Here is a 72089-nt window from a genome sequence, read left to right as displayed (position 1 = left end):
CTCCTTAGTGAAAAGTCGCAAATACGTTCAAGAAATATTTCTATTTTTTGCATGGAAGGCGATTGGCATTTGCCGATAAATATTTCAAATTCGCTGCTATGGATACCAACAGATTATTTTTTCCGCAAAAGATTCCGCAGATGCTGGAAGCCAAAGTAACACATACAAAACGCTGGGGGCACTCAGCAGATCAATGAAAAGGAATAAGTAGTTGATGTTTCAGGCTGAGACCCTTCATGAGGACTAATTTTTTTTTGTACAGATGTGTTGTATTGTTTTCTCTGTCAATGTTATGCAATGTAGTTAAAGGATAGATAGGACGTAGGAAGGATATGATCATTGGTAATAGTTTAATGCTGTTCTATTCCTATGACCCATTTAAATTAATTAAATTAAATTAAATTAACTCGCAACTCGGCCTCATAAAAAAAACACTGCGCTGTGAGAAGGATGTGGGGGACCGCTGACAGAATCTTTCCTCCGAGGCAGCCACTTGAAAAAACAAGTGGTCGCTGAGGCTCTGGCAGAGTATGGCACACAAAAAAAAGCACCTTTGTGTGTACATCTTAGTTAACCTGTTCTTACGTTGCAGAGTTTCAAAAGTAAAGAAATTTTAACGGCACTTCTGATATCCCTTTTTTTTGCAACTGAATCTGGCAAAGTTCCAAACTCCAAGCTAATGAGAAGAACGGCCCCACTCTAACTGGGACACCGGCAGAGGTTCTGGCGCAAGCAAACACCAAGCAGGCACGAGAACTTTTAGAAGCATGGTTCTCTTCTGATTGCTCTGCAAACAAACATTTCAAAACACAGCCATCTACAAATCCCTAAGAGCCAAAGAAACGCAAGCCAATAGAATTACACTGTAAGTGCAGCCAATCAGGACCGAGACAAGCGAGCGAGGGCCTATATAAATGCAGGTGCTCCCAGAGGAAAACGCCAACAACTCAGCACTGAGGGTGACACTTCACCTGGAGATGAAAGGCTAATTGCTAAACTCGGCAAACACCACAACATCAGACTGAGAAGAATGCCCAATTTCAGCTCTTGGGCTGAGAGCCACATCAGTTTGAAGATGTGAAGCGAAACAGAGAAACAGATTTGATCGCTGGATGACCAATATGACCAAACCAAAGCCTTCTGATGGCCTCCAGCATTACTGCACCTCGTGAACGGTCTCTCCTTCTACATTGCAGTCTTCAGCTTGCCCGTTGTTTGAAGACTGGCATTTGAGAGCCCGAAGTTCGAAATAGAGAATCAGGCACACAGAAGATATGGGATCTTTTCAGTCATGCAGGGACAGAGAGAGAGAAAGAGAAGAAATATTCCCATATGAGTGAAAGACAGAAATAAAGAGACACATGTTTGAGCATCAGCCCAGAGCCCGTGTGGGGAGATAGAAAACGAGAACGGCACTAAGAGACTAGAATGTGAATAAAGACATGAATGGATACACACAGGGTTCATTATATAAATGATTTAACAAATTTGAGTTTTTTTTTTCCAAATTCAACTCCCCCTCATGTCTTCATTAGCTTTTCACTTAACATAAAAGTGGCTGATAAGTAGTTGGGACTGCCAGAGAAAAACTACATTAAAAGTCAGATACCAGCTTTTTATTTTAGTATATCAGAAATCAAATGCAGCATTAGAGTGCAATGAAACTATTTTCTGTTACCCAGGAATGAATGGCTTGGTTGAGAAGTGTACTCTATATTCATTATACCCTTGGGTAACTATCACTTACCAATATATTTGCAAAGGTTACTGCGAGCCAGACCAGTCAGCACCACAGAGGATATTAGTCCTTGTGAATGATGGCTGTAGACAACAGTTTTTGTTCTATTACCTTTTAACATCACTTACTGATGAGTCTTTCTGCTGGATATGACAGAATGAACAATATTGAAAATTATTATATCCTTGAACTAAAAGCTCCAATGGGATTTGTTAAAATGCAATCTTACAAATAGATGATACAACAAGTCTTACAACTTGGACTATTAAAAAAGTGAACGCTGGAGAAGAACTTAGACCAAGTTTAGTCTTTGATTGAGTGAACCAATGTCACTTCACCCTCGAGGTCAATTGTTTTTTGTTTTTGTTGAGGGAAGCATATGTGGTATCAGTTTTGGAGGAAACAATTTTATTGACGTGTCTGAAACCAACACAGTAAGGAATCAAAGCTGGTGTGCTTTGTGAGATGACAAGATAATTACCAATTCTGAAATATGACTGAGTGTTTATGATTTTCCCCCACACTCAATAACTCCTCCTAGTTAGTTTTCTGAGCGATGTTATCAACATTCATCATTATTCAATTATGTAGAAGAATTGACAGTAAATATGCAGGCTCCTTTATAACTAATGATTTCAAAACTTTCTTTTTAAGCATTCGATCAGAGAGCCTCAAGGCTATAATGAATTTAGCATTAAATTGTGTGTGTGTGTCCATGCATATACTTAGATGCACATGTATTTGCAAATATACATGTGTACATATGTGTGATTATGCATGTTTTATGTTTGTGTATGTATATTTACTTGTATGTAAAGTGTGTATTTCTGTGCATGTGTATGGGCATATTCATATGTATAAGTTTCTACCAAATAATCAGTTCAAGGTCAAAGTCAAAGTTGAGTTATATGCACAAGTACATGTATGTACAGGTGCATTTGAAAACTTACTTGTAGCAGCATCACAGATGATACATTATTAACCCTGTGTAGGCCTCTGTTAGTCTCGATTGACCATGGATTTGCACCTTGGAAAGTTTCCAGGGCGTAAGCCTGGGCAAGATTTTTTTTTGTGGAAGACCAGCAATTGCCCAAGCTGCAAGACTCCCCTCTCCACGCCACCGACGTTGTCCAAGGGAGGGGTATTAGGACCCATACAGCTTGGTACCGGTGTCGTCGCAGAGCAATGTGTGGTTAAGTGCCTTGCTCAAGGACACACACACAGCCTCAGCCAAGGCTCGAACTAGCGACCTACAGACAGCTAGACAAATGCCTTAACCACTTGGCCATGCGCCAACACAATTAACCCTGTACTGCTCATCAGTCCCCCATTTATTCCCTGGGACATACAAAATAGTGTTAATGTGTTGAAAACATAATTTTGGAACACTTAGAATATGTGATAACTGCAATAAATTTGGGCATCAAGCTTCTACCCTAGGTTCACTCCCTCTATTAATCAGCTATCAGATTCTTTACCAAATGAAACGTGTTTGGAGATGTTTCCAATCAGTAGAGGAAATAAGCCAACATTAGCCGATGGTAAAAAATATCCCTAAGTTGAGCACATTAAAAATAATTTCAATGCAAAAAAGAAAATTGTCACAAAGATGCATAAAATCCTGAGGATGAAGAAATATGTATTATTTTGTTGTTTAAAGGGAGCCTTATGCTTTATCTTACCATTATTATAGATCCCATTAGATTGGGTAAATTCAGTAAATTGCAATGTGCTCACTTAATCCACACAAATTTGTGCTGTAAGTACATAACTGGAAAGCTTTACACTGCCATAATTCACATTGACGAGGCCAACAAAGACCAGGAGGAAGAGGGTGGTGCACACGTTCCTGTGTGTGGCACATCAATGATGTAGATGGCTGAGAGAGTTTCGTGCTTCAAGTTCCTGTTTGAGATCTTCACTAACCAATTGCCTGTCCTGGTCCAACCACGTAGAAAGCTTTACTTCCTCATGAGGCCAAAGAAATTTGGCATCTCCCCTTTGACCCTCACCAATTTTTATCGATGCGCTGCAGGAAGTATCTGATCTGGATGCATCGCATCTTGCTATGTCAACTGATCTGCACACGAGTGCGTGAGACTGCAGAGAAATGCGGACAAGGCTCAGTGCCTCACGGAAATCAGTTTATGGACACTGTCCTGCTGCCCCGGTAAAGCAGCCAGCATAATCAAAGACCCCACACACCCCAGCTGTCCCCTCTTCTCTCCTCTTCCAAGGCCTGAATCTCCAGGCTCAAAGGAAGCTTCCACCCTGCTGTTATAAGACTATTAAATAGTCCCCTAGTATAAATTGGACTATTGAGCTCAAATCCTACCTCGTCCTATCAACTTACCTCCACTTCCTCTGTAACTGTTACACTTGATTCTGCATTGTTATTGATCTACCTTATTCCACCCAGTGTGCTGTATAATGACTTGATCTGTATGAGCAGTATCCAAGACAAGCTTTTCACTGTGTCTTGATACATATGACAGTATTAAACCAATGTGCCAATTCTACCTTGTTAGGTAAAAATAATATAACGCGTATGCATAATTTTTCTCACAGACACTGCTAACTGGGCTGCTGTCCAGGGATTTGTGTCATTGTGTCCGGTGGGTTCACGTTCTGATGGTTTCGTGTCCATTTACCTGATCATTACTAAGTTGATGGGAGGGGGAATAAAATGTATGGTTGTGTGCAAACAGCTGAACTTATAAAGGGGCCTCGTGTACTTGGGTGTTCAGATAGAAGATAATTACAAAATCAACTTCGAATCCCCTTTCTTTGTGACATTGTGACATCACCGGAAACCTCTTCCCTTCTTCTCCTCTCCTTAAAAGGGATCCTATTTGACTAATCTATAATGTCATAAATAATAAGAGTGAGACCAAGTGGCTGCCTTGCTTGGAAATCATAACACACATAGGAGCAGAATTAGGCAACTTGGCCTGTCAAGTCAGCTCATCACGTGGCTGTTTATTTTCCACCACAACCCCATTCTCCTGTATGCTTCCCATAACTTTTGATACCTTTACTAATCAATCAAGAACCCATCAACTACTTTAAATTACCTCCTTCTAATGGTTTATCTTTTCTTTCACTTTCCTTCTACTTTAAAGGTCTTTGGCTCTTTCAAAGGTTTTTACAACAACTTGAAAGCCAATCCTCAGCACCCTCCATATTTTAACGCCAAGTCTTGAGAGCTCCCCCAATGTGGCGAACGTTCTCCTTGACACCTTTGAACAAGTTTGATCCAGGTTGGGTAACACCTGGAGGGAAGTGATTCTCCACTGCCTCAGTTCTGTAAGCTCAGGGAAGACTTCTTTTCATTTATTGCTGGTATATAGTGCGTCACTGGTAAGGTTATAATTTGTTGCTCCATCAAAAAATGGTCTGAGAAGGTTGTGATGGATCGTCAGATGGTAGCAGTTTGATGGAACAGATCAATTATCCAGGTCAATCTGTGGACAGTTGAGAACAAACCTTCCCTGGAAGTTGTGTGTACTTCAGAACTTGAAAGCAAAGCATGTTTCAATACATAATGCCGTGATCTGGCTGGATTTTTTCCCCAATATTGATATTAACAATTGGAACTTTAAACAAAATTAATACTTCTTATATCACTATTTAAAAAAAAAGAACGAAAATTCTTGGATGTACATGATTGGATTTGAACTCATCTTTTCTGGATGTCTGATTATATACTATTAATAGCCATGTCACATAATTTCAGTAAGAGGTAAAGTTAGACAGAGATCTATTGTCTACAGATCTCCATAATCCCTATGCAACATATGCTCTACTGCCGTTCTACACCCAGTGAGGTCAGAGGCTTTTACTTTCAATAGTTAAACTTGGCATTTTTGGTGGAGAGTGGAGCACCAAGGCAATTGAGAAGAACCATGAAGAAAAAGGTTCTCAGGAGATTTCAGGAATTTTGCACAGCGTCACTAATGGTTGCATCTAGGGTAGGGAAGCATAAGCATGATTAGACACAGAAGGTAATGTATAGGCATTATTGACCATTTAATTTTATCAACATAGTATGATAGATAATCAAATAAGCCAAAGAGAATAATGGAATGGAGTGGTCATAGGGCAGAAACACAATCTTTTAATCCATTGACATTCCAAGACAGGTTCAAAGAGACTGAGCAGAAATACGAATGATGAGTGAGTGTAATGAGTAATGTTTGAGTTATGTGTTGATTTCATTCAGTCACTCTGTTACTAATAAATGCATACCGTTTTGCAACATGAAACAGGCAATATAGGTCCAAGAGGTCAATACCAGTGTTTATGGCCCAAATGAGCTTCCAGTAAACCTTCCTAGATCCCATCTTGTCATCCAAGCCTTCTGTTGTCTGTAGCACTGTATACTTGCCTGGCTTCCCTTTTAATGCCAGCACAACAAATATTACCATAGTCGACTATTCGGAACTTTTATGATCCCTTTTTCTTTATACTCCATTAATGCCAAGCCCATTCAGCCATTTTCTCTTCATGGGGCATGAATGGCTAATATTCACAAACTGAGCTGTTCAATGTGATATTGGTAATTTTCTAGGTTCTTATACATTATGACTTGCAATGAAAAACTTGGGAGCAGATGAGTGATCTACAGGGGGTCCTCTTGAGCCCTTGTGTTCGTCAGTGATGTGGGTGACAGAATGGAAGGCTTCCTGGCCAAGTTTGTGTATGATACAGGTGGAGGGGCAAGTAGTGTTGGGGAAGCAGGGAGTCTGCAGAAGATCTCAGACAGATTTGAAGAATGGGCAAAGGAGTGGTATGTGGAATATCGTGTAGGGAAGTGTATGGTTACGCACTTTGGTCAAAGGCTTAAAGACATAGACTGCTTTATAAACCAAGGAGCAAATTCAGCAAACAGAGTTGCAAAGGGACTTGGGAGTCCCTGTGCAGGATCCACAAAAGGTTAAATTGAAGGTTGAGTCAGTGATAAGAAGGCAAATGCAATGTTAGCATTCATTTCAGGACTAGAATATAGAAGGAAGAATGTAATGCTGAGGCTTTATAAGGCACTGGTCAGAAACACTACATTGCCCTGTTGACGACTTGTCAATTTCATCATCAAGTACACCTGAATACACGACAGAATGGTTGCCACCGTTTAGCATGATTCCAGCTGACTACTATATTTATATGTGGAGTGAAATGATGGGCTGTAGACTACATGCTAATTGGCTACTGAATACTCAATCCAAATCAATGGAAGGTGAGTTGGGACAGTTGTCATTAAAAAAAATCTACTGTTGAGCCATCAACAAGCCTTCACGGGGTAGATTTTACTTTGAAGAGCGACAAGATGATTTCTGAGTTTAGGATTCTGCAAATGGCTTGCTCCTGACCCCATAGAGAGCAAAGCTAACTTATTTTCTTGTGGAGTGCAGAAAATATTAAGCTTAAAGATGACCTGCTTCATTCTTTGGTGCTAGAGCCATGGTGTTGCTTGACAGTGCTTGCAAACAGTTTGCCAAACATTCTCCCAGTGCATAATGAAAGCATTTAAGAAGTGAAACATGTATGATAGAATGGTGTTAACTGATTTCTCTGTGCATTCTACAAGATAACAAAGAATAGACAACTTGATTAACGGACTCAACCTAATGGGCTCATCCTTCAATCAACCTGACCATCCTCAGTTCCCTTGTGCAGTATCTTTGGAAGTCATTTATTGCAAAATTACATGCAGAATCACTCAACAGCTGGTCTCTGAGCAAGTCGTGGAGCGAATCCCAGAAATGGCCATTCAAGGTATTAGTGGATCAAAGTTTAGTGTCTTAGCATGACTCTCCTCTATTTCTGACTTAATGTGGGATATTAACCCAATCGTTCCACTTAAATCGGCTAGCAGAACAAGGGCAAATCAACAAGGAAAAGTTCACAAGTTAATACAGTGAACTGATATTTTCAGGCTCAGTACTTCAGGCAGAATGATTGAAATAAATTACATCAGTAGGATGAGATTCGTGGAAATGAAACTTCTCATTACTTCATAGATTCTGCCAATTAATGGGAGACTTTATGAGTGTGAGGGAGGAAAGATATGCTGTATCTAAACTAGCTAGACTTACATTAGTCTTATTGTGCAATCATGCCGGGGTCAAATATTGCTGCTCTGCTAGGGGCAGTGGGCAGAGACGGTTCCCTGAGGACTGTGACCAGAGGCAGTTGGACAAGACTGGCCCAACGACGCATGTCATCTATCAGGCCAGGACAGAATCGCTCAATGGGGAATTAATGATGATAAGCGGGGGGCCCCCTTCCTGCTTTTACATCACCCTTGGGAGAAGGCAGACTTTCATGAACTGCTTGCACTCTCTCTGACCTTTGCACCCAGGTGCGAGGAGTTTCACTCGGAGTTACATCATTCCCACACGTGAGGGGTCTGAAAAATTACTGCGAAAGAAAGAACAAAATGAGTTTTCATTTATCTTGTAATGATGCATGATGCTACAGAGAAGACAAATGGTGCATCCAGCTTTTACCTTCATCACTGTCAGTGCAATTAATAGGCTGCACACCTCTCTGCTAAAGCATTGTTAACGAAGGACAGTTAACCCACAGGGATAGATACTGATTTCAAAACCAACATTCTGCAAAGTGGTTCGTAAAAAAAAAATCACCATTTGGTCTTTGGTTATAGCTCAGTATCCTATTTTTAATCCTGATTGAAAGTCAGAAACAGAATGAGTATCATGTTTATTCTCACTAATATGTCGTGACATTTGTTGTTTTGCAGCAGCAGAGCAATGCGATACATAAAAGAATATAATTTACAATAAGAAATATACAAGTAAATATTAAGTGGTACAAAATAAAGAGAGCAAAATAGTGAGGTAGTGTTCATGGGTTCATGGACCGTTCAGAAATCTGACGGTGGAAGGGAAGAAGATGTTCCTAAAACATTGAGTATGCGTCTTCAAGTTCCTGTACCTCCTCCCTGAAGGTAGTAATGGGTCAATTGTGTGTCAATTTACACTAAGAATTAATGAACAATGAGAATACAGGTGCTTCTCTTCTCACCAGACCAAGAACATGCATTGTAAATGTCTTAAAGTTAAGCAAAAAATATGTTCAATCTTCATAATTTAGCTGAATTCACAAGAGAACAGAAATCTATTTAAACATCTTTTGGAAGCTTGAGTGACATTAAAGATACCAGCTTTCGAATGAAGTAGGGCTGCTTCATTTTATAAAGGGTTGATCCTGTAGTGGATGGAAGAATCAAGGCTATATTATAGTAGGTCTATTATTGTAGGCTTTCTTGGAGGTCTGTGACAGTGTACAGGATTACGGAATTTGTCCTAAGGTCAGGAACATCTTTCCATAGCCTTCCTTTTGCCTCCTGAATACTCGGAAGAAGAAGAAGAAGAAGGATTCAGACTTAAAAAGCAGCTCTTCCTCCAGGCATTCCCAAGGCACTTTCCAGTCAATTAATATGTTTTAGAAACCCATTGCAGTTGCAATGGGCAATTGTACAGCAAGCTCCCACAGCCAAAAGCATAATAGCACGTATGATTTAAAAAAAATGCTGCCCAGGATTCGAGGATAACTCTATTATCTTCTTGAAGATAATGTCCTAGTTTTGATGTTCGCATTTAGCTGACAGGGCTCCCAAGGACATAATCTTAATGCCACTGAGAACTCCTTCAAGATTTGTACATCAGTGCCAGCCTCGCTCTGGGGTGGGATTCACCACCAGCTGAGCCATACCTAACAGTGGTCAATTAGAACATCTTGCGGGCAATTTTGACTTTGAAGAACGGTGCAAATCGAGCGAGTCATTTGTTACACAATTTTTTTCAATTGACGTCAAAGTAAATAGTGAGATCTCTAGATGTGAATAGACGATGAAGGGTCTCTTCATAGATACTGTCCGACCTGCTGAGATCCTCCAGCATTTTGTGCTCGCTCCTCTCAATTTCCAGCATTTGAAGAACTTCTGGGGTTTACCATTGATTCAATATTGCACATTATATATATATATTGGCTGAAGCCTAAATTTCATCTCATGCTTGAAGCTGAGGGAAACAAAGATCCAAAAAAAAAATCCCAGGCTTAAACCCTGCCTTTGGGTTAGTTGAGGGACTTATAAAAGATCCAATTACAAACCAGAGAAAATCTGCAGATGCTGGAAATCCAAACAACACACACAAAATGCTGAAGGAACTCAGAGGGCCAGGCTGCATCTATGGAAAAGAGTACAGTCGACGTTTTGGGCCAAGACCCTTCTGCAGGACATAAAGGATATTAATTTGTCCCCTGTACCTCAAACTAGGAAATCTCTCCCCTGGCCTGGGGGTGAAATGCAGTTCTGTGTGTGTGTACTTGGCTGAACTGTAATGCCTTCATACTGAACTTATCTTCACGCCTCTGCGTGACAAAAATGTGTCATTGAATCTATGGCAGCCGTGCCAACTGAACCAGAAGGAATTGCTTTAGACTCCGGAGCATAAAAACTTAGGGTGATGAACAGTAAACCAAAGGAGTGTGGAGCCAACATTTGAATGAACAGATAAACCAAAATCTAAAGAAACAGCTTTGAACAAGAGTTACATGCATAAAATGCCTCAGGAACTCAGCAGATCAAGCAGCATCAACGAAGAGGAATATCAGTTCTGATGAAGTGTCTTGGCCTGAAACAGCGACTGTTTACACTTTTCCATAGATGCTGCCCTGTCTGCTGAGTTCCACCAGCATTTTGCATGTGTTACCCTGGATTTCCACTATCTGTGGAATGTCTTGTGATTCTGAGCAAGGTTTTCCCTTTCTGGCTAATTATAATCCTTTAATTGACATCAATAAAGTGTATTAGCTGGGTATTATTCAGTTGCTATCACTGGGAGGGCCACACACAGATGTGACCACTGCCTTCCCTCCGCAAGGTTTCAAAAGTACTACATTGACTTAAAATACTTTGGGACAACTAGAAAGAAATGTGAGAAAGGCTTCAGAAATACATGTTACTCTTTGCCAGTTGTTAAATAAATAAGTAAATCATTCAGTAGATCCCTGGCACCTGAGGCTGAAGTCCCTTGTGTTGGTAAGGAGGGAGGGGATCGGGGAGGAGCATTTCACTTACAGCATTCCAGTCTCAGCTGCAACAAAGTGTGAATACAGGTGTGTAGACTGCTAGCGCTTACACACATCCTTAATGTTATTGGTTAATGTTTTAGTTATTGTTCAGACCAAACATCAGAAATGGGAAAAAATGTTTTCTAAGTGAGTTTGACTGTGGAATAATTGTTGGTGCCAGATGGGGTGGTTTGAGTATCTCAGAAACTGTTGATCTCCTGGGATTTTCACACACAACAGTCTTCAGAATTTACAGAGAATGGTGCGAAAAGCAAAAGCGCATCCAGAGATTGCCAGCTCTGTGTGTGAAAATGCCTTGTTAATGAGAGAGGTCAAAGGAGAATGGCCATATTGATTCAAGCTGACAGGAAGGCAACAGTAACTCAAATAACCATGCACACAACAGCGGTGTGCAGAAGAGCATTTCTGAATGCACAACATATTAATCCTTGAAGTGGATGGGCTACAGCAGCAGAAAATCATGGTCAATTTATTAGCTTCAAAAGGTATCTAATAAAGTGGGCACTGAGTGAATATTCACATCAGGAAACGCTTGGAGGCCCAGTGTAACTTGTATTCTTGCCTGTATTCTCTGTGCCCACTTCTGGCTTCCCACCTCCTTTAATGTACCCCTGGCCCCAGCAGCTGAATGCTCCTGAGCAATCTTGTTAAATAAGCTAACTCTTTTCATAAGTGGTAACCAGGAGAAACTGATAAATGCCTTGACTAATGTAATTGAACCTATGGGTTATGAAAATGAGCTAGTGAAGGTATTGCAATGGTCATTTAAACAACTCCATGCCCTGGACAAAATGGCAGGAAGTGGAAACATTTACGTATACGTCCCTAAAGTGTGCGGCTGATCAGTTCATTCACTGTCATGAATTGCCCTCACTTTGTAGATGACTGGGAGAATCTGAACGAATAAATAAATGGAATTATTGTAGAATTTGTGGAAATAGTGGCTGTAGGTTGACATGGACTTAGTGGGCCAAAGGTCCTGTTTCGAAGCTGTGTATCCCCATGATTCCATGTACCTCAATGTTTGCAGCACAAATACCACAGAGTGTGTTTTGTACTCAGTATTATCACAAATTGGTAGCTTACAGAAGTTAACATGAATTGGGATATCTGAATTCTGGTGTTATTCAGCCTTCAATGAAAAGAGGTTCAAAAACATGGGAGCAAATCCCCTGTTGCCCTTTGTGAAGGCAGCATTCCTGCAGTATTACACTGAAGTGTGAGACTATCTCATGAGCTCAAGCTGATGGGTGTAATGGTTGGAAAGTCGAGTTTGTTTAAAAGGGTTAAAAATGGGGTAAGTTCTCATGTGGTGGGGGGCAAAAGGTTGTCCAGTCTCCTGAGTGGGATGGATTTTCAACAAACTCTCAGCAATGAATGGGGCTAAATTGAAGGTGATGGGTCTTTCCCATTTTTTACCCAAGCCTTGGCTGAGTGATGTGCTTGTGGCTATTTTCGTCTGAGCTCTCTGAAAGCTTACCTGAAAGTCCTACTCTAACTGTTGAGAGAGGACAATTGTGGGGTAAAGTGACTCCACTCTGTGAAATATAGCAACCACTGAGCACATCTACATGGAACGCTGTCACAGGAAAGCAGCATCCATCATCAAGGACCCCCATCACCCAGGACGTGCTCTCTTCTTGCTGCTGCCATCAAGGAAGAAGGTACAAAAGCAATAGGACTCGCACCACCAGGTTTTGCAACATTCACTACCCCTCAACTATCAGTCTCTTGAAAAAAAGGGGGGGGGGAACTTAACTCAACTTCACTTGCCCCACCACTGAAATGTTCCCACAACCAATGGACTCACTTTCAAGGACTCTTCATCTCATGTTCTCCATATTTATTACTTATTTATATATATTATCGTTTCTTCTTTTTGCATTTACACAGTTTTATTGTCCTCTGCACTCTAGTTGTGCGGTCATTCATTGATTCTATTAAAGCTACTATCCCATAAATTTGTTGTGTATGCACACAAGAAAATGAATCTCAGGGTTGTATATGGTGATATATATGTACTTTGATAATAAAATTTACTTTGAACTTTAACTCTGAAGGAAATAATTACCATACCAATGCAAGGAGGTGGAGAGGAACTCAGCATATTGAGAGGAATAGCTAAGACTCTTCATTGGAGTGCTTGATGTTCATTCCTCTCCATAGATGCTGCCTGTTTCCAGTGTCTTGTTTTCGCTCCTCAGGCTTTTCGGCATCTGCAATATCTTTTGTGTTTTAAAGGACCATACCAGACTGTATCTGCTATCCAGGAAGGGAAGAAAATAACAATCAACTCTACTTCATTCCTGGTCCATTAGTAGCTAATAGAAAATGTTGCACATGCTCGTTTATTTGATCAGATTTCAGAATAGCAATTCAGGCAGAAGAGGGACGTCCAGCTTTTGGTGATTGGGGTCACAATTGTCCTTGGCTCCATAGATTGCACAAGATGAAGTGCAGTTGGTAGCTGGCATTGGATGTGAGATTGGCAGTATAAGAAAGTCTCTAACTGCATCAGAAAATTGTCAGGACTTTGCTTGATGTTGGATTCTCTTGAAGTTGAAATTGCGCTCCTGAAGGGCCTATAATGATTTAACTTGGTTTCTGCTGAACAGACTCTTCAGTTTTAACTGTGACTCGAAAGTGCTGAAGGCACGGGAGGAAATCATTCTAAAAGTTCTTCACGTCACAACCTAATAAATGAGAAAACGGCTGTGGTGAGGAGAGTGTGCTAATTGGCAAAGAGGATATTACTACGAGGTCAGGGATCTCATTGACACTAGATTAGTGGGGAGGAGCAGTCAAAGGGAATTCTCGTTGGACTCTGGCATTAAACATCTTCACACATTTGGTTCCATTGAAGTTGAATCTGTGGGCTGATAGTCGTACCAAGTGATTGAAAAGTTGTTTCTCTTTCTTGCTTGCTTAGCGGCTATTCATGTTTGACCTGCTTCCAACTGTAACACTGAGAAAGCTCTGATTAGAGATAGTGATTTGTTTGCACCCAACAATCAACTTTTTACTGTCTCTAGGATTTCAAATGCAAAATGTTAGTACTTGGTTTTGCATTGAATTTGGAATTCCAGTTTTCTGGCCTGATGATGATTATTTGAAATGTTTAACAATTTTTTTCTCATGGTCAAGTAAATAGAGCACTAAATAAGGAACAGAATAAAGGAAGTTGAACTAATGTAGAGCTATTTACATCTTCACTGCTTTACAGCCATTGCGATAATGATCTTGCTTAAAAATGTGCCTTTTATTTTGCTCCTATTGATAGTCACAAGGATCCACTTTAACCAAACTCAATCTGTCAGTGACCAGACTGATTTGGATTAGGCTCCTGTTTTGCATACTGACTGATTTTCACTTTCTGTTGAAATCTAACCCAATCTAGTCAATTTCCTGCAGTCTAGGATAAAATTACCCAGAGGGAATGGGTACTACAAATATAAGAATGGAAGAAGATATATCAAAGTAAAATAAGAACTCTGGCCCAGTAAGCTCATCTCCTTCCAATTAGCTCTGTTTAATTGGTCATAAATTTTCTAAAACTCAACAAACCTGACGAGATGTTGAATATTCATTTCTGAAACTTCCAAGAAGAGTAACTTATGTGGAGTTCCCCTTGATCAAAAAGATATTGAAAATAATTCTGGATTACAGGTTATCAATTGATTGTATAATTTAGTGGTCCAATCATAGTTGCATTGACCCCTTGATGCAGAATAGGGGTTGTGGTATCCAAGATTACAGGTGTTTTGTGTTGGTTCAGTGGTACTGAGGTAATGTAGTCAGAAAGTTTACACAAATTATAAAAATAAATAAAAATATGCTTGATATGTTTTGCATTGGAATGTTAGCAACTCTGAAAAATCTCTTACATATAAAGAGCAATACACACAAAGTGAGGGAGGAACTCAGCGTGTCAGGCAGCGTCTATGGAGAGGAATGAAGGACTAATATCTCAGGCTAAGACCCTTCATCAGGAACTGGGATAGATCAGGATCAAGGATGAAGTGACCTGATGAAGAGTTTCGACCTGAAACGTTGCCTCTTTATTTCCCTGCATAGGTGCTGCCTGGCCTGCTGAGTTCCTTCAGCATTTTGTGTGTTACTCTGGATTTCCTGCATCTGCAGAATCTCTTCTGCTTATAAAGAGCTGCTTGAAAAACACTTAGGTGTTTATCAGAGGTGGGCAGGGTCCATGAGCGAGAACAACTAAGGCTTTCATTCGAAAAGATTTGAGAACCACTGCTAGAACTGATCTTCCTAAAATCCAATAAAACAGGCCTTAAAGGATCTTAGAGATTGCAGTAGTTTACACCTGCCTGAAAGCAGCAGAAGCAGAATGAAAGATTGCATCATTTCAAACACTAGTCACTTCCAATACAAATTGTGCTTCCTGCCTTTTCAAATAATAAACAACAAGCCGGGTGCTGAGCTGGTTCATGAAGCTGGCATGTCCCCAGTTGAAAATAGTGAATATGGCCAAGTTACTGTCAATTATCACTGGCCAGGGAGCTTGTTAAACTGAACCCGTGTTTTAGACAATAGACAATAGGTGCAGGAGTAGGCCATTTGGCCCTTCTAGCTAGCACCGCCATTCACTGTGATCATGGCTGATCATACACAATCAGTACCCCGTTCCTGCCCTCTCCCCATATCCCTTGACCCTGCTATCTATAAGAGCCCTATCTAACTCTCTCTTGAATGCATCTAGAGACATGGCCTCCATTGCCTTCTGGGGCAGAGCATTCCACATATCCACCACTCTCTGGGTGAAAAAGTTTTTCTGCATCTCAGTTCTAAATGGCCTACCCCTTATTCTTAAACTGTGGCCTCTAGTTCTGGACTCACCCATCAGCGGGAACATGCTTCCTGCTTCCAGAGTGTCCAATCCCTTAATAATCTTATATGTCTCAATCAGATCCCCTCTCATCCTTCTAAATTCCAGTGTATACAAGCCCAGTTGCTCCAATCTTTCAACATATGACAGTCATGCCATTCTAGGAATTAACTTCTACATGCACACCTGCTAGTGGGCATCTTTTATAAGATTCTGCCCAGCAATTCACTATTAGCTTAGTGAAGGTCTGATTATTGCTTAGCAATGACACCACTAAATGGCCCAGAGTAATTTTATTATTGTTTTCTATGATTTCAAAGTTCAAAGTAATTTTATTATTAAACTACCTATATGTCAGCTTGAAATTCATTTATTTGCAGGCACTTATAGGAGAGCAAAGAAATAAAATAGAATCAATGAAAAACTACACACAGACAAAAACAACCAATGTGTAAAAGAAGTCAAACTGTGCAAATACTAAAATAATAATAATCATTATAATCATAAATAAGCAAATAAATAATATTAGAAAATGAGTTGTAGAGTCCTTGAAAGTGAGTACATAGGTTGTGGAATCAATTTAATGCTGATGTGAGTGAAGTTATCCAGGCTGGTTTGGGAGCCTGATGTTTGAAGAGTAATAACTGTTCCTGAACTCTGTAGTGTGGGATGTTAGGCTCTTGTACTTCCTTCCTAACAACAGCAGTGAGAAGAGAGCATGGCCTGGATGGCAGTGATCCTTGATGATGGTTGCTGCATTTTTGTGGCAGCGCTCCTTGTAGATGTGCTCAATAGTGGGCAGAGACCTTCCTGTGAAGGACTGGGCTATATCCACTACTTTTTCTTCATATACTTGTCTTACTTGTATCAAAAAAGTTCTTATTTTTTTGTGTTAAGTCCATGTTCAGTCATATTAAAAAATTACTGTGTTTTTATTGCAGAGAAAAGTATGAATTTTGTATTATTTTGGAAAATGAGTCTGATCATTGCATTTTATGCCTGATTTATTAATTAGGCCCAAAGTGAAAACTGCTTCTGAAAATATCTAACAGACAATGGATCATAAAATGATCTTCAATCTCTTTTGTTGCATTCATCTCTCCATCTCCTGATTGATTAAGGCATTCCGAGTTTGTTTGAGGGTAGCAGCTACACCAGGTGAGAATGCTTTTTGATGAGCTGTTGGTCTTACAACACACTTTTAGGCCTTGGAATAGGATTATGACAGAATTGGGTCATGAACTTGGTGCTGGTTTGCTGCACATAGCTAATGAATTTGGCAGCGTGGCTGTACTAGGCTTGATCCTTTGACCTCTGTTCATCCCTTATAGTTTGCAATGTAACAACAAAAAGGGCTTCCATTATATTTGTGCCGTTCATAACCTCGAGTTGTAGAGATGTGCTTTACCACAAATGATGTAGTTTGTATAGTGTAGGTTTTTGTTATAATCGAGGTCACAATAAGGATCCACATCGCAATATACTGTAAGATAATAACTTGTTCACTGTTTTAGTGGTAGGGAGCACTAAACCAATATTGTAGCATCAGGGAGGACTACAGCTTTTCTCCAACTAGTACCAGGTGACTTTTCATATCCTCTTATGAGGGCAGGTAAGACTGCAGTTGAACATCTGTCATGTGGAGGTTTAGTTTCCTCATCAGATGAAAGCCGCTTCTACTATGTCGATTGTGATTGGCCTGCTTGAGTTATGTAGCAGCTCTTTTCCCATTGGTTACCTTGTTTGCCAAGGCAACGGTGTTGAGTTTCAGGCACTTCAGGGGTATAAGAATAGCTCTCTTTCTTTCATCCCCTGACTCATTTTTGCACAGAGATCACAACCAGTGCTGGAGAACCATTGGGAAAGTAAGCTGCAGATATAGAAGGGCCCATGAGCACCCTTCACTAATTATCTGTTTGTTGAACATTCAGTTTTGTAGCTTGAGTAATTCGGTGGGAAGGGACATAATTTGATCAAGATTTGATCAAATCTTTTACGGTTTGTGAATAAATGATTAATGTGTTTATTCGTAATCGGCATCTTCTGTCTCACTCACCAAACCCGTGAACCTGCTTCCCCGTAGCAACATCAAAGTTGACAGTGGGGATGTAGAGTGACTTGGCTAGTAGAGCTGCTGTCTCACTGCCCCAACGGCCCTGGTTCAATCCTTGCCTCGGTTGCTACTTGTGTGGAGTTTGCTCATTCTCCTTGTGGGAGCAGGTGGCCTTCCCAGGGTGCTCTGGATTTCAGCACATACTGTAGATGGGAAGACTGATAGGTTAATTGGATGCAATAAATTGCTCCTAGTTTGAAGGTAAGTAGTAGACTCCAGAGTTTTAATGAGAATAGGATACAGGGAAACCTAGTAGGGAAAGTGATTGTTGTCTGTGATCTGGCACAGATTTGATGCTCAGAGTAATCCCTTTGTATGTTGTAAGGAAATATAGAAATAAAACAACCTCTCTGTAGTGAGGGGTCAGTAAAGATTATGTGCTGAAAAGTCAAGATACCAGAAATATTTGAGGCCTGAGGTGCAGGTTATGTCTGTAAAAAAGCTTCAGCTTTCTAATTTAATCACATTTCTAAAATTCAAAAGTTTAAAATTCAAAGTAAATTTATTATCAAAGTACATACTGTATTTGTCACTATGTACAACCCTTAGATTAATTTCTTGTGGGCATACTCAATTAACCCAATAACCATAAAAGAATCAATGAAAGACTGCACCAACAGGGGGGAATACCGATGTGCAAAAGACAACAAAATGTGTAAATACAAAAAGGAAGAAAAAAAGAAATAATAATAATAATAATAATAATAATAAGAAGAAGAAGAAGAAGCAACAAATATAAAGAACATGAGATGAAGCGTCCTTGAAAGTGAGTTCATAGGTTGTGGGAACAGTTCAGTGTTGGGGAAAGTGAAGGTGAATGAAGTTGTCCCCACTGGTTCAAGTGTCTGATGGCTGAGGTTTAATCATCTTTAAATCATCTTTACATTATGGTAGCATATTCATATCAGGTGAAACACCAACAAAGTACCATTTGTAAGTGAATATACCTGTATCTGCCAAAGAAAAATGTAATACAAGTATCTATATACCAAAGCATTACACCTGAAGTAATAAGGAAAAGCAGGTTACAAAAGGGAGTGTACTTTATGTTGTTAATGCATGAGGAGAGAATAGCAAGACTAACTATATTTGACCTATGACCAGGTCCTTCAACTTGCTGTCGTGTACAGCAACCATCATCTCCACTTGCTTGGGTTCACTTCAGGAAGTCACTGTAGAGATCATTGGGAGAGGGTCAATTCATTGCTCAGAAAATCAGCTCATTTTACATCCATTTGTGGATTGGCCTGGTTTTGAATGAAGTCCATCATTGAAGATAGGAAAATTTCAATCAGCTTTGAAACTATGAACCATCTGAACTCTGTTGAGAAAAGGACTCGGATAGATATTGACGGTGCTTTATTGGCCCAAAATTTCCCGCAGTGGCGTACCATCCATGTGAATCTGCATTCCCTTCAAATAGATACCCTTAGAGTAATTTTCTCAACTAAGCCACATCCAGCCTGATTGGTGAGTCTTTCTGCTGCAGTGTTAGCACCTTTCAGTAGTAAATCTTGTAACTTGGTGGGGCTTGGACAATCTGCACCTACACCGCATGTCAACCAGTTGTATGCAATGGGGAAATCTAGGACCAGAGGGTTATGCCTCAGAATAGAAGGACATCCCTTCAGAACGGAGATGAGGAGGAATTTCTTTAGCCAGTCGGTGGTGAACGTGTGGAATTCATTGCCGCAGATGGCTATTGAGCCCAAGTCATTGGGTATATTTAAAGCAGAGGTTGACAGGTTCTTGATTAGAAAGGACATTGAAGGTTACAGGGAGAAGGCAGGAGAATGGGTCTGAGAGGGATTATAAATCAGCTATGATGGAATGGTGAGCAGACTTGATGGGCTGAATGGCCTAATTCTGCTCCTGTGTCATATGGTCTTACATTGCCAGAGATTGTCAAATCTGTCAAAAAAGCGGATTGTTTCTGAATCGCTTTGACAGTTAAAAACATTCAAAAATGATTAAAAATAATGAAAATGTTAAAAATATATGTATCAGTGCATCAGCAGACCACATTGAAATACTTTTCCAATGTTGTTGTTGATGGAAATAAGGTGGAAAATTACCATCACACATTTAACAAAGCCAGGTTCACCTGAAGAGATACTCTGAAGCGGCTTCTAAGGACCCTATCCTCCAATGACCTTATCCAGCTGAAGTTAATTGCTACCACTTTGATAGTCTTTCAATGTCCTGGTATCAGTTTGGCACTGAAAAAATTTGGAGCATTTCAACTGCTCCTTTTGTCAGGCATTCTGTGCAGCATGAATTGAAAATAATAAAATCATTTTTCAAACAATTTAAAAAGTATCACCAGCCCTCTCATTGACTTACAATATTTTTTTTTCCTATTCTTCCTCAATCCTTGGCCAGCATGTTTAAAATGGACTACCTCAGGACTCCAGTCACCGTGACAGCAATGTAATTTACAAATGATTGCACAGCTTGAAGGACTGCAAGTCTCTTTTTTCGGGTGATATTGTGGAAATCCATGGCACATCTGCAGCACATCATAAACTAAAAGGAAAAAAGCCATGCAAAAGAAGCTTGGGCTTTTAAAGCTTGTTCTCCTGTAACAGGCCTGGCAGCTGAATTTACACATGATTAGCTTGTTACTGTTCTGCTTGTAATATTGTCCACTTTTTACTCAGTGTTTCAATTGACAACATTGGAAGAATAATGTGCTGCTGTTTGTAAAACATCACAAGCCCAGCTATTGAAAGTCATTTGGAAGTGAAGACATGTTTCAAGCTGTCAAAATACTTCTATTTTAAAATGAAAGCTATGGAAAGGTGCTAATTCTGTTTGGGAAATTAGTCAGCTAGTCACCCTTGCTGCTCCCCTGTGTACTTCCATCAACATGATAACATTATTGCACATCAAACAAGTTGACCCCATCAACTTCAGGATTGTCTAGTGATAAGATGATAAATAGTTCCATGGTGCTACTAATCAGCCATCACCGGATGCCAGGATCCACAAACATCATAAGGAAAACTTATAATGGTTAAAATGCTTGTAGCCATTTAATGTTTCTTAGTAATAGGCTTGGGAGTTTTTATACCTCTTGTGAATTCTTGTTTCATCCAACTTCCTGTTACTAATACTGTAAATACCATCTTAAAAGAAATATTAGTATTTCTGTTTGCTTTGGCTAAAATTCAACACTAATGATAAAATTCATTGACTTTATTTTTAATTATAAGGAAAAAGTAACTTGGGCTATCATGTACATACAAAAATTGCCTGAACATCAGCATTTCTACTTTAAGTACATAGAATATACTTAAAGAAAATATTTTCAATACCTATTAAACTATTGCAGTCAGTGTCCTTGGTCCATTTCTCTATTAAAAATACTTAAAAAATAGTTGAAGAATTCTCCCTATTGTGAGACATGGAATCTACCAAAATACTGTTACTCATTGATTTGTGTTTGAGTTCAAAGTTCAGCTTCCAGAAGCATCAATAATGATGACACCTACGCAGGTTTTTATTTCAGATCAATCCTGGTAACGTGGATCCCTAGACTCCTGCGCCTGCCTCTGACAGCAGCCAGCGAGAGGGAGAGGAAGACCAGTCAATCGCAGGCAGGCGATGCCAAACACCCACCCGTCCTCCGTGCTCGTCCTTGTTGACTTCAGCCTGGCTTGACGCCACGATCAGAGAGAAGCAATGGAGCCAATCATGGGCTCACATCCTTAACACCTTAATTGGAGGGAAGCAATAGAGTTAATCGTGGGTTTGCAGGCTTCCAGGCCTCCAGGCTGCACACTTGGTTCCAAACCTCACTGAACTCCCTTCGAGACAGCAAACCCGCAGATTGCTCAATTGGCCACAAAACACATGATCAAAAAGTAACTCACAGGTTCCAACCATGGTGGTAAACTCAGATCCTACAGATATTTGCCTCAGCGTGCCAGTCTCCACTCTAATCTTGCCTCAGTTTAATAGCAAGTTAATCAAAGGCCATAATAGCCTAGAAGATGTATCCTCATTAGTCTAATCAGATGTACGAAAGTATTAGGTGTAGCATAGGATGAGAAAGTAATGAACCTAATACTTAGTTTGGAAATGGTATTGATAATGGGGTGTGAGATTATTCATGCTTATGCTCACTCCAAAAACTTGTATGTTAGTAAAGATGTGTTAGAATGCTAAGCATGAGGTGTGGAAGGGTGGTGGGTGGCAGTGGGGAAGAGGCTGTTAAGTGGACATAAATCATTATCAAAAGATCCAAATCTAATTGATCTACTGTCAGATCTAATTTGCTGTTTGGGCCTTGCACAGGAGTATACATTTGCCTGTTTTTGGAGGTACACATGCAAAATAGTTTGGGGCAATTGCCATATATCTTCCTCTTCCCCACCCCCCACACACATTCTAATTCCGTAAGACCATAAAAGCATGAGTTTTCTGACTTCTTCCCCTTTTCTGTATACCTGATGAAGGGTCCCAGCCAGAAACGTCAACTGCTTATTCCTTTCCATAGATACTGCCTGACCTGCTGAGTTCCTCCCTACGTGACTCCCTTGTCAATTCGTTCCCCCCCCCCATCCCTTTCTCACCGATCTCCCTCCCGGCACTTATCCTTGTAAGCGGAACATGTGCTACATCTGCCCTTACACCACCATTCAGGGCCCCAGACAGTCCTTCCAGGTGAGGCGATACTTCACCTGTGAGTCGGCTGGTGTGATATACTGCATTTAGTGCTCCCGGTGTGGCCTTTTATATATTGGTGAGACCCGACGCAGATTGGGAGACCGTTTCGCTGAACACCTGCACTCTGTCTGCCAGAGAAAGCAAGATCTTCTGGTGGCCACACATTTTAATTACGTGTCCCATTCCCATTCTGATATGTCTATCTATGGCCTCCTCTACTGTCAAGATGAAGCCACACTCAGGATGGAGGAACAACACCTTATATTCCGTCTAGGTAGCCTCCAACCTGATGGCATGAACATTGATTTCTCTAACTTCCATTAATGCTCCTCCTTCCCTTCTTTCCCCATCCCTCTATCTATCTATCTATCTATCTATCTATCTATCTATCTATCTATCTATCTATCTATCTATCTATCTATCTATCTGTCTATCTATCTCTCTATCTATCTATCTATCTATTTATCTATCCATCCATCCATCCATCCATCTATTTATTATTTATTTATCTATCTATCTAATCATTTCCCTTTTTTTTCTTCTTTTCTCTTTCTCTTTTTTCTCTCTCTGTCCCTCTCACAATCACTCCTTGCCTGCTCTCCATCTCCCTCCAGTGCTCCCTTCCCCCTTTCTTTCTCCTTAGGCCTCCTGTTCCATGATCCTCTCCCTCTCCCGCTGTGTATCCCTTTTGCCAATCAACTTTCCAGCTCTTAGCTTAATCTCTCCCCCTCCTGTCTTCTATCATTTTGGATTTCCTCCTCCCCCTCCTATTTTCATATCTCTTACTCTCTCTTCTTTCAGTTAGTCCTGACAAAGGGTCTCGGCCCGAAACATCGACTGTACTTCTTCCTATAGATGCTGCCTGGCCCGTTGCATTCCACCAGCACTTTGTGTGTGTTCCTCCACCATTTCTTGTGTGTGTTACTTTGGGCATATATCTAGTCTTGTCTTAAACATATTTGGGGTGATAATTGAGGGTTCTATGACCCCTCTTTGTCCCCTTTCAGTACACCCCTGATGACTGCTGATAAAAAGCTAATATTTACCATTCAAATTAGCGATGTGATCTATGATTCAAAGGCTTTATCTTGTTGAACAACTCTTTTTAGATGATTAAATAAATAGTGCAAAAACCAATGTAAATCCTTTGTAAACTGGCCATCATTAATTAGCTAGGAATACACCTTTACTGGTAGAATGCTTGACTCCATGAGTTTGAAATGGATCTAACAGAACAGGCCAATCACAAAACGAGGCCCAGCAAATTCTGGTATCCAATACACTTGAATGCACAAGGAGGAAGTGTAGGTCTGTTGGTCAAGACTCCCCCTCTCTGAGTGCTATTCTTGCTGGGAATCAATGATTTGTCATTCCCCGCCCTCTCACCCCAGAGTGTCTCAGAGGGCTAAAGGAGCTTCACCACATCAGTGGCCACTCAAATATTCCTCATACTGCCCTTATGAAAAGCCGATTTGTGCTGAGCTACGTTTGCAAGGACAATGGACCCTTCGAGATTTTGTGCCTGAGTTCAGCCGCTGAACGCTTAAAAGGGATCTGCAGGACTGATAGGTGAGAGCATTGGGCTGGGACTTAATGCATACTCCTTCAAAGATTCAGTGCTGACGTGGTAAAGTAAATGGCCTCTGTCTGTACTGGATAATTCTATGAATCAATGATAATAGTCACTTTGCCTTTGCACATTATAGATATACACTGGGCAAACTAACTCATTTATTTATTTATATTTAGACATACGGTGTGGAATAGGCCCTCCTGGCCCAGTGAGCGGCTCCACACAGCAACCCACCTATTTAACACTGGCCTAATTACAGGACAATTTATGATGACCAAATAACCTACTACCGGTACGTCTTTGAACTGAGGGAGGAGTCATAGAAAGAACAGTGCAGAAGAAGGCCCTTCTGCACCTCTAATCTGTACGGTACCATTTAAACTGCCAACTCCCATTGACTTGCACTAGGACTGCAGCCTTCCATAACCCAGCCATCCACGTACCTATCCAGGCTTCTCTTACACGTTGAAATCGAGCTTGCATGCACCACTTGCGCTGGCAGCTCGATCCACCCTCTCACGGCCCTCTGAGTGAAGAAGTTTCCCCTCATGTTACCCTTCAGCTTTTCACCTTTCACCCTTAACCCATGGCCTCTCATTGTAGTCCCAGCCAACCTCAGTGGAAAAAGCCTGTTTGCAGTTATCCTGTCTATATCCTTCATAATTTTGCATAGCTCTAATAATTTCTTCTCAGTCTTCTGCTTAAACTCCAAACTCTGGAAGGCACTGAGCTGTAATAGCATCATGTTAACTGCTATGCTACCATGGAGTGATTCCACTACGGGCCATATAGTCTTCTGCACTGTCTGCTAATGATGTTGTTGAGGTTGATGTTACATAGTGTCTTGTCCCCAGACATCTTTATATAGGTTGTACCTTTCTTCAATGCATACTTCCAGCTGGATTTTTCTGCTGGTGGGAAGGTGGGTAAGTAAAGAGCTGCTTAGGAAACACTGTGTGGAATGGGTTTTTATCTGATCCCTGCAGGTGAAGTTTCTCCTTGGGAGCATATTTATTCAACCATTGCCCCTTTAATGCCTAGCTGATTGAGGAATGCTTTGTTTGGAGTAGCGTTTGAAGAAGTCACCCAATACCTTGGGGTACATGTCCATCTTCACAGTGTGGCTGCAGCTTCGGAGCCGGTCGCCTGCTCATTGCAGAACCTATTGATCACAGAATGTAAATCAGGCAGATTCTACAATAAGCAACCAATCTGTTCTGCCAGATTAATGTGCAGAAGCTGAAGAGAAAAATATCATACCCTTGTGCCTGAAACATTTGGTTGTTTATCCAGAAGGCAGTATACTAATCACACTTCCAGCCTTCAAAAGAATACTGCTAATAAAGACTCCTAATGATGTTGCTATCTGTGTTTATCTTTAAAACGGTCTGTTATATGTCTGCTTCCTATTTACAGAACATGGCATGCAGAGCAGGGACCCCATCTTTGACTGCATCTTCTACATCAATATTCCTTCAGGACAACAGCCCTTTCTTATTTATTTTCGCAGTGACCACCATCTGTTATATTTCACTGGAGTAACGTCACGCCTATGAATGAAACCAGAGTGCAGAATGTATAAAAGCTGACCACTTGGCCACTGTACCCCAGGTGTGCAGAATGGAGGATTTTAATTACCTCTTTTTTTTGCTTTTTCTGTTTTTAATGGGCCTTTTACAATGAGCATTAAGGTGTTGGTGTGACTCCAGCTGTTCAGGGAACAACACTCGGCAACACGCTACGAAATGATCAGAAAACACTAGCTACATCTCCGATAAGCCCTATGATGAATGGGCTTTGAAAGCCCATCCATTGAACAGTGGCTTCTATGGAAAGTCTGGAGTCATTGCCAAAAGCATGATGAGTTGTATTACGGCCTTAAACAATATAATACAGTGGGACTCGGTGAAATGGCATGTAAAATTAGTCCAGAGTCACTCACTATATTTCAGTTCCATGTACCAGAAGTACAGTATAGCGACACTCAGTGATTGACAACACAACTGACTTGACATTGTGGCTAACAAGTGACTAAACCTTCTCCTTCACTCTGCTGCATGTTCCTATAAATCAAATGGTGGTATTTTTTACTTTATCATCAATGTCTGACTTATGAAAGGAAGCAATCTTTTTCTTCCTGTGATTTAATATTACAGATGGGGCAGAAACTGATGCAATTTAAACTTCAGAACTATCATTTTGTTCAATTCTTCACCATTTCCAAAATTTATTGTAGTGCTGGTGGATCCCATAACCTGACTTGCTCTGTGCATCATCCAAACTCATGAGTTGTTTTGAGTGTTTTGAATACTTTAGGCCAGTCAACAGACTGCCTCTATACTGAGGCATTAACACATTACCCAGCATCTGCAACATGCTTCAATTTAACTTAAATTTAGCAAAAAGGATTTGACACAGGTCTGTGCACATTTCCTTTCTCCCGTTCTTCCTATGTGTCTCCATGATCTGCTCCAGTTCTGTGGGTTTTGAGGTGAACTGCCAGCTCAACTGGAAGTGGGATAGTAGGTACCTGATGTGACAGGCAGGCTTGTAATTCGTGAGACTGTGAACTCTTCTGATGTTTACACGTAGCTTCTCTGCTTTCAGTATCATCACAAATCCTCCTCCTTCTCTTTGAGCAGTCAGGGATCAGAAATTCCCCGGGGTTAGTGGGGATATGGCGATTTTCAAGGAGGCACAACGCTGAAAGATCGGGGTTTGAATCTGTAAGGAGTTTGAACATTCTCCCCATGACTGCCTGGGTTTCCCCTAGGATCTCGGGTTCCCTCCCACATTCCAAGGACGTACAGTTGGGGTTAGTAAGTTGTGGGCATGTTATTTTGGCATTGGAAGCATGGCAACACTTGTGGGCTGCCCAGTGCGAATTTGACACAAAACAACACACTTCAATGTATGTTTTGATGTACATGAAAGCTAATCTTTTCTTTATCATTAGGCTTTGAGATCATCCTTGAAACTTCTTCCCTGTTCATCAGGTGATCTGGTGCTGTGACAGAACTTGGATGAGAGTGTCCATTTTGGGAGTCTGGTATTAGGCCTGAACTCGGGGCCTGGATCTTTTGCAATTTACCTACCACCACAGCAGGTCTACAGTGCATGGGATCTCACTGACTCTCGACAGCCTTGGATCAACTGGACAACAGCAATACTTATGTCAGGCTGCTGTTCATTGAATACAGCTCAGTGTAGAACATCATCAAATCCTCAGTATTAATCAACAAGCTTCAAATCCTGGGCCTCTATACCTCCCTCTGCTACTGGATCCCTTGACTTACTCATTTGGAGACCACAGTCACTGTGGATAGAAATTAACATCTCCTCCTCACTTATGTAAAGGGTTTCTTACGTTACTGCGTATGTTAATCAAAATGGCTTCTTCGTTTGTTAAAAGTAAAAATGTTTCTTTGTTTTGCTAACTGGAGAGAGAGTACTTTCTCTCGCAGCTTGTTTGGGTTATGATAACTGATAATGGGAATCGTATTCATTTGTTAACCAATTGGGATAGATGTTATCCTCTCTTGTGGGTCTGTGAGCTGTGGTTTTGTGGGTTTTCGGGGAGTTGGAGAGGAGATCGTGAGGAAGGTGGATGGTGCTGGAGGCGCTGCTGGTCGATCACCGAGGTTGGTCCCAGGCGCGCGGGTTGTGGAGTTCGGAGAAGATCGAATAGTGGACTGAAGACTTTGATGGTTGAGCTCCAACGATTGTGCACTAATAAACTGAACCCTAATACATCCTGGGGCCTTTTCTTTCCTTTCTTTACTTTCATATATACTGTATCGCTATTAATCACTTAGTTCTAGTAAGATAGATAAAGTGTATTCTGTAAACGTACATGGTGTGCGGTTTGATATTGTGTGTGTGAATTTGTATTAGTGTGCATTTCACAGCATCCATGTATACGAGAGGCGCGGTTTGGCGGGTGGACGAATTTTCCCCTAGACATACAGCAGCCGATCGTGTAAGCGTTACACTTACAGTCTACACAATTCACCTCAAAGATGCGTTCTTAGCCCTCTACTCTCTCTCTACACTCATGACTGTTTGGCTAGGCATAACTCATCACCATCCATAAATTTGCCAATGACACATTGTTGGCAGAATTTCAGATGCTGGTGCGAAGGTGTACAGGGGTAGAATAGATCTGCTGGTTGAGTTCTGTCAGAACAATAACCTTGCACTTAATGTCAGTAAGACCAAGGAATTGATTATGAATTTCAGGAAAAGGAAGTCCGGAGAACACACACCAGCCTTTATTGAGGGGTCACAGTGAAAAGACTGAGGAACTTCCAGTTCCCGTTTGTCAATGTCTCTGCAGATCTATCCTGGGCCCAACGTGTTGAGCAATTATGAAGAAGGCATGCAGCGGCTATATCTCATTTGGAATTTGTGGAAGTTTGATATGTCACTGAAGACTCGTGCAAATTTTTACACAAGTACCGTGAAGGGCATTCTGACTGGTTGCATCACTGTCTGGTGTGGAGGTGCCACTCTGCAGCTCTTTCCAATCCTGTGCATTGGTGCCTCCTGAGCTGGAAGCTCAGCCATTTCCATTGTGGTCATTAGCCTCACCACCATCGAGGACATTTTCTAAAGGTGGCCTCTCCCTCACCACTGAGGCCTTGCCCTCTTCTCATTATTATCATCAGTGGGGTTGAAGGTGCTCATTCAACATTTTAGGAACAGCTTCTTCCCCTCTGCCATCTCTTTTTTGTAATTTATTTCTTTATTGAAGTTCATCATCAAACAAATATTTCCATAAGATGTATTTCAGACATTGTACATATATCACATAATCATATATATCACAAATCTCCACAAAGTATTTATCTGAGGTACACACTTATAGAAAAGAGTGGAGAGAAAAAACAAGCAAAAGGGAAGAACTATGTACAAGTAGGGAGTGATCTTTTGTTTTTACAACAGATTCATTGATTTGTGAGAATAACGTCAGGCCTATGAGGCATTATTTAGTTAAACCATTTTTCCCAGTATGAATCAAATTGTTCCAAATTGGATAAAATTCTCTTACGTTTGATTGGATTTAATAGCCCATTGACATTAAAAGAAATGAATTTTACCTTGTCCTTAGCCATCTGTATTTATCTGTCAATGTACCATTGAAATTAGAATAAAACTTAATCGATCTACTCCCTGAACAAATACGAACCAGGAAATGCAGATAATAACAAAAATGGCAACAAATGTGTGATTCCAAGGCTGAGGTCACTAGTAAATGACCCTGCGTTGAGCTAGAGGAAATGTCTAGCTGTGGGGGATAACCCCTCCTACTTGTGAGTTGAGGGCCCCCAATGCAGTATTCATAAAAGTCAGTGAACAAATCCATTACACAGAAAAGATTTCCCTGTGTACTCCTCCTATATACATACACATACACACACACACACACACACACACACACACACACACACACACACACACACACACACACACACACAAATATATATATATATAGGAGTAAGTGAGTGAATAAAGAATAACAACTAAGTAATATAAAATCCACATTATAATAAGTATTTCTCGAGATAGGTATATCACCGTGTACTTTTGCTTCTGTTTAGCTTCTCAACATTTTTAAAGTTAGCTAAACCTTATGGCTCTTCCGAAGGGGGTGAGGACTATCTTTGGGAAACTTCCGGTCTCTTCCTGATATATTTCTCTCGACCTCCTCCCGTCTCCTGCCTTCTCGATTCTCACACTATTTCCCAAGCGGAGCGGGACAGTTCCTCAGTCAGGTTTTCCCTCATTTTGTTGACACTGATGGGCAAACCTCTGGCCTTCATGTCTGTAGTCGCCTCTTCCACCGTCTGGTACAACCGTGTCCCGTTGTCATAAAACACTCGAAGTTTAGCAGGGGACGGAGTTTGAAATCTAATCGTATTTTGCTTCAGTACTCGCTTTTCTTCAGAGTATTCTTTGCATTTCTGCAGGACTGTGGTGGGGGGGTGTAATCTTGGTCGAAATATATTAATTTATCGTTGAAAAACACTCCCTTCTTACTCCAGGCCCTTTGTAGAATCTGCGTCTTGGTGCTGTACCGAAAGAATTTAAATATTATAGAGCATGGCTTTCTGTCCTGGGTAGGTTTCAGAACCAGCGCGCGGTGCGTCCTCTTGATTTTCAGCTCCATAGTTGAGGGAAGATCCAGCACGTCCCGCAGAAACTTTTCAACAAACTCCATCATAGACGAGCCCTCCACTCCTTTGGGAACATTGTAGATTCTGATATTTTTCCACCGTGATCTTCCCTCCAGATCAAGCAGTTTACGTTCTTGGTGATGTATTATTTTTATTGTCTTGCTCAGTATCCGTTCCAAGTTTTGAATGTGACCTTCCACCTTCTTGATTCGAGTCTCCGCCACCGCTATTTTTTGATTAACGCTGGCGAGCTCTGCCTTAATACCCCGGAGCTGCTGCTTTATTTCTTTCTGGACCTCCATTATCTCTTTCAGGATTTCGAACATATTCGCCGCTTCGACTGAGCGAGGCCCAGCAGCCGCCTCGCTAGCACGCGGTCGGGTCGGAGAGCCTCTCGCTGCACTCCTCTCGGACACAGGCTCCGCAGTGTCACTTTTAAAATTTCCATTCCTTTTCCCCATTCTTGCCCCTCTTTTCAGTTCAAATATTTTTTGAAAAATATTATATTTGACGGAATAACAGGGCTTAATACGCGCTTTTCCGGAGGAGCTAGTGACTTAAGCTGCCATTCTCGATGATGACATCACCGGAACCCCCCCCCCTCCGCCATTTCTAACAGACCTTCCCCTGTGCCTTCAGCTTTCTGTCCATGAACCTATGAACACTATCTCACTATTTTTTGCTTATGTTTTGAACTACTTAATTATTTTTCTATATATTCCTATTATAATTTATAGTAATTTTTAATGTATTACACTGTACTGCTGCCGCAAGACAACAAGTTTCATGACATACATCAGTAATAATTACCCTAATTCTGAGCACTCTTCCCTGTGAGTTGAAAGATCTTGGTTCAAGTCCCACTATAGTCAGATGAGAGCATACATCTATGTAGACAGTCCAATATAGATTTTAGTAAGTGTTCTTTTGACCTTTGGCAGAGGCGTTAAATGGAAGTCTCAGATAAATGTAAAAGAGCTTTTGACACTACTTTTGAATCAGCTATTCACAGTGTCCTGGCTAAAATGATTTCCTCAACTAACATCCTTGGAAGTGTGGTTATTGATCCAAAGCAATTTGAGGGAGCTTACTTTGCACGTTTTGTTTTCTCGGGTTACAACAAAGATTACAAAATTATATAGATGGTTCTACTTGTGGAAGACACGAGAAGATTGTACAAATCTGCATGCAGCTGCAGTACGGATTCAGTTCCTGAGATCAGTGAGAGCGTGCATTTATCAGGGGATCTGCTGTTGCTTCACTACTCATTTTGTATCTGTTAGACAGGATGGTTCATCCTCGTCCTTTCAGAAGAGCAACTTTGGCAACTTCTTATCTGCAGCACCATATATTATATTTCTGACAAGATAGTCACAACATTAATCAAGCTCGTACCTGCTCCTGCCCTACTCACACCCCCCTTGTACTGATATCATAAACTCACTAGATGAATGTGAGGGAATGGGGGTTTGGAGAGAGCTTGTTTCTATCAATTTTTATTAACTCATTTGGATGTTAATATTTATGATTCAAAATTATGATAAATAAATATAGGGCATTACCCCTTCCAATAAAACTCTGCCATGGACAATCCTAAGTGTGGTTGTGAAAGGAGGAGGTTTGGGCAAGGAGCTAACAAACCCATTCTGTAAAAACATAGGAACACCAACATAAGCTCCAATGACTTTATCTCTGGGAGAGGAAAGATTTTTGCCATGATGTCTTAAGACGGGCTATAGGTACCTGGGGGTAACCTGAAAGGCTGGCCTGGTATGACAACTTCTTTTGGGATGTTGGATGGGAAGGTGTGTTGGTGCAACAGCAGTGGGTGGGGGTGGGGGGGGATGCGGTTTAAACTAGAGTTGCAGGAGAATAGGAACCAGAGTGCCCAGACAGATACTGGAATGGTTGTGGAGAAAGATGAGTTACAAGGTCAGGAATCAAAAGGTTGAGCATGGAGCAACTAATGTTCTGAGTTGCCTATATTTCAATCCAAGGGGTATTGTAGGAAAGGTGGATCAGCTTAGGGCATGGATCGGCTTGTGGAATTACAACATTGTAGCTATTAGTGAGACCTGGTTGCACAAGGGGCAGGACTGGCAGCTCAATATTGTGGTGTCTTTTGTTTTAGTGATAGAGCAGGAGGAAGTAAAGGGGGAAATGTGGTATTAACAGTCAGGGAAAACGTCAGAACAATGCTCAGTCAAAACAGAATGGATAGCTCAAATAGTGAGGCTTTATGGGTAGAACTGAGCAATAAGAAAGGTATGACCACATTAATGGGATTAGATTATAGACTACCCAAAAGTCTCCAGGATTTAGAGCAGCAAATTGTAGAGAGGTCACTGACTTTTACAAAAAGCATAATGTGGTAATAGTAGATGATTTTAAGTTTCCTCATATTGGATGGGATGCCCATACAAAGGCTGGATGGGAAACCATTTGTTAAATGTGTTCCGGAAAATTTCCTTAATCAGTACATAGAGGTCCCAAACTAGAGAGAGTGTGATACCAGATCTCCTATTGAGGAATGGAACAGAGCAGGTGACAGAAGTTTGTGCAGGAGAACACGTTACTTCTTCTGATCATAATGCCATTAGTTTCAAGGTAATTATGGAAAAGGATAGATCTTGTCCTCAGGTTGAGATTCTAAATTGTAGAAAGGCCAATTCGGATGGTATCAAAAAGGAGCTGGCAAATATGGATTGGGATAGGTTGTTCTCTGGCAAAGGCATACATGGTAAGTGGGAGGCCTTCAAAAGTGAAATTTTGAGAGTACAGATTTTGTACCTTTCTTGTTAGAGTAAAAGACAAGGATAACAGGTTTAGATAACCTTGGTTTTTGAGGTAGTGAGGCCCTGGTTAAGAAAAAGCAGGAGGCGCATAGCAGGTATAGGCAAGTAGGAATACATGCAGTATGTGAGGAGTATAAAAAATGCAGGATAACACTTAAGAAGGAAATCAGGAGGGTTAAAAGAGGACATAAGGTTGCTCTACCGGACAAGGTGAAGGAGAATTCTAAGGGCTTCTGCAGATATATTAGGAGTGAAAAGATAGCAAGGGATGAAATTGGTCCTCTGGAAGATCAAAATGGTAATCCATGTGTGGAACTGAAAGAGATGGAAGAGATCGTAAATGAAATGCTTGCATCAGTATTTATTTGGGAGATGGACCCAGTCTACAGATGTGAGAAAGTTGCAGCAGTGAGGTCATGACCCTAAACAAATTACAGGGGAAGAGGTGTTTTCTGTCTTGAGGCAAATTAGGGTGGATGTATCCCCAGGGCCTGTCAGGGTGTTCCCTTGGACCCTGTGGGAGGCTAGTGCAGAAATTGTAGGGGCCCTAGCAGAGATATTTAAAACATCCTTAGCAATAGGCGAGGAGCCAGAGGATTGGAGAATAGCCAATGTTGTTCCATTGTTTAAGAACACTCTAAAAAATAAGCCAGGAAATTACAGACCAGTGAGCCTGACATTACTGGTGCGAAAGTTACTGGAAGGTATTCTAAGGGTCTGGATAGATGAGTATTTGAATAGACAGGGACCAATCAGTGATAGTCAACACGGCTTTGAGCGTGGTATGTCACCTCTAACCAACTTTGTATTTTTTGAAGAAGTTACCATGAAAGTTGGTGAATACAAGACAGTGGATGTTGTCTATGTGGACTTCAGCAAGGCCTTTGATAAGGTTCCACATAGGAGGTTGATCAAGAAGTTTCATTTGTTTGGCATTCAAGATGAGGGAGTAAATTGGATTAAATGTTTGCTTTTCAGAAGAAGTGAGAGAGTGGTTGTTCATGGTTGCCTTTCCGACTCGAGGCTCATGGCTAAGTGTAGGGAATGGTGCTGGGTCCATTGTTGTTTGTCATCTATATCGGTGGTCTGGATGATAAGATGGTAAATTGGATCAGCACCTGACATGCCAATGGGGTTGGAGTGGACAGTGAAGAAGGCTATCAAAGCTTTCAGAGGGATCTGGACCAGCTGGAAAAAGTGGGCTCAAAAGTGGCAGATGGAATTTAACGCAGACAAATGTGAGGAAGGACTTGGAAGGACCACACAGGGTAGGTCTTTCATGGTGAGTAGGAGGACACTGAGCAGAAGCATTTAGGAATACCAATCTATAATTCCTTGACGGTAGTGTCACAGGTAGATAGTATTGTAAAGAAAGCTCTTGGTACATTGGCTTTCATAAATGAATCTATTGAGTACAGGAGTTGGGATGTTTTGTTGAAATTGTATAAGATGTTGGTGAGACCTAGTTTGGAATATTGTGTGCAGTTTTGGTCACTGGAAGGATGTGAGTAAGCTTGAAAGAGTGCAGAGAAAATTTACGAGGCTGTTGCTGGGACCTGAGGACCTGAGTTATAGAGAAAAGTTGAATAGGTTAGGAATTTATTTCCTAGAATGTAGAATATTGACGGGCGATTTGTTAGAGATATACAAAATTATGAGTGGTATAGATAGGTAAATGCAAGCAGGCTTTTTCCACTAAGGTTGGGTGAGACTACAACTAGAGGTCATGGGTTAAGGGTGAAAGGTGAAATGTTTAAGGGGAACATGGGAAGATGGTGGTAAGAGTGTGGAATGAATTGCCAGAACAAGTGGTGGATGCGGGGTCAATTACAACATTTAACAGAAATTTGGATAGGTACGTGGATGAGAAGCATATGGAGGGCTATAATTTGGGTGCAGGTCAATGGGAGAAGTCAGATCTATGGCTCAGCACAGACTGGATGGACCGAAGGACCTGCTCCTGTCCTGTAGTGTTCTATCACTTTGTGACTCAACAGAGGATTCTGATGAGCTACCGTCGGCGCCTACACCCCATTTCGGGTGAAAGGTTTAACCAACTAACTAACCCCTTCCAATAAGCTGATTAATATGTATGATGTACATCATTTAGAATTATCCAAATGTATAAGTTATTAAAATTACTGTACACATCACTTGTATAGTATGGTGATGTTAGAGTGAAGTGGAAGTTTAAGGTATGTTAATGAATGGTTTCATATCCATATCTTTCATGTACTTCACTGTTAGAAGATACTGGACTTAGACTCAACACTTTTCCATGGGTGGGAAGTAAGAATCTTGAAAAGAGAAATTTGTCCTTGGAGGCATGCACTAAAAGCAAAGATATAATCAGGTTGCGCATTACATTTTGCTTCTGAAATTTGGTTCCACTAACTGCAGTGGAACCACGTTTTGGAAATAAACTACAATCTGTAACCAGGTAGATATGCATAGCGCATGCAGCCCAGGATTAATTTTAACCTCCTTTGTAGATTATCAAAGTACATTGGCCAGTCCCTACTGCCCTGTTGTGGAATCAAATGTTGTAAATGGAGAACAAATGAAGGGAAAAAGTGAAAATAGGTGGAAAGGTGTCTGTCTATAATATTCTTAAAATCTGTATTTAGACTTGTAGTTTATAAATCCCTAAAGTCAGGATGATTGAGCAATGTAGTGGAATCATAAAATTTTACGTAAATCCATTCAGCCCTTTAGCTAATATCAGCCCAGTGAAAAAGCTGTCCACTTAGTTACATTATGCTGGTCTATTCTCAAACATATTTTTTCTTATTATAATGTTACCTCTTCAAATATTGACCCTCTTTCCTTCTATCTATATAAGTCCTGTAAGACTAACTTTCTTTGTGACTATCTTAAGTAAAGGTCCATGAAATGCTCATTTTTGACCCAATGAACAATTGAAATAACTTTATTATTAGTTTTGTGAATGGCCTTGCTACATAAAAAGGAGATTTGAGCTTTTATCACAGGAACAACCTGGAATCTGATTTTTTTTGGACAGGAAAACTATGGACAAGTGGAAAAGTCTTCATTGCCACAAGACATGGAAAAGAAGGGGAAGAAAAATATTCAATTAATCAGAACTTTCACAATTAGAACACCTCATTTTTCTCTCATTCCCTGTGTTAATGAAAAGAATTCTGTATTTCTGTTGTGCACTGACATCCGAAGTCTTTCATCCCTGGTTATTATTGTAATGAATCTCCCTTTCACTCTCTCCATTGTTTTGACATTTCTTTTAAATTAAATCACAGAACACTAAAGATAGCAGCGAAAAATATCAGCAGTGCCTTGAAAAAATGTAATAAAACAGCACAGAACTCTTTTCTCAAAGGACTGTTGTTGTGAAATTTTATAGTGCATGAATCCTAAGGCATTATGTGCATATGTTTAGCCTAGTGAAAGTGTTGTGCTGGTCTGGTTTGCAGCTGCTAGGAGGCATGGAGAGAGAAAGGCCTGGAGTGATTTGGGAGAGTGGGGGTCATGGTAGATAGAGTGAGGTGGGAGGTGTGGAAATTGGGGTACTTTGATAGGCTGAGGATTACATTGCTCTTGCTGACTGGGGGCAAGTGGTGGAATGTAGCGGAGAAGCATACTTCTGGCGAGAGAGCAAAGAAACAATTCCAAGTGAGGTTGGAGGTGACATCGGATGCGTATAAATTCTGGCAGGGTTTTCAGGACATTACTTCCTACAAAGTGAAACCCAATAGCACGAATGGCAGCTTTGCTTCACTACCAGATAAACTCAATGCTTTCTATGTCCACTTTGAAGGGGAAAACATAACTACAGCTGTGAAGATCTGAAAACTGGTAATTGATGCACTATCAATAACCCCAAAAGACTGGAAGTAGAGTAAATACTGAAAGGGTTCTATTAGCAGTAAAATGGAGCACGTCCATGCCGGATGACTGCCCTGGACTGTGGGAGGAGCAGTGACACAATCACCTTTATCCAGGGATCTGTGGGAGGAGCCACAGGAGCAGTCAGCAGAGGGGCGTGTCCAAACAGATATACATGGTTTACCACAATAAGGCTCTGAAAACCTGCCAACCAACTGGCAGGAGTATTCAAGGACATTTTCAAACTCTCACTGCTACAGTCGGAAGTTCCCACCTACTTCGAAAAGGCGACAATTATACCACTGCCGAAGAAGAGTAGTGTGAGTTGCCTTAATGACTATCGACCAGTAGCACACATCTATGGTGATGAAATATCTGAGAGGTTGGTCATGGTTTGAATGAACTCTGGCTTCAGCAAAGACCAGGACCCACTGCAATTTGCTGAATGCCACCATAGGTCCATGGTAGATGCTATCTCAGTGGCTCTTCGCATAGCCTTATATCATTTGTGCAATGCAAACACCTATGAGGGGTGATTGATAAATTTGTGACCTATGGTAGAAGGAGTCAATTTTAGAAAACCTAGCACATTTATTTTTCAACGTAGTCCCCTCCTACACTTACACACTTAGTCCAGCGGTTGTGTAGCATACAGAAAGTGTCCACAGATGTGTGATTGATAGTTTCGTGGCCTAAGGTAGGAGATGAGTTATACAGTTCTCGTTACATGCACATTCAGGTCAACTTTCAATCACCCCTGATGAGTTATTAACTTCAAACTTTCTGCATTAACACTCAAAGAGTTGAACTGTATGTGTACGTAATGAGAGCTGTATAACTCATCTCGTTCTACCTTAGGCCACAAACTGACACTTTCCGGAGGTCCAAGATCCATGTGCTCCACGACCGCTGGACTAAGTGTGTAAATGTAGGAGGGGACTATGTTGAAAAATAAATGTGCTAGGTTTTCTAAAATTGACTCCTTCTACCCTAGGCCATGAACTTATCAATCACCCCTCCTATGTCAGGGTTCTGTTTGTTGCTGCTGATCTAACCATTGTTGATAGAATCTCAGATAGAGATGAGAGGCCGTACAGGAGTGAGATATACCAGCTAGTTGAGTGGTGTTGCAGCAATAACCTTGCACTCAAAATCAGTAAGACGAAAGAGCTGATTGTACACTTAAGGAAGGGTAAGACAAGGGAGCACAAGCCAATCCTCATAGAGGGGTCAGAAGTGAAGAAAGTGGGCAATTGCAAGTTCCTGGCTGTCAAGATCTCTGAGGATCTAACTTGATCTCAACATGCCAATGCAACTATGAAGAAGAAAAGACAGCAGCTATGGAGTTTGAAGAGAATGGTTTGTCACCTAAAACAAAAACTTCAAAAGATGTACTGTGGAGAGTATTCAGGCAGGCTACATCATTGTCTGCGTATATGTGTGTGTGTGTGTGTGTGGGGGGGGGGGGGCTACTGCACAGGACCAAAAGAAGCTAAAGAAATTTGTAAAATTAGTCAGCCCCATCTTGGGTACTAGCCTCCATAGTATCCAAGACATCTTCAAGGAGTGGTGCCTTAGAACGATGACATCCATTATTAAGGACCCTTGTCACCCAGGGCATTCCCTCATCAGGATGGAGGTACAGAAGTCTGAAGGCACACACTCAGTGATTCAGGAACAGCTTCTTCCCCTCTGCCATCCGATTTCTAAATGGACACTGAATCCATGAACACTACCTCATGTTTTTAAAAATATATATTACTTCTGTTTTTGCGCTATTTTAAATTTATTTAATATACATATATATACTTACCGTAATTCATTTAATTTGTTTTCTTTTTCTTTCTATATTGTCATGTATTGCATTGAACTGCTGCTGCTAAGTTAACAAATTTCACGACATATGCCGGTGATAATAAACCTGATTCTATAATACAATGATGCATCAGAAACATGGAAAGAAAATGTGATAACTCCAAGATTTTCATTAACAGTAATATGATTTACAGAGATTGTTCTAAATAACACCCATAGTTATGAAACACATGAGAATTTCTAGCCCACATTAATAGAATAACTAATTTAGTTTAATTGGTCTAAATATCACACTTTATCATGTTAACCTGCAGATAGTGATAGGCCATAACATGACCTGCTATCAGGGTGCTCTGGAGTTCAGAATTCAATTCTGGCGTCATTCTGTAAGGAGTCTCTTTACAACCTCCCTGTGGAATGTGTGGGTTCTCCCTAGGTGCTCCAGTTCCCCCCCCCCACCCCACAGTCTGACGACGTACCGGGTAGGTTAATTGGTCATTGTAAATTATCCTCCGATTAGGCCAGGGTTATAGGGTTAATCAGGGTTGTGAAATTGCTGGTGTGGCGTGTTTTATAGGCCCCAAAAGGCCTAATCTGCTCTGTATTGCTAAATATAATATAAATATAAGCAAAATGGGTTATGTTGAAGATGTAACCTATATATTGGATAATAGTTGCTCTTTATCTGTGCAGAGAGAAGCTCCAAATAAATGAACTTGGCTTTTCTCAACATGTTGGCTGCTTTACAACCTGTGACATCATAACCACAAATTTTAATCCAAAGAAATTCCTCCAGCATGATCTTGAAGCCTTACTAAAAATTTCAGTTGACCTGCGAGCTTGGATTATTTACTGACAGGTAGTAATGCCAACTCTCAGTGCTTTCTCCACCCGTGAAGATCTCATACTTTCTTTCTGTGCCGTGACAGACAACTTTTGCTTTAAGATGCGATGGGGCCAAGAAACTGCCACCTGCACACTCCTCTGCTGTTGTGGTGATCTCTTCAATGCCCACAGCTGTGGTGCCTTCATTTGATTTGGCAGCTCTGCAAATGTGTCTTTTAATTAACTGTTAATTTTCGTTAGATATGCCTGCCTTTCCAAAGCCCTGTTGTATTTTTACAATGCGTATTCAGGGACTGAAAGGGGGCCATAGTCATGGTGATGTCAAGTGTAACTGTGTAGAGTGGCTGAGTTGTTCATCGCTGGCAGCATTTTCTTAACCAGTACATTGAAGTACTTGGGGTTAAATGCAGGGTGCATCTTAATAAAATGACTTTGGCCAAGTCTTTTCCCTTCTATTTTGCGTATGTTTGCCTGCCAGTTGGCAACCCATGTGAACAGACTGCAGACTCACCTATGGTTTCCGACATAGCTCCTTGTATTGGCACAGGGTCTCTCAGAGACCAACGCTGCCTGGGATCCCTCGTCTTTGCAGCATTAACACTTCATGCAAAGAGTGCATCCTTCGTGCTTTTATGTATTTTGAGTCACATGTTCGGCTTCAGATCAGGACAACCCCAAACAATGAGTCAGGGGTAGTGGGGAATTAAATTTGAAGGACAGTCTGATGACTGAAACCTCCTCTGTTGTTCTCCAGAACAAAATGGGGAAGTAAGGTGGAAATTAGTTTGAATCACCTCACTTTCTAATTTAAGGTACAGTATCATGCTGAGGAACTTGCTAGCAGGTTTAATGTATTAGAATAAAGATTGGCAATTTTGGCTGATTTTATAGCCTGAAGACACTTAGTGAATTGTAACACCTAGGATACACTCAGATACTGTAATTCAGGGGACTGATAATCAAACTTGGCACCCTGAGGGTTTACAAGACACTATAATCAGGATCCTGCGAGTTCCTGATCTATAAAGACACAGTATTAATTGGAGAAACATGGAGAAACCAAAACAGTGTGTTTAGAATATTTGAGGTTTTTCCTGGACTGTGCAAATGCACACAATTTACACGTATAATGAGATATGTCATAAGGTGTCACTACACTTATTTACATGCACAACAATGCTTTTCCAATTTGAATGAAAAAAGAGTAAAATTGGCTTTATAATGTTTATAAAAATAAGATGTTTTAAAAACACTTTCATCTTTGTAACCACAAGGAAGGAGAGGAGGCTGCCCACGAGTGGAAAAGGCTGAGGTACCCAGACCTGTTAGCTGAGTGCAAGAAAGCTGGCTGGAGGGCCAACACCCACCTTGTGGAGGTAGGATGCCAGGGCTTCGTTTGCACATCAATGACAAAGTTCTTTTGTGGCATGGCAGTGACCGGAGTGAGGATCAAGAGGGCCACCTGAGAGCTGGCTGAGGAGGCAGAAAAGGGCAGCTTTTGGCTGTGTCTGAGGAGGAAGGACAGAAATTGGGGAGACTGACTAACCCCAGTGGAAGCTGCAAGATGTGACAGGGAGATGACCTGCTACTGTTCCACCACTAGGAAATCTACCAGAGCTAAGGGAGTGAAACACCGATGAGCAGTGGTCCCTGCGGATGACCCTGCAGCTGACCTATGGGCACGGTTGGAGTTGCCGCAGGCAATTGACTTTTTTTTCCCAAATTTCACTCGGAGATTCAGCTGAACTAGGCTCAGTCACATCTAGAGTCTTCTGAGCTTCAGTACACCTAAGAGGTGAACCCTGCCATGAACTGTGGTGTCAGACTGAAACTCAGGAGAAAATCAGTGAGTGAATGTTTTTATAGTATGTCCTGATCCGCCTTGCATGACTTCTATCTCTGGTCCCCTTTTCATCGTATGTTTTAGTCTCTCAGCTTCTCCTCATGAGGGCGGATGGCAAATAATGTATACATCAATTTTATTTCACAGATTGTTTAAATTGGAATGACCAAAATTGAGGACGTTATTCCTAAGGAAGACCAGTCAAGATTTGCAAAAAACTGACTTGGTACTTGGCGAATTGTCAATGTGCTTTTTCTTTGTCCTTTAATGAAGTTATGGGATCATTGAATATATTTGTGCATTACTCTGAAAACTTTAACTTAGTAGTGCCCACACAACATACAGTCTTTCAATTTAACTTTAACTCTGTGAACCCTTCTTTCTCTAATACAGTTGGTATATTTATGTCGTCAACTACAACGATTATTAATCCCTGGACATTGTGAAGAACTGAAAATAGGATTGAACCTAGAGGCTTTCAATCCCTTGCTAGGCGGTGTTTTCAAATTCAGCACGTTTTATCAATAAAACTTTGCTAAACTTCTGAATATACGTATCTCTGCGCAAATCCGGCAGTCAACAACAGCATTAATATCTATCCATGTTCACTTTGGTATGCTGATTATTAAGTGCACACTTTAAAACTTTTTCATTATTATTACTTATGGTATATATCCTGTTTAAGGTCTGCTCTTCATGCTTCAATAGTGTACCAATCTCTTCCTTTTGTTCTATGTTTACAAGTCATGGCATTTCATTGAGAACCTCTTTTGGGAATATTATTCTGGCTTGCAGTCTAGGGTTGAGCCTTATACACTGAGGCTGTTTCTCTTTTTTTCAACTGAAACAATTGCAAATAATTTACATTTTTACCCACCAATCTTACTTCTCATGCCAAACTCGTGTATCTTTCCTGTTCATGAAGACAATTAACAATGATATTAAGCACTAGTTGAAATTCCTTCGCACGTTTGGAAGCTATCTCCTTTGATGTAGCAATCACAACACACACTCAGACACTAAAATTTCTAAATTTAGTCATTAGGTTGGACTTACTCAGCTGTTAACACTGTACACAAATTTGTCCCACTGAGCTTAGTTCAGGAAAGTGCCAACACTGTAGTGTTGAGACATATTCTTCAACCCAGCTATATAATCAGCAATGGTCTCACTTGACTTTCAGTTTCTGGTTCCAGTTTTGTAGTTATGATCTCCAAAGGTGCCGGATTAAAGTGATTCTGTAATCTCTTTATCACCTCGGTGAGTGAAACATCTTAGTCTAGTATGGTGCCAGGAGAATTGCCAAAGTCACACTTTTGCAGTTACCTGATGACCACAAACACCTTTTTATTTTTCCTGCGGTCAAGTTTCAATTTAAGTCCTTAATTTCAAGTTTGCACTTTGAAGTTACTATGACTAAATTTGGATTTTCTGTCTCATGCTGGCACTAAGAACAGCTTCAAATCTTCCCCACCCTCCATTCAAAAACCGAGCACTTCTCTGGATGTTTTGATATACATGTGACAAATAAAGCGAGTCTTTCATCCTTAATGTGTATGCCTCTAGAGGTTCCTAGACTATAGCAATATACATGTAGTGTACAGAGAAATGAATGGAGACTTGAAAAGTTTGCCTGCGATTTTGATGTTCTTCTCAGTATGCTAGATGCATATTTTGGCTACTAGCTAGACCTACTTTGCAACAGAGTCATTAAGGAAAATATGGGCACAAGAAAATCTTCAGGCGCTGCAAATCCACACAAAATTCTGGACAAGCTCAGCAGGTCAGGCAGCATCTGTGAAAAACTGTAAACGGTCGATGCTTCGGGCCGAGACACTTCTTCAGGATTGGAAAGGGAGAGGGAAGTGGGGGGAAGGGAAAGAGGCCAGCTGGAAAGTGATAGGTGAAGTCAGGTGGGTGGTAAAGGTGAAGGGCAGGAGAAGAAAGAACCTTATGGGAGAGGAGAGTGGATAATAGGAGAAAGGCACTCATGTAAAAGGTAGGTGTGAAGAAGTGAAAAGTCAGAGTGTGGAATAGAGGAAGGTGAGATGGAATTTGTTCACTGGAAGGAGAAATTGATATTCATGCCATCATATTGGAAGTTACCTTCAAAACATGGAAATATGGTTACCTCAACTGATCAGCATATTCAGGTACTTCCTGCAAGGATTTTTGATTGACCTCATGTTAGGAGATTCAGGTTTTTTATGGATCAGAACCTGAGCACATGAGAAATGAAACGAACAGGTCATTCATCAGCCATGAAGTGAAATCACAAATGGTCCAATCCTTGAGCTCCTCTGCACTCCGACTCCCTGAAACAAGCCCCAGATATACTCAGGGACTCACCACACATGTCTCTCAGGGGCAGGTAACTTCAATAATTCACTGGCATTATGAAAGGATTTAAAAAAGTCCTCTTCAGTATTGATCTTAATTGGCTATTCCAAGATACAGAGATTATGAGCCCCCCCCCACCAACCACCCCAGATTGACTTCCCCTACTGAGGAAGTCTCCTCCTTGGGCCTATTCTTTCGAATCACCTCAGAATCTTATTGCTAATGCTAATCATTCAGCCTACATCAATTACCACTAATAGCTGACTATACTAGTTAAATAAACATAAGACAATAATGGATATTTTGGATTAGAAAAACTGTTGATATATCATTATCAATTTCTATAACACTGCCTTTTGGCTTTCTGCAGTTCTATTCACGTGGTAACCTTGACAATGACTACAAGCAGGATGATTAATCTGCTGATCATGGAATCTGTCTCCAAACCTGCCGATGAGCTTCCTTTTGAGGATCACCAATCATCACCTCAAATTTGGAACCCCGAAGAATTCAATGTGAGATAATGTGATCAAGTTCTTCTTGAGTCTAGCCTCATGGCTCTTTCTACTGGGAGGCCAACGGCTTTGGTTTACTCAGTCAGTGATGAGAATAGTATTGGCAGCCAGTAAGCTTCTCAGAGCAGCAACAAGGACGATCCTTCTGTGAGTCTCAAAGACAAAACTGAGCACTCACTGTGGCCCACATCTGCTGACGTCATGGAGTGTGGAACATTGTATGTGTGAACCTGCTCGTAAATGGACAATAGGATATCCGTTTGAAATGCTGCACGTTGGATGAGCTGCAAACTAAGGTGACGTCTGTCTTTTAAGGAGAATGTAAAAAAGTCAGCACTTTGAACAATAGCACTGAAGTTTTATTCTTATTTACAGTACTGAGCAAAAATTTTAGGCACATACATATAGCAAGGGTGCCTAAGACTTTAGTACAGTACTGAAGTAAAAGTCTAAGTATTGCACTGCACTGCTGCGGTTACTGCAAAAGAAAACAAATTTCATGACATATTTGAGTGATGATGAACAAGATTCTGATATGGGTCTCTATTGTGCGCTGAGAATGGGAAGGGGGCAGAGAGGGGGAATCATGGTTGGGAAAAGAGGAAGGGAGAGGGGATGGAGCAGGAAATAGCAGATAAGCATTCTGTAAGGATCAATAAACCAGTTGTTTGGAATCAAATGACCTTGCCTAGTGGCTCAGGGCTGGGTGTGTCTGCACCCGTGGCATCCCCACCACTAGCACTTCGTCCCACACCTTCCCATGGCACTCCACCCTCACCATTACCAGCACTGTTCACTCCGGCCAGGTTTACAAACTCGCTCTCTACTCCACATCGACAAGTACAGTACTGAGCAACAGTCTTAGGCGCCCTAGCTATATATATGTGCCTACGAATTTTGCACGGTACGAAAGTCCTTCTGGCCCAAAGAGCTGCACTGCACTGTAACCAACCTACTTAACACTAGTCTAATCACAGGATAACTTACACTAACCATTAACCAACTGACTGGTATATCTTTAGACTGTGGGAGGAAACCGGAGCTGTCAGAGGAATCTCGTGTGTTCACAGGGAGGATGTACAAACTGCATATAGACAGCACTGGAACTGAACTCCAAACTCTGATGCCCCGAGCCATTATGGCATTGTGTTAACTGTAATGCCACTGTGGCTCTCACTGGCATCCTTGGCAAATATGTGGTCCCCTAACTACAGCAGACTACCCCAACATCACCAACTGGCTATGTGAATCACCAAATGTGAATCATGCTTCATGCTAAAATGGCTGGCATGATTCCTGCTATGCAGAAGCGACCAAATCAAAAGAATGCAATGCTGCTTGTGACACGCCGTGATAATGCAAGGTGCTGCATTTGCATGCTCTTCAAAACAGAAGTTAGGAAACGTTTCTAACTCAAAGGCAGTGGAAGTTTGAAATAGATGTGAAAATAGCAGTTGATCCAGTCAATGGTTGATCTTAAATTTGAGCCTGATAAATAACAAGGTATATGACATTACAATTTAATGGGGTTTGACTACAGATATGTCACAATCTCATGGCAGAACAAGCACAAGGTGCTAAATAGGCAGCTTCTGTATATATGGTCCAAATCTTTCGTTCTCGAGTTATCTGAAGCAACTCCTCCCAAAGAATCTTAGTCAGGCCTGATTTGCTGTAAGCGGGAGTTTTTATGTATCTGTGTTACTGGAATTATAATTAGAACCACTTCACTGAATTTGATGTGAAGATAATGGTAGAGGCCAAAATAAAATTGGATTAAGTCTTCCCTATAAATCAGCATAGATTCGGATACACATTGAGGCATTGATAGCTTGACGGACAGATATTGAGGAACTGGGTGTTTAAGAACTGAGGGTGTTTGAAAGTGAATACATCCAATCTTTTGCAAGACAAAAATACAAATCAGACAGTAGGCAGATTTGTTTGGAACCAGGCAGTTAAATGTGCGGGAGCCCCAGAGGCTTTCCCATAGTGCATCTTCAGCCATTCACAAGCTAATGTGATAATTTGTTTTAGAGCAAGCCTGAAGGAAATTTATTGCAGTGTGCGATGGCTACAGGCAAATACTAATAAAATGCTTTTTGCTGCAATTTGTTTAATTGGCCACAGAAGAAAAGCTCACATGTTAACTTCAGATGCTTTGCCCAGTCCACAGCTGTTCACAACATGCAGCCCTCAATTCTCACAATCCACAAGCATAAATGTTACACCATTAATTTAATGATCAAAATATGCATTTTTGGTTTAACTGTTTGGAAATTGTAGAGATGATAGTTAAGCCAGAGACAAATAAAAACAAGACCTGCTCTTTTTTTTTACAGTATGACTCATCAAAAGGATGTGAAGAAATAAAGAACAAGAATAGAATTAACCATTAAGGCAAAATATCTTAAAGGAAATTATCAATCAAGATTTGATATTAAGCTGTGTAGGGCAGATGACCAAAAACTTAGACACTGGTAGGTTTTAAATGTAGCCCTGAGAGATGAAAGCAGAGAAGTGGTGCAATTTAGAGGGGGAGTCCCAGAACTTGAAGTATTGAGAACCAAAAACATGGGTGTTAGTGTGGAGTTATTAACCTTGGGGATGACCATTAGGTTAAAGTTAGGGAAGCAAAGATACCTCAGGGTATTACGTTATAGAGAATATTACAGAAAGAGGGAGTGGCTACCTTATGTACAGATAATACTGTACCTAATTTCTCTTAATGTACATACAATCAATCTATGTATATAAGTTAATCTTATGTGTTTATATTTATTGTGTTCTAATGTTTATTTTGTTTTTAAGCTGCATCAGATGTGGAGTGACTATCATTTTGTTCTCCTTTACGTTTGTGCACTGAAGAATGACAATACTTCAATCTTGAATTTTGGTGATGTGTGGGAGAGATGTGAAAACAAAAGTAAGAATTCTAGGAATCAAAAGTAAGTATCAGAATTTGTGATAGGGACAGAAAGAAAATAGCTTTAGTGCCCTTGTGTTTAGTTGGAGGAAGTTTCTGATCTTCTAGATCTGGATGTTGGATAAGGAGATAGCAATGGTAAAAAAATAAACAGGAGAGGTGGTGGTGAAGTGGACATTAGAGCCAGGGCTGTGATTTCATTGCACCTGTGCATGCATGAACTTGTATATATAATTATAAACTTGACATTGACATACTGAAGCTGAAGATGTAGGTGAACATATTGTTAAGAATTTCAAACTTATTTTCATCTGTCTGCACATATATATAACTAAATGAAATATTTTTCCTCTGTACCCTGGTACATCCACAAAACATATATCATACACAGCACATTCAACAAAAAATACCAAAAATAAGATATAACATATAATTCAAGATGCTTGTAGTCAGCAGCAAAGGCAAGCAGAGAACTGTAAACAGTAAACATCTCACTGTCCTAGTGACGGGACCTCAGTGCTGGCAGGGTACTCTTTAATCTCACAGCCTGAAGGAAGAAGCTGTTACCTAGTCTGCCAGTCCTGGTTCAGATGCTCCTGTACCTCCCTCAGTGATAGGGAGGAGGTGGGGTTTTCTTCAGGATGGGCAGGGGATCAGCAGAGAGAATGGTGTGGAGCAGCCTTTGCTGATGATTCTCTCCTTGTGACTGAAAGGAAAGCCATTGAACCATCTGAGTGTGGGGGATGTTGACAGGTTCAAACCCGTGAAAGGGTGGAGGCAGGCTGAGCAGAAGGAAGTCACCAAACGCTGGGCTTTTTTCCCCAAACAGATAAACCAGTTCCATAAAGCCACACAATGTCCCTCACAATACATCTCACAACAGATTACAGTTCAGTGTAAGATATTAATGTGATGCAAGTTTGTGGATTCAGATCAACTGTTAACATTTAATTTAATTGGGTTAAGGGATTTAACATTCAGAAAAATATGAATATTCTTTTTTACCTGCATGGACAGAAATAACTTTCCAGAGGAGCACTACACATTCTAAATCTCAGTTGCAGTGTGATTTTGGGAGGACTGTTGAGGAAGTTTCCATGTGCTTCCTTAGAGGGACTGTGCACCTTTGCCAAGAGAGAATTACAGGAGGGTAACCGGGCACCAAGAAAAGGAAGGAAAAGAATAACCCCATTAAATGAAAAATCACTGTATTGATTGATTTATCTATCTATCTATCTATCTATCTATCTATCTATCTATCTATCTATCTATCTATCTATCTATCTATCTATCTATCTATCTATCTATCTATCTATCTATTTATTTATTATATCTATCTATCTATCCATCCATCCATCCATCCTTTTTAGGAAATTGAACAACAGATATCACTTAAGCAGTTGATTTTTTTGCCAGGTGCATGGATCAATCAGTTTTCACATGATTCACCAGAATGGTGTACAATTGTGTGATAGGCAGGTAAAATGGTGGAATGAATACAGAACTTAGTGCTTCCAATTCAGAAAACGTTCTGGAAACAGACAACTCCTCTTCATTTAATATTTGGGAAGCAGGGCTCGGGCTTTGAAGTTGTTTCCACTTTACTCAGAGGGACAGAGTAGGAGTGATTGAGTGTAAAGTGTGTTGCAATGTTCAACAAAATTTTAGTGAGCCAATTTTCTTGACCATTGAATGAAAACTAGTCCATGTGCACTTTTGGTTGTTTCACACTCCCATCATTTTGTGTGTGTTCCTTTGCAGATTTTCTTGTGTTTGTGATACTACTCCACTGCAAAGTCTCTTCGAGGGATGCCTACTTTGAAACAGTTTAAATCTGTCCTTCGACAGGAATTCAGTAAAACCCACTCTCGCTACTCGCCCTCTCTGATCTCTGTTATCCTCTGACTCTTCAATCATGTGTTCACCCCAGACCCACAACTTCCTGGGAGCTTGTCTCCTATCAGATTCTTTCTTCTCCAGTTCTTGACCTTTCCCACCCACCTGGCTTCACCTATCACTTTCCAGCTAGCCTCTTTCCCCTCCTGCCCCCCAACCTTTTTATTCAGGCATCTTCCCCCTTCCCTTCCAGTCCTGAAGAAGTGTCTTAGCCTGAAGTGTTGACTGTTTACTCTTTTTCATAGATGTTGCCTGACCTGCTGAGTTCCTCCAGCATTTTGTGTGTGTTGCTTCGGATTTTCGGGATCTGCAGACTTACTTGTGTTCATGAATTTTACAACCTCTTTTCTCACAGAATGTCAGGCTGGCATAACATTAAACACAACGGAGTAATCTCAATGTGAGATCAAATCATTGTAGTCTGCCAGTTTAATTCAGTGTTCACTTCAAGGCAAGACTTAGCACCAGATCAAAGCAGTGCACCAAATAAGCAGAGACGTGTACATCACGTGCCTGCTCACTCACACCACATGTACACTGATTGTCTTTATGTATTTAAACATCAGTTGTTTTTAACCGATTAAATCTAAGCCAATCAGTGGAGCCTTCAGAGAAGCACATGATCAGACGGGTGGCCAGGTGGCTTCATCGCTTCCCTGTTAGGAATAGGACTTATTGGCTCTTTGGGTCCTGTACACTGTTATTATGTACATGAGGTCACATGAAGCCAGAACTCATTGGTCTAGGTTCAATTCAGTGATAATTCACAAGCACATAACGAATATTAACCTCTTCACAGCTGATGGCCTGAGCTTTGCAAAACATATAGACAGCCTATCAGTGTACATCTGCAGACGTTTTCCAAAGAAATAGGACAATTTGAACTTTACATTGTATTGTTTCTTCTGCTGCTTTGAACAGCAATCAGGTGAATGACGCGATGGAATTATATGCACAGCTTGCACTGACCCTCTCATGTTATACCATTGTAATCCTCAAAGCACTTTAACCACATATGGCATACCCAGTGCTGTGAATTGACGATTATACCACAAAGGTCTCACCATGTGCAAGGCTTCATTTGCTTTGAATAAGTTCTATGCTGAGAAATACGGATTCTTGTAGGGTGCAAAATCATTTGCCTTGCAGACGTGTCAATGTTCTTGTAAGGTCTGCACTTTTGGGAACGTTTTTTAGCTCTGGACCTCAACTCACTGGAATTCAGAAGAATGAGGGGTGATCTCATTGAAACCTATTGAATATTGAAAGGTCTCAACAGAGTGGATGTAGAGAGAATGTTTTCTATGGTTGGAGAGTCTAAGACCCAAGGACACAGCCTCAGAACGGAGGGGCATCCTTTTAGAATGGAGGTGAGGAGGAATTTCTTTAGCCAGAGTGTGGCGAATCTGTGGAATTGTGGAGGCCGGGTTGTTGGGTGTAGTTAAGGAAGAGATTGATAGGTTCTTGATTGGACATGGCATCAAAGATGATGGGGAGAAGGACGGGGAATGGCGCTGAAGAGGGGAAAAACGGATCAACGATGATTGAATGGTGGAGCAGACGCATAGGTCACCTTGCCCTAATTCTGTTCCTATGTTTTATGCTCTTTCGGTCTTACCAACAACAACATAATTGGAAGGTGGGAGGAAACTAGAGTACCTGGGGAAGTAATAAACTCCACAGAGACCGTACCGGGGGATTGAACCTGTTTACTGTATTGTGAGGCAGCAGTTCTACTAGCAGTAACACTTGTATGTACCATGGCATCATCTATGAGCAGGCTCTTGTTTCTATTGAGGCAGAAATACTCTTGTGAACAACAGAATTGAAAGCTGCATAGTCAAGATCCAAACGCATACTTGGGCTGGCATGGACAAGTTGGGCTGAAGGGCCTATATTGCATGCTGTGTGGCTCTATAATGTAAGGCATGTGTCGTGGCAACTCGAACAAACCAAAGCCGCTGCAGGCGACCTACGGTGGGTTGTAATCCTTGTATGACGCGCCAATCCAATAATACTGTTCCAAAAAGTTGAACAACTGTATTTAATCCTTTATTTGCAACTAACTGGACTTACACTCTTGAAGTATTGGACTTAAATGTCCTAATTCAGTGGTCAGCAAAAAGATAACACCCAGCAATTTGCAGAACCAATCTTCCCAGAACGAAGCACAAACATGTAACTTATTTCCCTCATTTAACCACGTCCCCCGACCCATGTGACTAACTACCATAATAAACGTAATAAACTCGCAACACAGATTACAATGCAAATTGAAAACACACCCTCCTACATCATGGTTACGGAGGTGATAGCCCTAGATAAATATTATGAACTAAAGGTCAAGCTTTTAAATTCAGAGACATATGTTTTTGAAATTCTGAGATGTGTGATTATTGGTGTGGACTGCAGTTTATATCGATCTCCTTTTGCTGTGTTTGCTTTCTTGCTGTCAATTGACGGGTAGGCGCTATGTTACTTTTTAGAGTGAGGGAGGGTTTGGGGATTTAAGATCTGATGATCTTGTTGGTGGTTTTCCGTTAGATTTTTGTATGCGAGAGAGTTGGGAGTTTGATGTTATTGTTGCTATTTTTTTTGCATGGAGGAGCTTGAGGGTTAAGGGTTTGAAGTTTTAGCTGACAGTTTTGTTTCTTGTTCTTTTTCATGTGGGGGGGGGAGGACTGATGACTTTTCCTTCAACAAATTTCATGATTTTTCTGTACTTTCATGGCTACCTTGAGAAGACGAATCTCAGAGTTGCACTCTGCGTACACACTTCGATAATAAAATGAACCTTTGAACCTTTGAGTGTCCTGACGAAGGGTCTCGGCCCGAAACGTCGACAGTGCTTCTCCCTATAGATGCTGCCTGGCCTGTTGTGTTCCACCAGCACTTTGTGTGAGTTCTTTGAACCTTTGAATGTTTAAATGTTGAGCACAATAATCTCAACATTATTGTGAGATAATGTTGTCTCACATTTGGCAAAGTTGGACCAGCAGGTTTTTTGTTACATATACATGGAGCAAGACTGACAACGGAGTAGCCTGATTAAATGTTTTTACTGAGTCATGTTAGTACATTCTGGGAAACCTACAGTGCGGGAGCGATGAACTTGGCCTGAGGGGACAGAAGCATGCACGCCTGAAAGCCTGCAGACAAACCGAGAGCCCTCCATGCGCAGGGGGCCCAATGGAGTCATTGCCGGTGGCACGTGCCCTTGCCATATTTTCACGATTGATCTGATATAGTGCAGTTTTGTGACTTATTAGATGTTTTCCCTAATAATACGCAAGCATGCTTGTAGTTCACTTCAGTTACATCTTACATGGTAATTTAAGAAACTTTCTACTAAACCCAGTGGGCTGAAAGGGACTGGGAAATACGTGAGCACCCCAGACCCTGGCTCCAATTGCAGCTCCATGCACACTCCTGACCCTTCCTGATCCACACTGGAACATCTGATCTATTTACCCACCTGGATCTTGACCTCCCATGGTCGGGGCCACCAGTTCTGCTCACACACCCACTTACACGCTGGAACCCTGGCTCACGTTCTGGGTGGATGGGTAAAACGGACTTTGGGCCATGGGAATTTCCCAACCATCAGATGGTGGAATATTGGAGTTTGTAGTATGGAAGAGCAATGGGTGTATGAAATAACTTTGAACTGCCTTTTAATGTTTATTGTTGAAATGCTGCCTCACCGTTAAAGCTTTCAGAGTACAGCGAATGTCTACGCTCACTAATAAAAGCGTGCTGGGACAATAGCAAATAGCAATTTGCCCTGGCCCATTGTCATCACTGCAGAACAGCACAAACAGATGTGCCATTTTAAGGAGTTAGTTTTCCACCCTCTTTATAGTGTTTATGTTTTGTTGTAATCAAAGTAACACATCATGTTCCTCTTCTCTTGCTTCCTTGATCCCCTGTGTTCATTTCAATAGTCCCTGGTTTGATCAGAATTGGGAATGATTTTTCTTATTGTCGGCCTAACAGATTGGTTCACTGCTGCTGACTACCGCATGAGTTAATCCATTAACAGAGACATTAATAAAACCTCAGGTGCATAAAAGTGGGCTGGCTTGTGGGCAGAGGGTTTGATTTGGTCAGATTAATCTTTGCTAACCTGTTTCAGAAGAGCAGTAAGCTTGTTTTGGGTGGTAGGGAGAGAGAAATTCTCTATCAGAATTGAATGAAATAGACATTCAGATTCAGATTAAGATTTATTTGTCACATGTATATCGGAGCATGCGGTGAAATGTGTCGTTTGAGATCACAACCAGCACATTGCGCTGGGGGCAGCCCGCAGGTGTTGCTACACATTCTGACACACCAGTGTTCCGTGCTTACAATGGTCAGCGGGACAACACAGAACACAACAAACCAACACAACAAGCAACAAATAACAACGGCAAAACAAGCCCCTTTCCTCTCTCCACCCACTCAAACACAGTCCACCAACTCCATGACTGCCCCCCCCCGGTCTCCAGGATTCAGCCACTGGGGCTTCAGTTCCTGGTTTTGATCTTTGGTATCGACCCCCCCCCCCCAGACTAACTGATGATGGGGCTTGAACCCCGGATGCTCCGAATGATGGGGTCTTGTGCCTCTTCATTCTTCCAGCTCACACGGATCTCCAATCCGGGGACCCACCAGCCTGCCATTCACAGATGTTCTTCGCCACCTGTCCACATCTCCAACCTTCGAGTGTGGAGCGGAAGCCTGGATTCCAGGTAGCCTTTGTCCAAACATACCTTTGCAATTGCCAGTTTAATACACACATTTATTTTAATTTTCTACTGTAATATTTATATTTTAAAGTATGCCTACTTAACCTTCTTGTTGCACTTCTGTTACATGCAATGTTGTAAGAGAGATGTGACTGCTTTCAATTCGTAGCTAACATTATGGAAACATGCAATTGGACAAATTAAGAGCAAGAATAGGCATCTTGGTTCATCAAGCTTGCTTGGAAATTTAATAAGATCATGGTTGATCTCAACTCCACACTCCTATCTACCCTTCCACCTCTTTGCTTATAAAGAATGAATCACTCGTGTAAAAGTATTCAGAGATCTTTCTTACACTGTCCTTGAAAATTTGCAAAGACCCTCTCTGCATTAAACTAGTGACCAGTTAGTTTTAAAAGGTGACCCCCAGTTCTAGAGAATGGACACCCAGGGGTTTCTTGCAAGAACTCCGGTTTCCTCCCACATTCCAAAAAGATTCCAAAAAGGATTAAGGTGTAAAAGTGCCACACCTGCCCCTACACCTCCTCCTTCACTACCATTCAGGGCCCTAAACAGTCCTTCCAGGTGAGGCGACACTTCACCTGTGAGTCTGTTGGGGTCATATACTGTGTTTGGTGCTCCCAGTGTGACCTTCTGAATATTGGTGGCACCCAATGTAGACTGGGAGATCACTTCGCCAAACATCTGCGCACTATCTCCCAGAACAAGTGGGATCTCCCAGTGGCCACCCACTTTAATTCCACTTCCCATTCCTATTCCAATATGTCTATCCATGGCCTTCTGCACTGTTGTGATGAGGCCACACTTGGGTTGGAGGAACAACAACTTATATTCTGTTTGGGTAGTCTCCAACCTAATGGTATCAGCATTGATTTCTCTAACTTCCAATAATGCCCCCTAATCCCCTCCCCTTTCTCAGCATTACCCAACCCTTTTCCCTCTCTCAGCTTATCTCCTTGCCTGCCCATTGCCTCCTTCTGGTGTTCCTCCCCCCCCCCCACCACCCCGGCTTCTTTCTTCCAGGGAATTTTGGCTCTTTCACCCATCAACTTCCCAGCTCTTTACTTCATCCCTCCCCCCTCAGGTTCACCTATCACCTTGTGTTTCTTTCTCCCCTCCCCTCACCTTTTGAATCTACTCCTCAGCTTTTTTCTCCAGTCCTGCTGATGGGTTTCGGCTTGAAATGTTGACTGTACTTTTCTCCATAGGTGCTGCCTGACCTGCTGCGTTCCTGCAGCATTTTGTGTGTGTTGCTTGGATTTCCAGCATCTGTCAATCCTCTCTTGTTTAGGATTAGTAAGTTGTGGGCAGGGTATGTTGATGCACGGTGACACCAATGGTGCATTTCACTGGATATTTCAATGTTTCAATCTAAACGTGACAAATAAAGCTAATCTTTATCACAAGACTATAAGGGATAAATAATGTGTGTAATGGGTGGTATGTGAGATATATTCAATGTACACATTAGCCTGGTAAGCCTTCCTTGAACTGCATCCAATGAATTAACATTTTTGCTTAAAGTATTTCAAATGTGCTGATAATAGAGAACCCCAACTCAGTTAAGAGATCTCTCTTTCAAGTTGTCTTGAAAAGTTGGCTAAGACATGCTCCCAATAATTAACTTTTGAGATGTGGCATAAATTTGAATATTACCATGGAAACTCTGAAATAATAATGGATAGTTGCAATACTCAATGTCAACTATGAGAGACTAAGCAGATTCTGATGGCCAACCTAGTTAGAGACTCAGTATTCTCCAACAATGCTACAGCCTGGTCCAAATTCTTTGGCAAGGTTGCTATGTTCCACTCCCAGAGAGAGACTTGCAGATTATTTCCTGACTGAGTGCAGCCCACCTGAGTACCAATTGACACTACACACTAGAAGAGCCTTGCTTTTTTTCAGATTTAGTCTGCTGGCTGAGACACCCCTCTTGACAAAATGCTTTTGGTCCATCCATCCTCACCACTCTCCGTGCAATCTCAGGTTAGCAATGGGATCATCTCAGCTCAGTTGTTGTTACAATTGGACAGCCCGTATGAGCTGACTTGTAAAAAGCCTCGAGAGCCTTTAATGGGATGAAGTCGCTTTGGCACACGTTCACCAATACAAGTCTTTGCTGTTGGGGGTTAGCTTCAGTTGTCAATATTTAACAGAGAAAACTGGACTGATATAATAGCATTAAGAAAAACAGGTCAGACTCTTGCTCTCTTTAGCAATAAACCAACGTCACACTTAATCAGCAGTTAGAGGAGAGATGTTTGTCTGAATATAAACATTGGCCCTACAGGCCCAGTGTAGATTATTTCATCCCTTTAATGGGCATTGGGAGTTTGTTACGGATGGCAAAGAATGAATCTCGTTTCAGAGTGAGAAAGCCTGCTTAACAACCGGCAGATTCCACCTGACTGTATGTGTACATTGCTCACTTTCATTGATTTACTAAGGTTGTAGTTTATACATCAGGGTCAGATGTTGATTAATACAAATTTGGAGCAAATTAATGACTGAAATCACTATCTGTCCGGAATGAGATATTAGGCAAAATAAAAGAAGATTAGACCTGTGGCAAACTGTAAACTAATGACCCGTACATATATTACAAAATGAAATATTCATTTAGTACTATAAGGACTGAGGATGCACAGCACACGTCGACTCAAATTAACCATCACTATGTCGACACTTACATGCAGATCAAACTCACTTAGTTATGCGTACAACTGACCATTTTGTTTTGTTTATAGAACTTTCAAGTCCAAGATGTTATTTTTGACGTATAAACTTGTAGCAAAAAATGTGAACTTCCGTGAGAATGTAAAATCAGGTGAAAAGGTGTCCACTGTACCACAGTCAGTTGTCTTAAGGATTAATCTTTAGACCCTAGTATGATGGAAGGCATTTCTCATTGAACCGAATGGGCTGTGTGGATCAGTGTGGAGGAACAGGGGAACCTTTGGGGTCCAAGTCAAGATCCTTCAGATTTTCCACCCAAATTGGTAGTGTGGTCAAGAAGGCGTGTGTTCCGAAACCCAAATTGAATAAATATCAGAAAGAATTTATAAAAATTGCATTGGCAGTAGCCAAAAAGGCTATTGCAGTTACTTGGAAATCGGATACATACTTAAGTATAGATCGTTGGAAGAAGGAAACTTATGGCTGTATTCCACTTGAAAAAATTTACTTACAATTTAAGAGATAAATATGAAACATTTTTGAAAATTTGGCGCCCTTATTTACAAAAGACAGGATTAAATATATAGGTGCTCCGAAGATGAAATAATTGGTTATTTGGGGAAATAAATTAATAAATATACTAAAGTTATTACGAACTCCATGGAGCATGTGGGGATCTTCCGATATCCAGGCATTCTTTCTTTCTTTCTTTTTTATATGGGGATGTTAGGGGGGAGGGATTAAGGGGAGCGGGGTAGGGTATATATATATTTTTTTTCTCTCATATATTTTCTTTTATTTCTGTAATTGTTTGAAAACTCAATAAAAAAAGTTTAAAAAAAAAGGTGTGTGTTGGACTTTATTAGTAAGGGGATTGAGTTCAAGAGCCACAAGGTAATGTTGCAGCTTTATAAAACTCTGTAGACACACTTGGGTAGTTCTGGCTACCTCTAGAGAGGGTACAGAGGAGATTTATCAGGAAGCTGCCAGGACTAGAGAGCATGTCTTATGCGGAATGGTTAAGCAAGCTAGTGCTTTCCTCTTTGGATCAAAGGAGGAAGACAGGCAACTCGACAGAGGTGTATAAGATCATGAGATGCATAGGCAGAGTTAACAGCCAGATCCTTTTTCCCAGGGTGACAATGGTCAATACTGGAGGGCATCCATTGAAGGTGAGTGGAGGAAGGGTTAGGAGAGATGTCAGAGGTAGGCTTTTTACACAGAGAGAGAGGGAGGTGACTGGAATGCACTACCTGGGATGCTGGTAGAGACTGATGCAATAGGGACATTTAAGGGACTCTTGGAGAGAGGCACATAGATATAAGAAAAAATGGAGGGTTATGTGCTGTGTAGATTATGTAGTAGGTTTATAGAGGTTGGCAATGAAGAGCCTGTACTGGGCTGCGCTGCTTTCTGGTCTGTGTAAGCCCAGCAGCCTGACTGCTTGTGCCATCCCCAATCACTACCTGTTCATTTAATGTGATGCCCTCAGTCTATGGGCAGCAAATCGAGGGAACATAAATAATCCTTGCCTACCAAGGACCTTTGCCAGCATCTTTCAACAACTCATGTCCTTTTGAACATATTTACTTCTCCAACGTTAACTTTGTCTCCAGCCTGAGGAAGCTTAGAAAACTGAAGAAGAAAAGCCAATCTAACATCTCAGAATATTCCGGCACCTGGGCTAAACCATAAACCACATGGAAACGTAATGTACGACTGAAAATTAAAAACAAGCCAGTGCTTCTATGTCGCCAACAAACACGTGTACTATGAATAGCCAAATCATAAACTACAAGATAGGCATCATGGCTCTGCACTCTGCCATGCCCAATACAGTTGACAGGTATTGACTACCAGAATGTCAATTTATATCTCACACCTGACTACTACATTAGGCAGGAATGAGCAAAAGAGTGCCTTGGCTTGATTATTCACTGGAGAATGTCAGAAAGATTTCAATATTTATGAAAAATATTTAAAAAGGCCTATTGTTCAGCTGTCATGTGCACAGCAAATAAACTGTCAGCACTTGTGACAAATGAAATAATAATTCAACCTGCATAATCCTTTAACATTTCCAAATATTCACTCAGATGTTACCAGCGATCCACAGTTCACATTTAATGCCACGTTGTGGAGGTGTAGGTGTCATGTTCTGGGCTTATTAAAATTCATTTACAGAAGTTGACATTGCTGGAAGAACAACTTTTATGGACTATGCCTCTGCATTTTCTTTGAAGTGTGGTGGCAAGCTTCCTTCTTGAAGCACTGCAGTGTTAAGAAAGGCAGTTGCAGGAGGTGAAATGGTGATTGTCATGATGTGTGCTGGAAATGTCAGAACCCATGTGTGGAGGACTCCACTGTAGAGACAGTGACCAAAGTTTATTCATAGGAATTCCAACAAACACTGGCTCGGCTGAGCGACACCGTGAGACTTAACATTCTCAAAACCAGGACCCCACAATTAGTGCTAATTGGGCGCCCACTTTAACAACTGGATGTCCGAGCCAATCAAAATAAATCCGATAACTTTAAATAGAAAGCACCAGGAGACTGCGTTACAAAGAGCAAGTCGCTTGAGAAAAAAATGCCAGGAGCTCTAAATGATTAATGACTCTCGTTAAACACCAATGAACTCCTTCAGGTGCTCTAAAAACCTTGGAGCCCAATGCTCTCCGGTGCCCTGCACAAGCCCAAAGAGCTCATTACAGGTGGTATCATTCCTACTGAGGATTGTGTGTATAGGTGAAGCTGCAGGCAATGGGTTTTTAATTTTCTCACATGGTATCCCTCAGGATTGTTTGATGTTTATGCTGATGAAGTGGTTATTAAGTCCAAACTGCTCTTAAGTAAGTAGGACCATTGGTCTGGAGATCACTCTATGGACCATGCATCAAACCAAGTTTTTGTGCTCGTGCATCAGTTTTACCAGAGGTACACTCTGATTAGCTTAGCTCACTTTTGTGGAGACATTAGAAATAATCAGGGTCACAGCTACACACAAGGTGCTAGAGGAATTCAGAATTAAGTGATGCGCCAACTTCAGACTAAGTCCCATAGAGCTGAATGAAGGTGAAAAGCCAATGTAAGCGGACCCTAGCCGGGTAATAGGAGCTGAGGTTGTGATCCACCAAGATCTGAATTAAAGAAAATATAGGCTCAAGGAGCTGAAAAATTCTGTTTTACATTCCTACATCCTAGATGAAGGCTCTCCACCAAACAGGTCTCCCTCCATAGATGTTGCCGGACCCTCTCAGTTCCTCCAGCATTTCACGCGCTGCTCCAGATTCCAGCAACTGCAGCCTCTTGTATCTCTAGAGTCACAACTACTCTTCATTCACATCACCTTCTCTCTCCCCTGGTTATGTCCTGCCCTCTCTTCCTGTTCCCAGACTCATCTTGCTGCCTGCTTCTCATACCCCTAGTATATCAATTCAAATCTGGTGGCTGCAATCTGGTGTCCCCTTACTACAGTCCACAAATCCATAAAGTAGTGCCCAGGCCCCAGAATACTGTGCCCTCCATTGACCTTACTGTTTATTTTTGACTTATAGATCAAAAATTTAGAGTCAAACTCACATATGTTTTACAACTTGACTGAAAAGCCAATAAACTAATCCATTTGGGTCAGGTTCAGCAGGGTGGGGGATTATCACCTAGGGTTCTGAGATCAGCAATGGACCATTCAGCCTCACTCTAAATCTATCCCACCAAACAGCGGATGAGTTGTGCCTGAGCTCCTGAGGACACAAACACTTGAGAGTAGGCACTAGGGGTGGGGGTGAAGGGGGAACAGAGGAGAGTGGGGGCAGAAGGTAGCATGGGAATTATTAACAGGCAAGTTATTATAACTCTCATGGGTAGCATTTACAGTCAAAATCCATTTAGGAATACATGATCAGGAGAGGAAAACATTTCAGGTGAGGGGTGCGGCCACGGAGAACTGTAGGACTGTGAATAGAATTCTTCAGCTCCTTGTGGCTGCCTATTCTTTCTTTCATTCAGATCTTGCTTCATCACAACCTCATCTGCTTTAAAATGTTGAGGATCCACTTACATCGGCTTTTTTTTACCCCAGTTCAAATCTATAGGCCCAGTATAAAATTTACTCATCACCCAATTCACTCTACGTTGTGTGAAGTGCTTCTAGTGTTTCATCCTAAGCAGTCAAGTGCTAATCTTACCAAAGTGTAAGTTATTTATCAATAAGTAACCCATGCAAATTACCTCCTAATTAGAATTTAGAACGTAAGAAAGTACAGTATAGAAACAGGCTCCTTGACCCAGAAGGTCTGTGCTGACTATTTTGCCAATCCAGACTAATCTACAGATGATTTACATGCCTTCATTCTATGGTCCTATCTAAATACCTTTTAAATTGATCTAATTTGGTCACTTTCCATGGTAGCTTGTTTCAGTCGCCTCCTACTTTGTGTAAAACCCTTCCTTATAAACCTTCCAACTTTCTCTCCCTCATCTTACACCTATACCCTTGTGCATTTGCCATTTCTACCCTGGGAGAAAGATTCTGCATTTATCATACAGTATATATACCTCTCAGAATTGTATATACTTATCTTGGGTCCCCCCCCTCAGCCTCCAACATTCCAGAGAAAACAGTCCACTAAGTCTCCTTATAGCCAATATTTTCTAATCCTGGTGAATCTCTTCTGTACCTTCTTCAAAGCCCCCACATTCATCCATCATCCAGTGACCAGCATTGCATCCAATACTCCAAATGTGCACAAGCTAAAGTCTTATACAGCAGCAACATGGCTTCCTGACTTTTATATTCAGCACCCACCCCCTGCCCCCAATGATAAAGGCAAGTATGCCCCAGTACACCTTCTTTGACACCCTTTCTACTTGGCCAGTCACTTGCAAAGTAAGAAGAAACAGTTTAAAACGCAACTGGTGTCGTTGTGACCTCATGTTGCAATGCACAGAGAACTCTGATTTAAAGCCAATCACTGCAAAGTGTATTGGATTAAGTTAGACCCAGGTTGTCTATGTTTGCTCTGCTAACAGAGTTTTTAAATTTACCTGAAAATTAACAGTACGAACACCAGATCAGTCACTGAGAGAGCAGATGAAAGGATTATCAGGTGAGAGGATTAGTGGATAATGGTGAAAATTGGCTGAACACAGCTGGTTGCTGAGGTGGCTGGCTAGTGCGACTTGACTTCACAGGTTGTTTACTCACTGGGCAGGAGGGAAATGTCACATGGTCTACGTGCACAACTTGCCAACTGTGAGTAAGCAGGCTGCCAGTTATGCTCCCTCATTTGAATGAGCTCTGCAATAAATTTTCCTTTAGCTCCAAGGATATTCCTCCCATACCATCCCCCTCCTACCCACCCCCATCCTCCTGAGGTGGTCAGGGCCTTGGAGTAGTTAGTGAGGCGGGGGGGGGGGGGGTGCTTCACTGCTCTACCCTGTGGTGTCCTGGGTCAGTGATCAGCGAAGATGTTAGTCACATCTCTGATTCTGAAACTTGCAAATGCCGAGCGTTCCCAGGCCACTGGGTCTGAGAAAAGGGGCGTGGCTCAGGATGAGAACCTAATCAGTTTTCAGGAAGAGGGAGTGCAGCTGCTTTGCAAGGGAAGGTGATTTATGTCACTTTGACTGCTCTTAACTCTAGTATATCCCGTAAGCAAAAATCTCTGCTCCACGGTAGAGCAGTTAAGATTATTATCAGCACACACCACCTATTGCAAAGACCTCAACAATAAATACACCCCATTAATTAACTGTGTTCTTGTCCAGAGCCTTGTCCTTTAGCCTGAGTGTATAAGGTTAATATTTAAACTCACTGTTTGAAAATAAAATATATTTATGCTGTAATGTTGATGATCTCAGGTTCTTTGCAACAAAATAAATGTTTTAAAAACAAAAAGGCTGGAAGAACTCAGCCAGTTAATCAGCATCTGTGGAAAGAAAAATAAGGTACTGTTTGTGGTCAGGGGCCTTTTCTCAATTCTAACTGGGGCTACATCCACACTAGACCGAATAATTTTGAAAACGCCGTTTTCGCGTAAAAACAATATGCGTTTTTGAAAGTATCTCTGTCCGCATTGAAACGGAGATTTCAGCGAATCTCCTCCTACTGGGCAGGCGCAGGACACATCTACCGAAAACAAGTGACATGTTTGGTGTTGAATCTTGCCGTAAAAGTGTGCATTTGTGTAGTTACAGACGAGAAAAACTTAAAATGACGGACAGCTGTTGGCTCTCGTGCAGGAGAACTTAAAAGTAAAAAAAAATACTGGAGCGTACGGAGGCAATCGACAGGGAATTCACAGACAGATGGATCCAGCTGACGACAAACATTGAAAAACTGAGTAACTCTGTTGCATTAATAAAGCACCTTGTTAAATGTATAAGACGTCTGCATCAGTGTTATCTTGTATTTCCATACAATGTTACATTAAGCTGTTACACATCTATTGTCAGAGAAGTACTTGCATAAATAGGTAAACCACCTTCATACGAGCAAGGACAGAAAACAGGGCAAAGTGACTATACTTATTTATTCAGGAAGTTATGGGTCAAAGTATTTGGTGAGTACATTTCTAACTCTTCTGGCTCCAGGCTCGTTGCCGTCTGTTCTGAAATTGTTAGGTTACGTTCAAGAAAACAATGAAATGGCGTGCTGCCGTCTGACAGCGTTTTCAGAAGTCTGCGGTTACCCCGTTCACACTGATCTGCCCGAGCAGCGTTTTCAAAAATACCCACCCTGGAAAGCGTTTCTGAAAAGCTCCAGTTTTGGGGGACGAAAACGCCGTGTTAGTGTGTGGACGGAGGGTAAAAATGAAGAGAAAAAGCTTCAGTTACGGATTTATCCAGTGTTGTGTGGACATAGCCTGAGTCTTTCCAACACTTTGGTTTTTCATTCAAATTCAAGCATCTGCAATTTTACTTTTCCTTAGAGGTTATGTTGCGGAAATAGCTGTGGTCCATTTCTGCATCATAAACTCCCACAAACTGAGAACGATAATGGTCAGGTAATCTGATGTTAATGGTGCTGATGGATAAGTACTGAGCACTGAGTACAATTCATGCTTGCTTTTGAAGCATGTCACTTCAGAAAAACAATACCTCAAACAATATGGCCTTTCCATGGACAGTACTATGCAGAAATCTTGGGTCCTTATACTGAATTTAGGACTACCCGGTAAGCACAAGTTGGTGGATCGCTGGGCAGCCACCCCCTGTGCGGTAGAGAGCCAGATGCCAAATCTACCTGTTTACCGGGTGAGATCAGAGGATGGGAAGCGGCCTGTCAAGGTACTCCATCGGAACCACCTGTTGCCCCAGGGCCAAGAAGTGCAGGTGGATCAACAGTGCGAGTGGGAGGTTACACCTAGTACGAGGACTCTGCGAGGGCACGGGGCAAGGGAAGAGACCGCTGCGAAAGAGACGGGACCGGTCCTCACCCCGGAAAGGGATACTGCTTCGGAAGACAATGATTCAGATGTGTGGCACCTGTTTCCATTCGTTAATTCCCCAGTACTGGAAGAAGAGGCTCCTGGCCCTTCCCCCAATGAGTTAGGTGAGAGAAGGGAAAGTGTTGAGAGGCCTACTGAGATACAGCCTGCATTGTGGTGAGAGAGCGTGGAACCTGAACACGAGACAGAGGGCTGTCAGGTGAAGAGGGATCCCAGTGAGGGAGAGGGTGAGGGTCCAACAGTAGACCTGGGGTGTCCCCAGTGGTGTCTGAGCCTGAAGGGTTGGCAGAGAAGGTACAGAGGTCTCAGAGGAGTAGGCAACCCCGGAGTGGTTGACCCATGCAGTGCCGGGAGAACCGAGTGTGATCTCTACCACCCCGGGAAGTTATGTCACTGTTTTATGCACCTGGGTTGGGTTTTGTGTCTTGCAAGGAGCATTGGGGAACTCTGTTAACAAAATGAGGGCATGATTTTTGTTGCTGGGGGGAGAGTATAAGATTTTGCTTCTTTATGTTACTGCGTATGTTAATCAAAATGGCTTCTTTGTTAAGTTAAAAGTAAAAATGCTTCTTTGTTATGTTAACTGGAGAGAGACTGCTTTCTCTTGCAGCATGTTTGGGTTATAATTACTGATAATGAGAATTGTATTCATTTGTTAACCAATTGGGATAGATGTTATTCTTTCTTGTGGGTCTGTAAGCTAGTGTTGCATTGGCTTTTGGAGAGTTGGAGGGGAGATCGAGTATTAATTAAAATCAATTTACAACCTTTATTTAAATTAAATCTACCGAGCCTACCTTTAGAAAAATTAAACCCCATTTTGGCTTAAGCCAGTTATTTAACAGAAATTTATTATGTTTGCCTTATGAGTTTTTAAAATTAATGAAAGGAAAAGGAAAAGATTTATTTCAAGCTTAACTACCTGTTTTTTTTCCCAAGAAAAGTTGGCTAAAAATTCATCAGAGCTTTGACAATTATTTTTGGATTATTATATCTACAACTTACACATTATCATACCGCGAGCTGCAGATATAATAATTTTTTTACGCAGGAGTTCCCTGAGACCTGACAATTATTTCAAGGGTTCCTCCGGGGCACAAAGGTTGTGAAAGGCTGAACAAGAGTACCTTGTAGTTTTGTGAGTTGTCTGCAAAGCATTGCTTTTGGTTGCTCTCGCCATCTTGTCTTAAAGGACGCTCAGCACCCAGACATGCTCCCTACTCATTGCTTCCCTCAGGGAGGAGGTACAGGAGCCTGAAGAAACACATTTAATATTTTTGGAACAGGTTCTTCTCCTCTGCCATCAGATTTATGAACAGACCATGAATTCATGAACACTGTTTTATGCACTCTTTGCACTACTTATTGATTGTTTATAACTTACAGTAATTTTTAAGTATTGCACTGTATTGCTGCCACAAAATGACAATTTTCATGACATGTCAGTGATAACAAACCCGATTCTGATTCTAACCTCCCTAAGGATTGGCCAAGTGACAAACTATGAAGCATATCTCCATTTTGACAACTTCCGATTTCCTTCACGATGGTCGTGCGCCTCCAGGAAGGTCTTTAACACCGTCGGCTTCTTTCTGCAACAAAAATACAACCAGCTCTCCTCACTTGCCTAGCAGAACATGAGTTTTCCCTGCCACAGTTGCTGCTTAGCCTGCCGAGGATCTCCAGATGCTTGTTCTTTGCAACCAAATAAATGACAGGTTGATGTGCAGAACTTCTTTGGTCTACTGTGGCATTAGCACACACAATACACCATAAGACCATAAGACATAAAAGCAGAAGCAGGCCATTTGGTCCATGGAATCTGCTCCACCATTCCATCATGACTGATATATTATCCCTCTGATCCCATTCTCCTTCCTTTTCCCTGTAACATTTGACACCCTTACTAATCAAGAACCTATCAACCACTTCCTTTAATATACTCAACAACTCAACCTCCACAGCGCAGTGGCAATGAATTCCACAGATTCACCACCCAGTGGCTAAAAGAATTCCTCCTCTGTTCTAAAGGGATGTACTTCTATTTTGAGTCTGTGCCCTCTGGTCCTAGATCCCTGCATTATAGGAAATACCCTCTCCATGTCCACTCTATCTAGGGCTTTCAGTACTCAATAGGTTTCAATAAGATCCCCCCCTTATTGTTCTAAATTCCAGTGAGTACAGGCCCAGAACCATTAAATGCTCCTCATATGCTAACCCTTTCATTAGTTTCAACTTACCACACAGTGCATAAAACTGCCCTTGCAGATCAAGCTATTCGAATGGCCTGATATTCATAACAAATTTATATATGTACCTGATCCATTATATCAATTGTATGTTTGTGTCAGTTATAAATCTTCTCCAAATCTGGAAGTTGAAACTTTTAATGCCCTGCTGTTTATTTAAGTTATTTAAATTTATTGATTTAATGGCTTGCTATTTGTTCAAATATTTGTTATAAATCATTGCTGTGGAAGGGTGACTTTAATCAGATAATTAAACGATCTGGACTAATGGAATCTAAGAAGCTAAAGAAAATGCTGGAATCTAGAATGAAAACAAGTGACAAAGAGAGTTAAAATGACATGTAAACCAGAAGCTTAAGATGGCCATTGTGGAGAGAGTATAGGTGTTCTGCATAATGATTGCCTGTCTAAGCTCGGTATCGTCAATGTACAGGAGGAGAGACTGAATAAATAGACCACATGAACCATCTCTGCCTCACCTGGAGGGGCTGTTTAGGCCCCTAGATGCTGGTGAAGGTTTGAGGGGGACTGGAATGAAGGACAGGTGTTACCCCCTTTACCTGCCCTCACTAGCACTCAGCTCACCATCACCTACTCAAGTGCTGTAATTGCAATAAACAACCGTTGCTCAGGACTAATAAGAATAGGTAACTCTGCCCATGTTTTGTTGAAATTTCCCAACTCCCTGTCCCTCTGGGCCTGCTGAGCGGCCTGCAGTGAGTCGTATTCTGTGACTCCTCCACTCACATTGCTAATCTCTGCCTGTGAAAGCAGCCCTCCCTGTATAGTGCTTAGCGCCATTCCCTAACAACGGGAGGGTTAAACACAGGGTTCGTTCCTCTGATGTTCCCATAATGCAGTGCGTTCTCCAAGGATGTAGAATTCTTGACAGAGCCTCTAGCTGTGACAACCTTGGGAGGAAGAGATGACATATAGGCAGTAAGTGTCACCAAACGAGTGGAACAAAGAGAGAAGGAAGGAAACGGGTAAGAAAGCAGAGCAGCTTTCCAGTTCTTATTAAGCGGCTCTCCTTCCGTCTCTGCTCTCGTGCAGAGTCCCAGTGTTTTCTTCTTTTTTTCAGTCTCTGATTACAGTTTATATAAAACTTCAATATAAGCCATCAACAGATATGGCATAATTCATATAAAGTAGATCCCATCGCTGCTGAGAGCAGCAACTAACTGGATAGTCACGTCCTCCCTGCCAAACGCCATTATTCATTCATTATCCGCTAGAAGAGTGCCTCGGCACTGAGTAATTGGACACAGTGCATTGAGGAAAAAGGTAAAGTCGTTCAACAACATCCTGTATTATGTGAACAATATGTACAACCGAGATTCTATAGACTTCTTCTGAGAACAATCACCATTGATCAATTCAGTTTGATAGAAAATTATTCCATAGATGTCTTTGCACACAATGCAATTGGACAAATGGTTGGTGAGGAAAACACTAGACAGCTTTAGTTTCTACAAAGAAGCCTTTTTCTAAAACATGCATTGCTTTGCTCATAGATTGAGTCGTTAATATGTCATTAACTATTGATTGGACGGTCTTCTCAATTGAAGAATAATCTGTAAAAGCTGCACATGAAATTCTTCACATTGTTCCCTGACTGAATTGTGTAAAAATTATATATTTTTTTAAAGTGACAAATTACAACGCCAGCAACAAAAATATTGTTTGTCGTGGGTGGGGTGCTTTTGTTGTCTTTTCATTTGGTTAGTTCAGAACATACTTCACTCCGCTGTCTATAAAACTTACTGACCATGCTCTAATTCTCATTCAACCCCACACACCCCATCCCTGTAACTTTCTGTCAAAAAATGGCCCACAGGCAAGCAAAGTCTCAAATCTAAAATTCCCACTTTTGTTCACGAACCCATCCCACCTGTCTACATTTCTGAGGTACTGACATTGTGATCAGCACCAGGTTTAATCACTGGTGATCATGTTTACAGCTGCTAATGTCCTAAATACTGTAACCCATCACCTAAACCTTTTTCCTTTTTTTTAACTCCTTAAGACTAACGTCTCTGACCAACCTCCTGGTGATCTCCTGTAATTAGTTCTCTTGAGGTCTGGGTCTTTCATTTTATTTCACGGACTCTTGGAAACATGTTTGGAACATGTTACAGGTGCTGTTTAAATAGATATTCAGATTCAGGTTTACTAATTTATCACATTTACATAGGCATTCAAGATGAGGTAGTCCATTGGCTTTGTAGAAGAGGCCAAAGAGTGGTTGTAGATGTCTGCCTCTCTGACTGGAGGCCTGCGCCATAGTGACCAGTGCTGGGTCTGTTGTTGTTTGTCATCTATATCAATGATCCGGGATGATAATGTGGTTAACTGGATCAGCAGATGTGTATATGACATCAAGACTGGGGTGTAATGGACAGCGAAGACTATCAGAACTTGCCGCAGGATCTGGACCTGCTGGAAAAATGGGCGAAGAAATGACAGATGGTGCGGCCAAGTGCGAGGAGTTGTACTTAGGTAGGACCAACCAGGGTAGGAATCACACAGTGATCGGCAGGGCACTGAGGAGTGCAGTGGGCCAAAGGGTCCACAACTCATAGAAAGTGGGGGCACAGATAAATGGAAGCATAAAGAAAGCTTTTGACATGTTGGCTTCATAAATCACAGTATTGAATACAGGAGATGGGATGCTATATTGATATTGTGCAAAGATGTTGGTGAGGCCTAATTTAGAGTATTGTGTCCATTTTTAGTCACCTACAAACTGGAAAGTTGTAAATAAGTTTAAAAGAGGACAGAGCAAATTTACAAGGATGTTAACAGCTCTGTTCCTTCTAAAGTGAGTGTGTGTGCGTGCACACCCAACTTTTGCTGTGAGTACACAAAGGATTTAAACTGTGCTCAAAAGGTCGTCACCTTCTACCTCATTGGCATGTTAAGTATATTTCACGATCGTACACAATCACATTTCCTTTTCCATTTTCAGATGCGGATGGTGTTGACAATGTGGAGTTTGCTATGATTTGTTCTCCAGATTTCAGAACTGGCTTATTTATACTTATTTATTGAAGAAATTATTCAGTGTGCACATGTTGCTGTCTCTGGGCAAAAAACTGCACAACACAAGATTTTTGTGCACACTGGTCATTACAAATTTGAGGGGAACATTAGTTGCCAAGACTGTAGGACCTGAGTTATAAGGAAAGATTGATTAGGTTAGGATTTTATTCCTTGGAATGTAGAAGATTGAGCAGAGATATAATAGAGGTATATAAAATTTTGATGGATATAGATAGAGTAAATGCAAGCATGCATTTCCTGCTGAGGTTGGGTTAAGGGTGAAAGGCATAAAGTTTAATGGGCATATGAGGGGAAACTTTTTCACTCAGAGTTTCATGAGTTGCCAATGTAAGTTGTGCATGCAAGCTTGATTTCACAATTTAAGAGAAGTTTGGATAGGCACGTGGATAGTACGGGTATAGAGGGCTATGGTCTGGGTGCAGATTGATGGGGATAGACTGTTTAAATTGTTTGACATGGACTAGATGGGCTGAAGGGCCTGTTTCTGTGTTGTATTTTTCCTTGACTCTATGACTGTGACTCTATACATCAAAACATGCCTCATTTGTGTTAATAATCGACACAGCTTAAGGATGTGCTGGGGCCAGTCCTCAAGTGTCGCCACACATTCGGTTTAGAGTGTTCCGTAGAGTACCAAATAACAAAAACAACAACAGAACAACAATAACAAACCAGCAAGAGTACAATAAGCATTCCTCCCTCCCAACGCACAGTCTCGGGCCATCCTCCAATCCTAGGGCAGGCCGTTTCTGGGCCTCCAACCTCTAGTGGACTCAGACTCACAGACACCAGGCCTTTAACTACTGTAATCAGATGTGTCAATCTTTCTGATGTAGCCAGCTACTTCTGCTTTAGTCTTATGATTACTATCACCTGGTACTCAGTGCTTATGAACCTGTGAATTCTTCTGTTTTCTGCCTTTTTTTTCACTCGATCATCTTTTCTTTTGTGAATCAAGCATACTGCTCTGAAGTAAAGAAACACTGCAGCACTCTTTTAAGCTCAACTGATTCTCGCTGCACTTTTTTAAAAACTGGATCATTTCACTGCACTTCAACAAGTAAGTAGTTGTACCGGGTTCGTTTAAAACCTTCTCATTGCCGCTGTTATGTTTCGTAACTCCTAAACATAAAAACTAATTGAAAGGAGAACAAGAGAGCTAGGAATGTGAGTCTAATTTCATCTTTTACTCTAAGTGAGATGTGTACTTATCACATGGTAGCGTCATGATACAGGCAGTTCACATATTTTTACGTATAACCTGAAAAGAATTATTTAAGTAAACAAGAATACTTAATCAAACAATATATTTACAATATTACTGAAATACAACTGAAATATTAAATACATAACTTAAGGTCGTTTGAATGTTAAAAATATATTGTACTAAAACACAGTAACGTAACAAGACCATCACATCTATCCTGCATAAATACACTGCCTTTGGGGAAGCTGAGGAACCTGCAGCATCTTGCACATTTTGGGATGAATGAAGAAACGTAATTATATCTGAATTTATGAAGCCAATGAGTTTCACAGACAAACATGATACCTTTTTGCGTATATTAAGTGTGCAGATAAGACAATGAATTGATTGGGTTGGGGCTTACAGATGGAGGACAATAGTTCTTCTTGAGTTTGTATTCTCATTTCCTTGAATGTTGATTTCACCAGGTTGATTCATTCGTAATCTTCATTATCATCAGTCTACTACCACTTAGAGTCAGTTAAAAAGTCATGGATCGCTTCAGCATAGGGACAGGCCCTTCAGCCCATCTAGTCCATGCCAAACTACAAATATGCCTAGTCCTATCGACCAGCACTTGGACCGCAGCCGTCCATACCTCTCCCGTCCCTGTACCTTCCAAATTGCTTTTAAAATCGAAAGTAAACCTGCATGCACTGGTATCTCGCTCCACACTCTCACTATCCTCTGAGTGAAGAAGATCCTCATCATGTACGCCTTAAAACGCTTCTTCTTTTAACCTTAATCAATGACCTCCAGTCTCACCCAACCTCAGTGGAAAAAGCCTGTTTGCTTTTACCCAATCTATACCCCCACTTACCCTTATCCACTCGAGGCTGGGAATGTGCTGAGAGTTCAAGGTACATGTCATATTTGAGTTGGAATATATAAATTATTTCTTGTTTTTAATCCAAGTGGTGAAATAGAATCTGCCCCATCCATCTAACAGAATCTTAGTAAAACTTGTCATCTGAGAGACCAAACCTCTGGCAATCAGTGATCACTCTACACTGGACTCAGCTGTCAGTGCCGATTATATCCTTGGCTCTAAATTATGGGACTTAAACTATTCTCTCTGCTACCGCAGAGCTGAGGCTGGAGCCACATACAAATGCCTTGTTATACGAGTGTATCCTGTATATTCAATTGACGAACACAAAATGTTACATACAACCCTGCAATTCAAGATAATTAAATCTAAATCAAACATACAAAGGAATGTGTGGTTTTACAGACTGCATTTGAAAGCAAAAGAATCCACAGCCTACCAGTAAAAACGCATTGCCAGCAAGGCGATAGTTTAAAGCTTCTGACCAAACATATGCCAGGGATAACAAAAAAAGTTTCCAGTTTTATGTCATTTGTTCAAGGACATGCTAGTCTGTCACTAAGTAATTTTTTACAGGCCAGTAAATAATTGTGGCAGATTATTTCTGCGGCATTACTGTCACTTCCTTTGACTCAATTTATTTAAAGTACCCAGTCGCTTGAACCACTGCATTCGTCATAAATAAATTGCCAATAGCATTCCAGCAATGCCTTCAGTTGGAGAAACATTTTTATGGGACGTATG

General features: G+C 41.2%; 1 long non-coding RNA gene across 1 annotated transcript; it reads right to left on the bottom strand.

The window, feature by feature from the left end:
• Window positions 1–21419: 21419 nt before the first annotated feature.
• LOC132395107 (uncharacterized) lies at window positions 21420–61838 on the bottom strand. The gene is made up of 3 exons (XR_009512533.1): window positions 61554–61838; window positions 25158–25226; window positions 21420–21537 (listed from the first exon to the last, which is right to left on the bottom strand). It is a non-coding gene; the product is annotated as an uncharacterized LOC132395107 (long non-coding RNA).
• Window positions 61839–72089: the final 10251 nt, after the last annotated feature.

This window comes from Hypanus sabinus, chromosome 6 (genome assembly GCF_030144855.1).
Source record: "Hypanus sabinus isolate sHypSab1 chromosome 6, sHypSab1.hap1, whole genome shotgun sequence".
Lineage (NCBI taxonomy): Eukaryota > Metazoa > Chordata > Chondrichthyes > Myliobatiformes > Dasyatidae > Hypanus > Hypanus sabinus.
This window is presented reverse-complemented; position numbering and strand designations above follow the sequence as displayed.